The sequence below is a fragment of the Salvelinus sp. IW2-2015 genome, linkage group LG30 (assembly GCF_002910315.2).
Source record: "Salvelinus sp. IW2-2015 linkage group LG30, ASM291031v2, whole genome shotgun sequence".
In the NCBI taxonomy this organism is placed as follows: domain Eukaryota; kingdom Metazoa; phylum Chordata; class Actinopteri; order Salmoniformes; family Salmonidae; genus Salvelinus; species Salvelinus sp. IW2-2015.
In genome coordinates, this window is record NC_036869.1 from 11981635 (window position 1) to 12053723 (window position 72089).

Consider the following 72089-nt stretch of genomic DNA (forward strand, 5'->3'; position numbering starts at 1 on the left):
AATGACTATGTCCATAGGGCAGCGGTCTCTAAGGTGTAGGATAGAGTACCGGGTGGTAGCTGGCTAGTAACAGCAACTTAGGTTCAGTACAGGATACTGGGCTGAGGCCGGCTAGTGGTGACTGTTTAACAGTATGATGGCCTGGAGATAGAAGCTGTTTATCATTCACTCGGTCCCAGCTTTGATGCACCTGTACTTCTAGATGGTAGCAGGGTGAACAGGCCGTGGCTCGAGTGCCTAAGGTCCTTGATGATCTTCTCGGCCTTCCTGTCACCCCGGGTGCTCTAGATGTCCTGGGGGACGGGCATTGTGCCCCCTGTGATGCATTGGGCTGACCACTACGCTCTATGGAGAGCCCTGCGGTTCCGGATGGTGCAATTGCTGTACCCGGTGGTGATACAGCCCGACAGGAGGCTCTCAATGGTGCATCTGTAGAAGTTTGTGAGGGTTTTAGGGGCCAAGACGAATTTCTTCAGCCTCCTGAGGTTGAAGAGACGCTGATGCTCCTTCTTCACCACACTGTCTGTGTGAAAGGACCATTTCAGGTTGTCAGTGATGCGCAGGTCGAGGAACTTGAAGCTTTGACCCTCTCCCCCGCAGCCCTGACAATGTGGATCGGGGCGCGCTCTCTCTGCTGTCTCCTATAGTCCATGATCAGCTCCTTCGTTTTGTCGATGTTGAGGGAGAAGTTTAGGACAGATAGTTGTGCTACCCATCAGTAACTTACAATAGAAAGCACTCTGGGCTAATTACACTGTAAAGGGAACTTCACTTAATAAACTTGGAGGTACTCATTGATCGTTTTCATGCCAGTAAGTCTCAAACGATGGTAGAAATCGACCAGTGGGTGGCCAGTCACTCTCTTCCTGGGGAGCTATGTGTTGGAGTAGGGCTAGATCAAACCCCTGCATACCCAGTATCTCTTCAGGAGGAGGGTTGGCCACCTGGTATAGACTAATAGCCAGTATGACCCTTCTCAGAGAGGACAAAAGGTTTTGTTTTCCGATTAGGCATAGTTAAAATGAGCTAATGTGAGCCTTCCTTAGGGATGCGTTTTCCCTATAAACCTTTGGGTCACCATAGTTACCCTAGCTGTCATAGACGAATGGCCCAAAGGGTTTAAAGGTCAAATGGGGAAATGAGGATGGAGTGTCTTAAATACCAGCTGTGAAGAGGAGGCCTTTGGGGTTATGACATCGTACCTGTGGTGGGGGAAGTAGAAGGCAGAGAACTGACAGTTGAGCGTATTCAAGTATGCTATTGCAAAGTTCAAGGGGATTTTAAGTTCACACTTCCCTCAAGAGTCAAAAGACTAAATTATAGAGTCAGAGTCTATTGAAGGATTGGCACGACATGCCCTTGATTAGAGTGAGCGGGTTGGGTGCGTGCTGAGTTCTGTCCTCCATACAAATAAAACTGACATTAGACCAGAGTATAGCAACAACAACAAGAATCTGCCAAAATATTGACCCTGAGAATATGTAAAAACTGTGATCCTGTCTAGACCCTGTAGATCATTAATATTGAAAAGATTTCCACAGTTTGAAATCATATAAAGGTTTAGTCATCTATTTTGTTGGATAAAGAGGAGTTTGTGAGAGGCATGGGTTGATGGGCATATCTACCCCTTAGAATGATCAGTTTGCCATGTTAAAAGGTCATTAATTTAAGCTGAAATGCAGAATTCTGCAATGTTGTTACAATATTTGTGTCGTTCATTACACAATCATGGCAATATAGACATATATCATATTGAATTACCTTAAAGAACATTAGGAATGGACACCTGAAGAATATTATCCTCAGATTCAGTTTCTTTGAACACCCATCTCAATAGACAGATGCATTCTTGCACTGCGACACAGTACTCCCCAGTCCTTCCAGTGCACATGCATGCGAGCCTGTAAACTAGCACCATGGACAGCAGCTACTGGATACAGTGATTTAGCGTTTCATTGGTGTTGGGCTAGCCTGGCTAGCAGACTAATCATACAGTGCATTCGGAAACTATTCAGACCCCTTGACATTTTCCACATTTGGTTACGTTACAGCCTTATTCTAAAATTGATTAAATTACTTTCCCCCCTCATCAATCTACACCAATACCACATAATGAGAAAGCAAAAACAGTTTTGACATTTTTGCACATTTATTAAAAAGAAAAAAGTGAAATATGTAATTTACATAAGTATTCAGACCCTTTATTCAGTACTTTGTTGAAGCATCTTTGTCAGTGATTACAGTCTTCTTGATTATGACGCTACAAGCTTGGCACACCTGTATTAGGGTAGTTTCTCTCATTCTTCTCTGCAGATCTTCTCAAGCTCTGTCAGGTTGGATGGCTGTGTGCTTAGGGTCGTTGTCCTGTTGGAAGATGAACTTTCGCCCAAGTCTGAGGTCCTGAGCACTCCGGAGCAGGTTTTCATCGAGGATCTCTCTGTACTTTGCTCCGTTAATCTTTCCCTCGATCCTGACTAGTCTCCCAGTCCCTGCCACTGAAATACATCCCCACTGCATGATGCTGCCACCTCCATGCTTCACCATAGGGGTGGTGCCAGGTTTCCTCCAGACGTGACGCTTGGCATTCAGGCCAAAGAGTTCAATCTTGGTTTCATCAGACCAGAGAATCTTGTTTAGGTGCCTTTTGACAAAATCCAAGCGGGCTGTCATGTCCCTTTTACTGAGGAGTGGCTTCCGTCTGTCCACCCGACCCATAAAGACCTGATTGATGGAGTGCTGCAGAGCTGGTTGTCCTTCTGGAAGGTTCTCCCATCTCCACAGAGGAACTCTGGAGCTCTGTCAGAGTGACCATTGGGTTCTTGGTCACCTCACTGACCAAGGCCCTTCTTCTCCGTATGCTCAGTTTGGCCGGGTGGCCAGCTCTAGGAAGAGTCTTGGTGGTTCCAAACTTCTTCCATTTAATAATGATGGAGGCCATTGTGTTCTTGAGGACCTTCAATGCTGCATCAAAGTTTTGGTACCCTTCCCCAGATCTGTGCCTCGACACAATCCTGTCTTGGAGTTCTACGGACAATTGCTTCGACCTCATGGTTTGGTTTTTGCTCTGACATGCACTGTCAACTGTGTGACCTTATATAGACAGGTGTGTGCCTTTCCAAATCATGTCCAAATAATTGAATTTACCACAGGTGGACTCCAATCAAGTTGTAGAAACATCTCAAGGTTGATCAATGGAAACAGGATGCAACCTGAGCTCAATTTCAAGTCTCATAGCAAAGGGTCTGAATACTTATGTAAATAAGGTGTTTTTGTTTTTTATTGAAATAAATTTGCTAACATTTCTAAAAAACTATTTTCGCTTTGTCATTATGTGACATTGTGTGTAGATTGATGAGGAAAAACATATTTAATCAATTTTAGAATAAGGCTGTAACGTAACAAAAGTCCAGGGGTCTCAATACTTTCCGAATCCACTGTATGTGAGTTGGTCATGTGTTTGGAAGTAATCTCGTGTTAATAATGAGTGAGAGTGGACGCTGCAGGAGGGGTGTGAGGAGAAGGGGTGACCTGGGACAGGGGGTGTATTAAGAGATGCCCCTCGGGAGGAAGACGGCTTTAAGTAAACATGTTTAACAATTAGAATGTCTTAAAATAGAATGTCCTAAAATACAATAGATGGAGAATCAGATCTCAACGGTCTCCTAAATGGTCTAGCCTGCCACACTTCTGACAGGAGATTCCACACACTCAGCATCCGTAGCCTGTGAGGACACGCAGTGTTCGGTTTCATCATCAAAGTGCTTCTCTCTCTCTCTAGCGTTAATTGATGGCCTCGAGTAACTTCTACTAACGAGGAAAACCGGAACCTTTTTCTAATTTAACTCCAGTTAATTGGAAGCCCGCGGAGAAATCAGCTCGGGCCTGTAGAGCACTTGGTGGGCGCAGCTGAGCCGGTAGTCACCGCGCGCCTAACATGAGACAGCACCAGGCTATACCGGTATTTCGGGTTTTCCTGCTCCGGGTTGCTAGAGTAGGTTATACAGTGACAATGCACGTTTTGTTCTGAGGCACTATTCTAAGAAGGGAACATTTGAAATGAAACCTGTAGTTAATGTAGATTTATTGATGACGAGTAGCTCTTCCAGTCACCGTTTTGGGATAGTTTTATCTTTACCATAAATCATGGCAATATGATCCGATATGAGGAAAGGAATCGGTAGTGAATAATTCCGCAATGGACAGGAATTACGCTGTGCACAGTGTTAGATCTTTGTTGAGTTTTGCCTGGGTTTAGATCCCCAGAGCGCGAATCAAGTGAGTGAGTAGACTTTTTTTCTGCCGGATCCTGCGCTGTGTTGTTCCTCTCCTCGTGTATCTTATCGAGGACTCAGCACAACACATTGTGAATCAAATGGAAATTACTTCTGGCGATGTCTTATATTTCTGAGCTGTATTTCTAGATTCCACACAGTCAATTGATTATGTACAAATGGGGGGATGGTTCGTTGTTAGAAATAGCCTGACACTTAAGATGAGGTAGCGAGATGAACAGGTTGCTGCTTACTGAAACTTACTGGGAGCAAATGCGAAAATAGCCTATGCTTCACCCGCATCCAACCTCTGTTGGACCGGTTAATTTATCTTTAAATCTTCCAGGAATGCATGCACAACCTGAGAATTCCGCATCAAGCATTTACAGATTCACAAGAAAAATAATTGAACATTATTTTGCCATATGTGTTAAATTGAATTCGTAAAAAAAACGTTGACTTTTCGATAAGAAGACAACAGGAATCTAGCAGCTGCTTGTTGATGGCACTACGCGCTTGGAGGACTTGGTTTGGGCAGGTTTTGCGCAGAGTGTCTAGGCTGCAGGGCTCGTGGTCCCGGCGATCGAGCAGTCTCCTGTYTCTCTCTGCGAACCCGGAGCAGGATTTGGGGACCTGTTACAGGGATCACACACATAGCAGTCTCCACTACTGCTCTTCTGTCCACCGCACCCACCGTCACCAACACGCGCCAGTCTGTCCCTCCTCTTTCAGCCGCTGCCAACGCTTTCCCGATTGCTGCGCAGCCTTCCCGGGGGATCGGAGGGGACATGAGCCCCTCACTCGCCGGTTCCTGGTGGTCATGAAGCGGCAGAACGTGCGGACCTTGTCCCTGATCATCTGCACGTTCACGTACCTGCTGGTCGGGGCCGCGGTGTTCGATGCCCTGGAGTCAGACTTCGAGATGCGGGAGAAAGAACAGCTGGAGGCAGAGGAGAAGCGTCTCCAAGGGAAATACAACATTAGCGAGGACGACTACCGCAAACTGGAGACCATCATTATGGAGGCCGAGCCCCACAGGGCCGGAGTTCAGTGGAAATTTGCGGGATCTTTTTACTTTGCCATCACAGTCATCACCACCATAGGTGAGTCTGCAGTCTACAGTCCATGGAGATTTAATTGCGTAACAGCATTACGCACAACCACTGTGTCAATATAATGTCATTCATGCGGAGATTTAAAGTGTAGACTATAGCCTAATGACAGTCATGGGCCGTGGATGTTAGGTGGTTAGTAGGCTACAATTTAAATAGTTACTATATCACTTACAACACTATATAGCACAACGAATTAAAGTCAACACAGCATTATGCAGACATGCGTTTCACTAAACTTAGTCCAGCAACAGGTAGTCTATGCCCACTACCCGCTATTAACCCTTAAAACCTGTTCATTATGCAACATCAATTGTTTTAGAAAAGCAGGTCAAATGTAGTTTTTGCTAAATAACTCCGGTATGTTAACAGGCGAAACAAAATGATGACGCAATAACAGTAAAATGCCACCTGTGTACAATGTTTCTGCACATCAACTTTATAGATCTGGAAAAAAGGCATCACTACAATCAGTAGCAACAACATAATGTGTCTGTCTATCTGGATAAACTGACAATTTCCATTATAGATTTCAGCAGCTCATCAATTTAATGAGAAAAGATCAATAGCCTACACGACAAGCAGACTTAGGCTACTATGTATGCAACCATTCCCCCGGGTACCACAATGCACCATCAAAGTAGGAGTGGCCTACCACGCCACTGAGATAGGCTTGAACACATTTGGTTACCCCTGTAGACAACATGTTTGAATCCAGGATTTAATGGCAGATCATGCAAGTGGTAGGTTACAAAATGCTCTGATTGATAACACGCCAACACTATATAAAAAACTGTGAAGGCATCAATATGTTTACATTCACACTAAACACTCGACATTAAACTGATTATGGCAGAAGGCCGAGTATTGCATTAGTCATGTAAACACCTTACTCTGCGTATCTTAATCAGTGTAAGGTCATAATCGAAGTAAGCATACACCGATTAAAACACCGGGTTTTCTGAGCAATCTTTCGAATTATTAGGATATGTAAACAAGTTAATCGACGGCCCAGCGGTCAATTTGATCTGCGCATGTGCCAGCACCATTAAGTGAGTTAAGTGAGTTCGGAAAAGTATTCGTCTTATAAGTAGTTTTCACATACAAAAATGATATGTCTGAACTCAGAATCAAATAGTCTTTGCAAAAATAACATGGTCACTGTGGTAGAACGTTTATATTGTTTGGCGATGTTCTGCAATTATCAAATGTCTCATCAGTAGCCTCCTTTCAGATGTGTCCATGTAAACAGGATTATTGGGGAAATCGTTATTTTTGCAAAGCATGTAAACGTTTTAAACAAACTATTATATTAACCTGACAGGCAATAATAATCGCATTATTGTGTGCATTGACGGGGAAGTAGCGGTGCTGAGGGTGCTGCAGCACCCCTTGAAAAAAATAAAATGAATACAAATTATTTTATTTAAAAAATAATAAACAGTTATTTCACAAAAGTAGTGGACCGGGCCTATACTAGTCCCCCCCCCCAAACATCTTCCCGCGCTATGATTGTGTGCATGTAACCTTAACTGAAGTTCGTTCCATCAGCTGTTGCTGCAGCTTGAACATGAGCTGCGCTGCACGTGGTGCTGAAAGGACAGCTCCTCTAGCTCCTGTGAGCTGCGCTGCCAACAACCACATCATGAGGGATGATCTGCAGCTGGCCATACACGAGCAGGCCGAATAAAACGCCCATAACCCGTTCTCGACCAAACGATCAGGTCCTTGTCCTCCAACGAATCGTATCCTGAGGTATATCCACTTTGATAGAAGAAAACATACAAAACAGATGTACAGTATATATGCTATAGGATATACGTGTAAAAAATACCAACGGAGTCAACAGGCGTGCTGTAGGCTATAGGCCTTCAACTTTAGCACATATTCAGAGTAGCCTGGTGCCTTTAATGTCGGCATTTGCATGGCCTTTATTTAGCTTAGGGCCTCAATGAACATGCTAGTTTCTTGATTGAAGTGGTATTGCCAACATTACAGTGAAAGGTCTAGCTGGATTTGATCTCCGCCATAATATGGACATATCTTTAAGCAAACATTCGTTAGGGTGAATCAGCATTTCTATAAAACAAGACAAAATCATAATGGTCTTTGTGAAGGAACAAAAAAATCCAGGCAGTAGATTAGAGAGCATTGTTTCTACATTGAGAGTAGGCACACAGCTTTGCACGCAATGTTTCTTTACTAAAGGCCCACATTTAGTAAACTGGTAGGCCTACATGACTTCATGGACATACAGAGACATTTATTTATGTCAGAATTGACATATTTAACCTGTCGATCAGGCCTGGGTCACATAGGGACCCGTAACAAGTTTAATAACACGAAGACATTAACCCTTTTTAGGCCTACATTACTCGAAAATTAAGAGTGAATGTTTTATTATTTGTTTTTGAAATACGTTGCTGTCTGATGAAAACCTGGCAAATACATTTCTAAAAACATTTATTGAAAGGAGTAACTCCCCTCAATGTACTCTGAACATTTCATGACTCTTGGACCAAGAACATATTTTCAAAATAGCATCTGAAGTTTCATAATTGTATTTTCGTTAATGGGGAAAATATATACATTTTTTTCCAATTCCTGAAACTTTTCTGTTTTGGAGATAACAACCAATATTAATTCCCCCAAGCAACGTCTGATTAAACTGTATCAAAGACCAGAGTGGGTGTGCTTTAGACCTACATTAGGGAAAGGGACATTTAACCCATCCCCTCTGAAGCAGAGAGGTGGTGGGACACCTTCTACATTATGGACACCATCTACATATGATATTATTCAACACGGGCACATAACGGTGCAAAGGAAACTAATGCACTAATAAGCATGTCTTCAGATGTGCCTAGCAACACTTAAATGACTACTGGAGAGTGAAAATGACGGTAGTATGCATCCATTGTATAGTGTTAGTTACAGCAGCTAACAACACTAAAAGCGCTTGCATTTTAACGTGCTTTTAGAGTTGTAGCTACATGTATAATGGACTGTTCAGTTCTATTTGTTTATTTGTCCATTTGAATGTGAAATGATCCCTTTAGAGTTTGGCCATATTTCCGTTGTTTGTTTCAGCTTATATAATTTAGGATACATATTCAAAATCACAATTAATTTATAGCCTACAGTGGATTTAATACCACTGTTTTCAGCAGTGACACATTGAGACTGCGCTTTCCCATGAGCTATTAGTGCCGTAGCCCTGAAAGAACAGCTCCTGGCATTATCACCTGGTTATCATCGTTTATGTTTGGCTGTAGATTGTCTCTGCTTGAGTTATAATGAGTTTACCTGCCCTGGCTCATATGTGCTTTTCTGGTTTCAACAGATGGTGAAGGGGTTAGGTGCCTGTTATGTTTGAATAATGCAGACATGTTTAAACATACKTTCTCCCACGAATCAGATATTATTCCAATCTTGCTATAGCCTACACTGTATAACCATCATATCAAATTGTATTTTTCATATACATTGTAAACAACAGGTGTAGATTAACAGTGAAATGTTTAATTACGGGCCCTTCCCAGCAATGCAGACAGAAATAGAAATAGAAATAATAGAAAAATAGACAAATATTAACACAAGGAATATATACACAATGAGTCAACATTTGGCTATATTCACGGGGTACCAGTACCGAGTCCATGTGCAGGGGTGCGAGGTGATTGAGGTAGATATGTACATATAGGTAGGGACAAAGTGACTAGGCAACAGGATAGATAATAAACAGTAACAGCAGTGTATGTGATGAGTCAAAAGAGTTAGTGCAAAAAGGGTCAGTGCAGATAGTCCGGGTAGCTTTGGTTAACTGTTTAACTAACTATTTAGCAGTCTTTTGGCTTGGGGGTAGAAGCTGTTCAGGCTCCTGTTGGTTCCAGACTTGGTGCATCGGTACCTCTTGCTGTGTGGTAGCAGAGAGTTGGGTGGCTGGAGTTGTAGAACATGTGTAGGGCCTTCGTCTGACACCACCTGGTATAGAGGTCCTGGGTGGCAGGGAGCTCGGCCCAAGTGATGTACTGGGCCGTACGCACTACCCTCTGTAGCACCTTGGTGTCGGATGCCGAGCATTTGCCATACCATGTGTTGATGCAGCCAGTCGTGATGCTCTCAATGGTGCAGCTATATAACTTTTTTTTAATCATGTGTGGACCATGATAATTCCTTAATGATGTGGACACATGAAACATGAAACGTGACACATTTATAACCTAAACGTCAGTGTTTATACTTAAACACTAGGCATTTAGATTTGCCAATAGGTGTTCTCATCTTAACACAGGTATTTACAATGCAAGATTAAATATGAAAGTCAACTTTTTCCAGTCAACTTCCAACCAGGAGAACACCTATAACTCCTAAGTGTTCAGATTTTAAACACTAGTGTGTACTTTCCCATAGTCCTGTTTAGAGTGCATTTGGTCATTATAAATATATGTGACTTTCCATGCCTTTTATTCAGATCAGTGTTAGGAATGTCTGTCACCTTACCTACATTTCAGCACAACTGAACGAGACATTTGATTCAAGACATCTTTCAATCGCATGGTATTGTTGTTACTCGACTGTGCTGACTTCAAAGATGTGGGAGGGGCCCATTATAATATTTCCCAGCATGCTTTGTTGCAGATTGATATTTAGAATAGTTTATTTTAATACTGTATCTGTTTCCTCGTGCACATTGATTGATTCATTGATCGTATACTATACAAAGATAAATCACTTACATTTTTCTGAACAAATGAAATCTTTAAGGGGTTGGACATATTGTACCTGTTACTGAGATGGTTGTTCCAGTTTAGATGGTTTAGGTAGTCTTGTTTGTTAAGTCCTTCACCATAGCAGTCACTCTGAGTGCAAGTTGTGGGTTATAACATATTCAAATTGTTGGATATCCTCTCTCTAATCACTTCACAAACCAGCATATTGTGACTTGCAGGTCTGATGTGGCCCATGAGCCAGGATTTTTAGACCATAATGTCGAGGATGACTAGGCCATAACTAAAGGCCTCATTAAATATATTATATGTGGTCATTAAAGGGTTTATTTTTAATTGAAATACATTCAGTTAGGCAGTCACTTGAAGAAGGCTTCAGAAATATAATAATTGAATGCAACAATCATGTCTGTGTCACTAATAAACACAGTCATGGGTGGGTATCTCGCACGATCCACACAAAAGCACACATGCTGGGAAATATGTAAATACTGCTTTACACCCTGTTAAAACAATACAGTGTTAAGTGTTGTATAAACGTGTGCATGTGTTTAAAAAGTGTTACAACGAATAAACATGTTCTGGTGTTTACAATCTAAACACCGTGACGCGCTTTCGTTGAAATTCCAAATGCCTCGGTGCGTTTAAAAAATGTTACAGAAAAGTGTTTAGTTATGTGTTCAGATTCTTAACACTTGGTTTTACAGTGTATCTAGATAGGTAGGTATGGAAACTCTAATTATATATTTTTTAAATTACATGGTACTTACACTGTAAGAGACCCATAAATAAAGAGTTCATATGGATGTAAGTGACAACGTAGCAGTTTTGTCTAACTATTTGTTTTTCCATCAAAACGTTCTAAGCATCTGTTACGTCACATTAAAGGTCCAGTGAAACCTGTTCAAAGACACGCAACACAGCCTGCTGTACAGAGGCTACAGAAAGCAGCTCCACTTACCGATTCATTATAAAGTATGTCATAACCCATGAGCCTTTCAGAAAGTACAGTATGTTTTCCTACAATCCAGGAGAAGTAGAAAATATTTCTGGGGATGCATTCCACCTTGTGGAGGCGTGGAAAATGAAGGTAACATAGCCTACAAACACTCACATGCGCACAAGCAAGGCATGCAATCACATAGGCCAAGGTAATGATAATGATTGTGCATCGGTAACGGTTTTAGTCATTTTAAAGCATGTTGAGTTTGTTCATTTTCTTTTTACTCTAACCAGCCTCGGGCCTGATTGGAACCCCTCATGGGCTGGATCCGGTCCGCATGCCGTTTGTTTGACACCCCTGACTTAGGTGCAGACTGAGACATCCCATAGGAAAGTAAATGATACGAGGAGGACTTTGCCTCATGAAAACAGAGGTCAACAGTATGAACACAACATCCTTTTCTTTTGTAAAACATGTTTTTTCACAATCTGTAATGTGGTAAAGGACCACGGCCAGTACAGTGAGATACATGTATAGCCTATACGTTTATTATTGTACTAAGTGTTTAATCAGTGGATCAGCCCATGGCTATGCATGGCTGTAGAGTGCATTGATGGCTTGAGTCATAATGAGTTCACCTGACCTGGCTCATACTCAGCCCGTGGCTCATGCTTTTCTGGTTTCAATAGATGGGGAAGGGGTTAGTTGCCTGTTATGTTTGAATAATATGAACATGTTAAAAATATTCTCCAATTAATAAATCTTGCTATAGCCTATCTACATGACAGTTATGGAAATTCAATTATACAGAGGTTATTACATTGTAAGAGACACGTTCCAAATTCAGATAAAGAAACAAACTATTTGTTTTTCCATCAAAACATTCAGCAGTAGGATGAGTCACTTGACTTGACACTAACGGCTTGCCATGTGAGGGGTTAAAAAAACAACTTAAACACAAATGGTGAATGTTATGTACACAAGGCTGATAATGTTGGCAGTAGGTGTTAGTGCCGGCTGGATAGACATCAGAAGGGCAGAATGAACCTTGGGAACCCTCTTCAGTGTGTGTGTGGTGGTGTGTGTGTGTGGTGTGTGGTGTGTGTGTGGTGTGGTGTGTGTGGTGTGTGTTGTGTGTGTGCGTGTGTGTGTGTGTGTGGTGTGGTGTGTGTGTGTTGCACAGCCTTTTCTTTGTTTAGTTGGCCCAAAACCTTACTCCAACATGAGAAAAGGTCTAAGTCAACTTAAATTATGTGTTGCTCAATTTGTCTCCATATGTTTTAATTCAAATTAGAATTATTATTTTGGCATTTTACTCCAGCAACAATAAAGCTATGGACTTAGTTACACACATACGTTCTCTTCTCACCTGTGATTTGAACTCACAATCTTCTTGAGTGCAGTATTCCAGTTCTTCCTCCCACACCCCATGTCCTGTGGCCTAATGGCTGAATTTTCAAAGGTAGCCGCTTTGCCACTTCAAAGTAAAATCTCAATAAAAACTATGTCATGTTTAATAGTGATTAAAAGGGGTAACATTAAAACAGAGTAAATATGACTCCCAGGCAACCATTAGACAACTATACAGAAGCACTAAGTCCAATCAAAATCAATGATGAAGAACTAGTCACAGTATGTTTTAACAATTAACACGTTACCTGATAGAGACATTAGGGGTGTAGCAGGAAGTCACCCTAGTTGGCCATAAAACCCGAGAGTTTTGAAGTTCAAGTCCCAGGCTGAAAACATGGTTGAATACTAAACTGTTCTTTTAATTGTTAATAATATGACACACAGCAATGGTAATATGTGGTCTATAAAATTGTAAGTTGAAAACAACTGTATGTTATAAAGCACTGTGTGTGTAACTAGTTCCACACAGCCCTTTTTTTTCCTGGAACAGACCAAACATGTTTTGGGGGTTTTTAAAATTTAAACATATGAGAAAATTGAGCAACACATCAATTTTAAGTTGAACATAAATTTTTTGCCCACAATTTTCTTAGGTTGGAAGCTAAGTTTTTGGGCCCAAAATGTTTTAAAAATTGATGTACACACTTTGACTGAAACGTTTAGCTAAAAAGGCCAGTCACTTAATAAATAATTAGTTGAAACCAACATGATTTGCTGGTTTTTTTATGTACAGTGTGTGTGTGTGTGTGTGTGTGTGTGTTGTGTGTGGTGTGTGTGTGTTGTGTGTGGTGTGGTGGTGTGGTGTTGTGTGTGTTATGTGTGGTGTGTGTGTGTGTGTGTGTGTGTGTGTGTGTGTGTGTGTGCATGCACAACATAGGTGAACAAAGAAAGTTGATACCCACAACTCTGGATACAGAACTGTCATATTGTCAAATCGATTTTGAGAAGTCATTCGAGAGAGAACTTTACTGTAGCTTTGCTGTAGGAATCTGGCTCTGCTCATTGTGTGTAATAAAATCAAATCAGACACTGTAGAATTATTCCCTGAACTTGATTACTTTAACTACAGTTGATATTCAAACAAAGTCATCATCATCATCATCATCATCATCCTCATCATCATCATCATCATCATCATCATCATCATCATCATCCTCATCATCATCCTCATCCTCATCATCATCCTCATCATCACCATGGCCACCAACACTGCTAACTGCTAGTAATCTATAAATAGCTTGTGATCGTCCTGATTTAGAAGCTGAGGTGAGATGAGCGCATATGAGAACAGCTGTAGCCGCGTTAGAACCCTGGTTGTTGCCGTGGAGACGCTGCGTGCCGTGTCGTCGTGGTGATTTTGCTCTGTTTGCAGGTCTAACTCACGTTTCCACTGTGTCCACATTGGCTTGGGGGTTGATTCCACTAATTTATCTGACTAATTGCTTGGAAAGAGAAGACGTTTCTTGGCTCTGTACATCAGTGTGTGAAGAAAGACTGCATAGGCAAAGGGTGCTTTTGTAATGGACGTGGTTTCGATGGTGAACCACACTCGTATGACTAGTTTACCAGAGACCTAAGGCCTTGCATTAGCTGCACAGAATAAACTTTAGTTTTACAGGCTAACACAGTCCTGTGGTGGGCCGAAAGTAGACCCAGAGGTGAAAAACCCCATGTCTTGCAGAACTGGGGTCTGACTTGCTGAGTCTGTCATGTACAGTCCAGGGAATAGAGTACAGTGATGGAATAAGCACAGGTTACTAAAGAGGCTGTGATGTAACACGTTATTACAGGCTTCGTCCCAAAGGACACCCTATTCTCTAGTTACTGCGCTACGTCCACCAGGGCCCGTATGTATCCTGGGGTGGGAAAACACTTCTAGAGCTTTTCTCTGTAGTGATTTCGGGCCTGCGATTAAATCATGCCTTTGAATTGGTAATGGGGTACACTGGTGGAACGTGACATGGACACAGAGCATTAGTCACAAAGTACTCTCTTCAAAAGGCACAAAATGTATTAGTCTAATAGGCCTTTTACATTTCTTTCCCTCTAATACAGAGCAAGAAACATGGCACTGCTCAATCAAAATTGAAAAAGCTGTTGATGTCTTACTGGATTACAGCTAAGTGTGAAAACGGTGTGTATAGATTGACATCATTCAAGGCAACAATATCTTTAAATCTCTGATGACGCTGTGTGAGATGAAAAGCTCCCATTGCCTTGTGTGTGTGTGTGTGTGTGTGTGTGTATGTATGTGTGTGTGTGTGTGTGTGTGTGTGTGTGTGTGTGTGTGTGTGTGTGCGCGTGTGCGTGTGCGTGTGCGTGTGTGTGTGTGTGTGTACACCTGAGTGTAGGACAGGTGCACTGACATTCTTATTGCTCTCAGAACAATAGCTTTCATGGGAGCCAGGAATAAGCTCTTTGAAGCGCTGTGTTGCTGTTGTGTGTCACGACTAGTTAGATTCTCCAATACAAACACTGCCCACGTCTTTCTACCATAACAGCAACTACTGGAGCTATAAAAGTCTGACCACCATGTTCTGGGTACAGTCGCTGCAATAGACAGGGGTTATTAAGCACTGTCAACACTATCAACACAGTCTGATTCACTGTCAATTAACTACACTCTTATAAGAAAGGGTTCCAAAAGGGTGCTTTTGCTGTTCCCATAGGAGAACCCTTTTTGGTTCCAGGTAGAACGCTTTTTGGTTCCAAGTAGAACATGGAACCCACAGGGTTCTACCTGGAACCGAAAGGAGTTCACCTATGTGGACAGCTAAAGCACCCTTTTGGAACGCTTTTTTCTATTAGTGTAGATGAATGACAGTGACTCAGACTGTGTTGATTTTCTTTAAAGGGTTCTCTTCTGGGGACAGATGAAGAACCCTTTAAGGTTCTAGATAGCACCTTTGTTTCTAAGAGCTATGTGGAGTTGACCTCAGCATAGCTGCGGGAAGTAGGGGTGCTGAGTGTGCTGCAGCACCCCCTTGAAAATATGTTTTTCATCGCAAAAGTAGTGCACTGGGCCTTTACTAGTCCTGTATTAGTGGACCGATATAGCCGTCTGTAGCACAGGGAAAATATAAATCATTACGTGTTTACCTTAGCCGTATCTCTCTAGACCCTATGCTGCTAATTTGTGCAGGAGAGAGGTGATGTGTCATATATATGACTGATGAAGCTACACAGCACCAGCTGATTCTCTGGCTGCGTCTGAAATGGCACCCTATACCCTACATTGTATTGTGTAATACACCCTATTCCCTACATTGTATTGTGTAATACACCCTATTCCCTACATTGTATTGTGTAATACACCCTATTCCCTATCGGCCCTGGTTTAAAGTAGTGCACAATATAGGGAGCGGGGTGCCATTTCGGCCTCTATGTCTCATCTGTCTGCCAGCGTGATGATAGCATCTAGTGTGGAGAATGATGACAGTGGACACTCACTTTTCTGTCTGCTGCCAGCGGGATTGACAGCTCTCGGTAGCCAAAGGCACTTCACAGCTGGACTCTGTCCCTCCTTCCCTACTTAGCTGTCATTTCCTACAGCCACATCAGCCGGACCATAACGTTGACAGTGATTGTTTGGGATGTGTGTGTGTACTTTGTGTGTACGGTGTGTGTGTTTGTGTGTATATGGAAGGGTGTGTTTGCCTCAGGGGCTGTCATCTCCAACCGCTGTTGACAAAGATCGTTTGGTGAAGAGTTCTGTCAATGGGGTAGTGTGGTCCTTAACAGTGGATTGTTGTTTGGTTGCTGTGTGTGTGTGTGGTGTGTGTGTGTGTGGTGTGTTGTGTGTGTGTGTGTGTGTGTGTGTGTGTGTGTGTGTTGTGTGTGTGTGTGTGTGTGTGTGTGTGTGTGTGTGTGTGTGTTTTCAAATGAGTTGTGGCAGACTTTTTGGTGTGTGTGGTTGTGGTTCTGCAAATGAGCGTTGTGGCGCCACATTTTTTGGTGGGGTGAGGTGTGTGTTTGTGTGGTCTTGACAGCAATTGTTTGGAGATTTTGTTTAGACGATATTGGTTACTTTGAGGACTAGAAAGCTCCCAGAGACTCCTGGGCCCGTATCCACAAAGCATCTCAGAAAAGTCTCAGGAATCCTGTTAAAACCTGACTGTACAAAACATTAAGGACACCTGTTCTTTCCATGACATAGATTGACCAGGTGAAAGCTATGATCCCTTATTTATGTCACTTGTTAAATCCACTTCAATCAATGTAGATGAAGGGGAGTCAGGTTAAAGAAGGATTTTTAAGGTTTGACACAATTGAGACATAGATTGTGTATGTGTGCCATTCAGAGGGTGAATGGGCAAGACAAAATATTGAAGTGCCTTTGAACGGGGTATGGTAGTAGGTTCCAGGCACACCGGTTTGTGTCAAGAACTGCAACGCTGCTGGGTTTTACATGCTCAACAGTTTCCTGAGTGTATCAAGAATGGTCCACCACCCAAAGGACATCCAGCCAACTTGACACAACTGTGGGAAGCATTGGAGTCAACATGGGCCAGCATCCCTGTGGAACACTTTCGACACCTTGTAGAGTCGATGCCTCAATGAACTTAGGCTGTTCTGAGGGGAAAAAGGGGTGTAACTCACATGTTTGAGATGGCATTTCTGCCCAAAAACACATTTTGCACATTTTTACGTTCAAACGGCTCTCCTGTGAAGTCGTGACTTGCGACATACGCCTAGTTTCCTGAAACGGGTCACAAGTAGAGTCCATGCCCCGACGAATTGACTCTGTTTTGAGGGTAAAAGGGTGGGTGAAACTCAATATTAGGAAGGTGTTCTTAATGTTGTGTCCATTCAGTATATCAACACATTCACCATTCCCGTTTAACAACTCTAAATCGCTCTGACATAGTTGGCATCAAATCACTCGCTGATAATGTTGCATAAAATGTTTGAAAGGTCTATCATTTTATCGACTACAATCAACGTTATCATAGTCCCTAGATGTCAGGCATTTTTTAGGTGTTATTGCCCTCCAAAGGGATAACTTGAAATAACATGATGTAGGTTAATTAAATAATCAAAAGAAAAAGATGTGATTATTTATTAGCCTATGTGGTTATAAGCATGTATGCATATTATGTGGAATAGGGCTCATGTGAAATCCTTTTCACATGAGGTCTAGATTATATATGGATTGATCATATAGAAATTTCTAAAACATTCTTTCAACAACTCCAAAGCAATTGCATGTAGCGCATGAACCACTGACTGCATTCTCTATTATCAAGATACTTGCTGGTAACTCAGCTCATGAGGTGTCCTAAATATCTGTCGACTAGGTGGGACTCTTATGACTAAAGAGGCTTCATGCATAGCTTTTATTTTTACACGTAAGAGTAGGAGTAAAATGTCTCTATTCTCAGCACTTAACACCAATTTTCTAGTCTGAGATGCTTTGTGGATATGTCCCCTGGTCTTAAGAGCCTTCAGTGTAATGTTCACATGGTGAGGATGCTCTTGAAACCCACAGTGGGCTCCACAGCATGTTGCGTGTTTCATCAAACTCATTTTTCATGTTCTATTCATTTAAGTATCACCCCCATTTTCAAAGAGCAGCTTGCATCGAACATCTATTACCAAAGGAGAGCTCCTCCTGTGTTTCACTTTGTGCTGAGTTTACAGCAGATATAGTTCTCTTCATCACTGTCTGCGAAATAGAGGTTGTGAAGAAAGTGTAGCAAAATGGCTACTGCCTGTGCAGACATTTTCTTCTGAAAACAGGAAGTATCTAGAGTACCTGTGTGGGTAGTTTCTTGTACTTTTTACATGTAATATTCTCTGATGTATTTTCAATCACATACTTTCAGTATACGCTAGTGTTGGGCTAGGTAATGGCATTACTTTTTGGTGAGGGGTTAGCTTTTAGTCTTTGTTCTAAGAAGGTAGAGTATTGCAGGATTCCTCTCCATCCAATCACCCCCTGCTGTCTCTGGTTTCTCTCTGGTTAAAGACAGTGATTAAACACTTGAACTCTGCAAGTGTTGGGGAAAACAAGTGTACCTTTTGGCTTGTGTTATGTGTTATCTCCTGATACGTAAACCAACACTTTAAAGCATCTGGACCAGTACTGAGATGTATGAACAACAAGTAGGAACAACATTGAAAAAATATATTTAATGAATTAGTCTTATTCCCTAACAACCCTAGCCTTGAAACCTTCATATTAAAATAACACATCAAATGCCATTAAATACATAGAGTTTTTCTTATCCAACCATACTTATAAAAAATACATTAAAATAAGCAGGAATCTTTCAAAACTGTTGCGTAACTGGCGTTAAAGGGGTACTGATATTAATAATGCATAAAAAATAAGTAATCATGTTTAATATATTGATTTATGCACTTTAAATATTGCATTATGCCTTAAAACATATGTAACATTTGATATACAGTGCCTTGCAAAAGTATTCACACCCCTTGGATTTCTTCACATTTTATTGTGTTACAAAGTGGGATTAAAATTAATTTAATTGCCATTTTTGTCAACAATCTACACAGAATACTCTGTAATGTCAAAGTGGAAGAAAAATTCAATTTTTTTGTTGGAAGATTAATCACATTTTTTTAAATTACTAAAATAAAGTAATTGTGTAACTATTCAGCTCCCTGACTCAATACATGTTAGAAACACTTATGGCATTGATTACAGCTGTGAGTCTTCTTAGGTAAATCAATAAGAGCTTTGCACACATGGATTGTGCAATATTTTCCCATTATTATTTTCAAGCTCTTGCCATAGATTTTCAAGCAGATTTAAGTCAACTGTAACTTGGCCACTCAGGAACATTCACTGTCTTCTTGGTAAGCAACTCCAGTGTAGATTTGGCCTTGTGTTTTAGGTTATTGTTCTGCTGAAAGGTGAATTCCTCTCCCAGTCTCTGGTGTAAAGCAGACTGAAGCCGGTTTTCCTCTAGGATTCTGCCTGTGCTAAGTTCCATCCCATTTATTTTTATTCTGAAAAACTCAGAAGTCAAGCATACCCATAACATGATGCAGCCACCACCATGCTTGAAAATAAGGAGGCAATTACTCAGTGATGTGTTGTGTTGGATTCTCCCCAAACATTTGCATTTAGGCAACAAAGTGTATTCCTTTGCTGGGTTTTTTGTTGTTGTTGCAGTATTACTTTAGTGTCTTGTTGCATACAAGAATCATGTTTTGGAATATTTGTATTCTGTATATTTGTGGTCTTCTTCTCACTCTGTCGTTTAGGTCATTATTGTGGAGTCAATGCAATGTTGTTGATTCATCCTCTGTTGGATCTGTAGCTGTTTTAAAATCACCAATGGCCTCATGGTAACATCCCTGAGTTTCCTACTGTTCCCCGGGGGCCGAAGACGTGGATGTCGGTTATGGCAGCCCCCCCGCACCTCTCTGATTCAGAGGGGTTGGGTTAAATGCGGAAGACACATTTCAGTTGAATACATTCAGTTGGACAACTGACTAGGTATCACCCTCTACCTTTAATTTTCCTTCATTCCAGTCCCGCAGCTCAGTTCAGAAGGACGACTGTATTTTAGATGTGTAAGGGTGGTTTAATACATAATTCACAGCATAATTATTAACTATACCATACTTAAAGAGATACTCAATGTCTGATGTGTTGTTGTTACCCATCAACCAATCACTGCCCTTCTTTATGAAGCATTTGAAAAGATCCCTGGTCTTTGTAGTTAAATCTGTGCTTGAAATTCAATTCTTGACTGAGGGACCTGACAGATGTTTTATGTATGGGGGACAGAGGAAGAGTTAGTCATAAAGAAATCATGCCAACGCCTATTACACGTGAGTCCATGTAACTTATTATGTAATTTGATAAGCCAAATTTTACTCCTGAACTAATTTAGGCTTGCCTAGTTATGATTTATCCAAAACAGAACAACAGAAATCTTTCACTTTGACATTACAAAGTGTTTTTTGTAGATTATTGACAAAAAATATATAATTAAATCCATTTGAATCCCACTTTGTAACACAATAATGTGAAAAGATCTTAGGGGTTTGAATACTTCTGCAAGGCACTGTATGAATATGGGAACCAGGAAATAAGTTGTTATCAAATTATAGTGTGACTTTGAAAGTTTAAAACTAGCGCTGGAGAACCTAATGAACGTAATGACTCTCATCTGACATTAATGACGCATATAAAGAATTACAGCAGACCAGAAATATGTATTTTTCCTTAGAGTCGAGAGTTTAATAGTCACATGTACAGGGTTGCAGATGTAATTTCAGGGTACAGTGAAATTATTGCGCTCTGAACTCCAACAATGCAGGACAAAGTGAAATAAAACAACACAAACAATAAAAATGTATAATAATAAAAATAATAATATATAATAATAATATATACATATTAACAAATGTGCAATGATAAATGTCCATTTGAATCAGCAAAACTACTTCTAGTGATTTGAAGTGTGTTTTGAAGAACAGCTGTAAAGAAAATCCATACTTTTTTACCATTTCACTATTTTGTAGCCTAAACAATATATTTCTTTTAGAAAATAGAAATCTAATGAATAATAAGCTGTAAAAGAGCCCAAAAACCCCTATCACACCACAGCATGCAGAATGACAAGGTGTTTCGGGGCTTGTTGCAACAAAGTCACTAGTTGGATTGGATATTCATGACCATCATCGTTACTAACCAAACATGTTCCCACAGAACCTTCTCTGAACTGGAATATTACAGATCTGTACATAGCAGTCTGATCTGGGGGTTGAGGTAGCCTGGCCAGTGGGTGTGGCTGCATTAAGAGCTGTGACATTTAGCCCATTAGGTCCAGTCCTGCGCCTCCAGCTCAGCATTGCTCCTCTTCTGGTTCCGAGTAGGCTATTGATCCATGAAGTTAATTCCCCTGGTCCACTCTGACCACCCCACCTCATCGGGTGAGCCAGCAGCAGACCACAACAATGCCTAACAGCTAGGTCTCAGCTCACTACCTTCTGCTTCTCAAGCATTCCTCTCCTAAAATGTGTATGTGGTGTGTCATGTCCATGTTGTTAACTCAACATGTGTTGATGTTGTCACTACTTTTGCTCTGTGTTGCCTCCTATATGGTTTATCTATGTGATGGGAGGACTCATTTAGTTATGCTATCCTATCCATGCTTTATCTCTGGGGTGGCAGGTAGCCTAGTGGTTAGGTGTGTGGGGCTAGTAATCAAATGGTTGACGGTTCAAATCCCTGAGCTGATTAGGTGAAAAATCTGTCAATGTGCCCTTGAGCAAGGCACTTAACCCTAATTGCTCCTGGGTTGCCATCAATAATGGCTGATTCCTAGCTCTGACCCCACTTTCCAAGGGTGTCTCAGGGGAGTGGGATATGTAAAAAAACAAATGTCCAATTCACATGTGTGAAATAGGACGAATGTAAGCACTCACCTAATGACCGTTTCTGTTCATTAAGAGGCCGTAGTTTGCCTTGTAAAAGCAGACTGGCCTACCACAACCACAGTAGATGTTCTCCCCAGAGACATGGTGGTGGGAACAGTGAAATCAGCTCTACCCATTGCCACAGAAAGAACTGCTCTGGCGGTTTAGAGCATGCTGTGCTCTACAAGTGGTGTCTGTGACTCTAAACGGTGTGTCCCTAGAGGCTGGAAAACAATAGAGCCACAGTAGTAGAAGAGAGCACACACACGGAAGGGCTGCAGTACAGTGGATTTTCATGGCTTGCATAGTCTAATAAACCCCAGAGTTGATCGACACTGTGCTCACAGCTCCCCCTGCAGTTCACAGCAGGGAATGGCATCGTGTGTGTGTGTGTGTGCGTGCGTGCGTGCGTGCGTGCGTGCGTGCGTGCGTGCGTGCGTGCGTGCGTGCGTGCGTGCGTGCGTGCGTGCGTGCGTGTATGTCACTGTGCAAAAAGCTGAACTATAAATAGCCCTATGTGAACAGTGATAGTCACAACATCCAGAAGTGTGAGGTAACGGGCAGTAGCGTAGAATGTGAGCAGTAGCTTAGAATTAGACCATGTGTGTGCAGCGTGAGCACAAATATCTACTATAAAAAGCTTCTGTACGTGAAAGATGTTCCCTGTTATACGTTCCAGCTTCTTAGAAAAATAATGACTTATTACTTACAATTAAGCTTCTCTCTCAGGCTGATACAGACAGAATCAGCCATGCTTTTATTGCAAGCAGGCTTGACTACTGTAATGCTCTCCTGTCTGGTCCACCCCAGAAAGCCAACTGCAAAACATACAGTATGCTGCAGCATTAAGGTCTCTGCACTGGCTGCCTGTGAGTTTTAGAATACATTTTAAGATTCTTCTGTTGGTTTTTAAATCAGTCCACAATTATGCACCCCGATACATGTCAGACATGCTTTTAAGTTATGTACCCAGTAGGTTCCTCAGGACCTCTGGCACTGGCCTTTTAACCATCCCAAAGCCTAGGACCAAGAGGCATGGGGAGACAGCCTTTAGTTATTATGCCCCCAGCTTCTGGAATTGCCGGGAAGAGAACCTGAGGGGGACTGAAACTGTGGACATATTTATAAGAGATCTTAAAAGACACATTTTTAGCTCAGCTTTTCATTGGGGTGCTTTTTAATCTTTCAATCTGTATTGTAATTATTTTGTTTTTTTATCCTCTGATGTTAAGTGTGTAGTAAATATTCCGTTTTTTTCCTGTGAAGCGAATTACGTTTCATCCATGTCTGAAAGGTGTTATATAAATAAAGCTTGATTTGATATTCTGGCTTATGTTCAGCATGTGACTGTTTATGTACTGTGATTATCATGCAGTTAGGAGAAATAGAGAGAAAGAGTATGACCCTTTCCACTGCAGTTCCCTCCCTTCTGTGCAGTATCTGTTCTGGGGCTGTCTGGTTTGTGGAGCTCCCTCCCGGCTGAACAGTATCTGTTCTGGGGCTGTCTGGTTTGTGGAGCTCCCTCCGCTGAACAGTATCTGTTCTGGGGCTGTCTGGTTTGTGGAGCTCCCTCCCGGCTGAACAGTATCTGTTCTGGGGCTGTCTGGTTTGTGGAGCTCCCTCCCGGCTGAACAGTATCTGTTCTGGGGCTGTCTGGTTTGTGTGCTCCCTCCCGGCTGAACAGTATCTGTTCTGGGCTGTCTGGTTTGTGGAGCTCCCTCCCGGCTGAACAGTATCTGTTCTGGGCTGTCTGGTTTGTGGAGCTCCTCTCGGCTGAACAGTATCTGTTCTGGGCTGTCTGGTTTGGTGGTGCTCCTCCCGGCTGAACAGTATCTGTTCTGGGGCTGTCTGGTTTGTGGAGCTCCCTCCCGGCTGAACAGTATCTGTTCTGGGCTGTCTGGTTTGTGGAGCTCCCTCCGGCTGAACAGTATCTGTTCTGGGGCTGTCTGGTTTGTGGAGCTCCCTCCCGGCTGAACAGTATCTGTTCTGGGCTGTCTGGTTTGGTGAGCTCCCTCCCGGCTGAACAGTATCTGTTCTGGGGCTGTCTGGTTTTGTGGAGCTCCCTCCGGCTGAACAGTATCTGTTCTGGGGCTGTCTGGTTTGTGGTGCTCCCTCCCGGCTGAACAGTATCTGTTCTGGGCTGTCTGGTTTGTGGGAGCTCCTTCCCGGCTGAACAGCCCTCCAACTGGAGAAGACAGGGGGAAGTCAGGGCCAGGCAGAGACTAATGATCCGGTCCCCAAGAGTCAAGAGGGGGTCACAGAGCACTAGCAAAAAACTGGTTTTCCACGACAGTTGGGTAAGGAGGGCATGTTGGGTAAAGTGTAGAGATTTATCATACCAATACCTTTATAACACTACAACCTGGCAAGCATCAGACTCTTACCAAGAGAAGATTTATCATACCAATACCTTTATAACACTACAACCTGTCAGCATCAGACTACTTACCAAGAGAAGATTTATCATACCAATACCTTTCTAACACTACAACCTGGCAGCATCAGACTACTGACCAAGAGAAGATTTATCATACCAATACCTTTATAACACTACAACCTGTCAGCATCGGACTAGTTACCAAGAGAAGAAAAGAAGGTACACAACCTGTATGTTATGTCAGGTCATTGTATGATGAAAGGTTAACTACTGACTAAGGCCCCATGCAGTAGCTCCTCATTACGAGTGGAAAGGGAGGCGAGGGGCATGGCGGGGGTCAGAGAGTACTGTGTGGAGGCTGCTGAGGTGAGGACGGCTCATAATAATGGCTGGAACGGAGCTAATGGAATGTCATCAAACACATCAAAACCATGAGTTTGATGTATTTGATACCATTCCACTGATTCCGCTCCAGCCATTACCACAAGCCCGTCCTCCTCAATTAAGGTGCCACCAACCTCATGTTGCTTAGCAGCACTTAACAACCTTAGTGTGGTGCTGGGCACTGAGCATCAATAAACCTGTAGACCTTCCACAGCGACAACTGGTACTGGGAGGCAGGCTAGGTACAGAGATAGAGAGGGGGGAGAGAAGAGAGAACACACACACACACACACACACACACACACACAGGGAGAGCTCTGATAAGTTGGTAATATTCCACAGAGCAGAGCTCTACTCATTTCCCTTGTCTCTGGCTCCATGTCTGTTAATCAGAGCTGAAGATGGCACAGTAGGAGACATGGTGGCTCTATGTGCAACCAATCAGCTGAGCAGCAGAGTAGAGGCACTAGGGAGTCAGAGGAGGGCACTATGTCACAGACTGGGCCACTACGTCATCTACAGTACTAACTCAGTGGAGGCTGGAAGGGATGAGGAAGTACACAATAATTCACAGTGTTCCAGTCTGGCCTGACATGTTTCTAGGAAAGGTGGTTTACAACCCTGGAGGAGGTACCACCCTGGCTTCTGAGATCACTGTGTTAAATGACAGCACCAGTGAGTGTGTGTTTATGAGTGAGTGAGTGAGTGACTGAGTGAGTGAGTCAGTGAGTGACTGAGTGAAGGAGAGAGTGAGTGAGTGAGTGATTGAGGGAAGGAGAGAGAGAGTGAATGAGTGAGTGAAGGAGAGAGAGAGTGAGTGATTGAGTGTGTATTTATGAGTGAGATAGTGAATGAGTGAGTGAGTGAGTGAGTGAGTGAGTGAGTGAGGGAGTGAAGGAGAGAGAGAGAGTGAGTGAGTGAGTATGTGTTTATGAGTGAGATAGTGAGTGAGTGAATGAGTGAGTGAGTTAGTGAGAGAGAGAGAGAGAGAGAGAGAGAGAGATAGAAAGAGTGAGTGAGTGAGTGCTCAACTCTGTTATTGCTGAACATTCTAATTGTCTGTGTAGCTGTTTCTGTAAATAGCTTCGGTATCGGTTTATTTGATAGTTTCTTATAATTTAGACTCATTTTCACAGTTTTGTCCACTCACTCACCTTGAGAAGGATAAGGGGGCGTTACCCTTGGCAGGTGTAAGCAGTAATGGCAGTAGCTCCACCTTGGTCTTTGATCGGTAAACATTGAAACAAGCACTACTGTTTGTAGAAGTGAATTACTGGTCCCCTTGCACACATATTTCAACGATAACTTTGAAGGTGTTGGGGTATATTTGCATGAAAAGACAACAATGATAAACCTAATGAACAGAGCTCCAGTATATGCTGAATATACGTAAAACAGAGATATGCACTACATCATTGCCCTGCTCCTTCCCCTCTCCCTCCTCTATCCTAATACCTCTTCTCTTCAATATCCTGCTGTGAACTTTGTATTAGTGCTGAGTTGGCTTGCAAACCTCCGAAGACGTTCAATAAATTCCATGGTTATCCCGGTTGGAAGATTCCCGGAATCAGGAGGGAATAAGCAGGAAATCCGGAATCCTCCAACCAGAATTTCTGGAAAACCAGGGAATTTATTGAAAGTTCCCGGAATGTGTCTCTCCTAGTACCAAGTGCTGTGCTGAACCATCTGCCACACCTCACACCCCAACATGTTCGTTTGTGTGTTTCTTTAGTAACTCAGGGTGGCCCTTCTGGCATCAGTCTAGGAGCACCAGACACCCAGCAAGAGAAAGACAAACAAATCATGCCTCAGACCAAACACTTCAAAGCCTGCTGCTCCCAGCATGTGTTCAGACGGTGGAAATGAGTAAAACATCATTATAAGTCTTTCTTTCCTTTGTTGTTGTTAGGGGACGAATGAGTCACCTGTGCTTTAATGCTGTAATATAATAACCTACCCAACCCCTGTGTTTTCAATGAGACAAGTGTGTGTGCGTGTGTGTGTGCTGTTCTGTTTGTGGTGTGTGTTGTGTGTGTGTGGTGTGTGTGTGTGTGGTTTTGTGTGTGTGTGGTTGTGTGTGTGTGTGTTGTGTGTTGTGTTGTGGTGTGTGTGTTGTTGTGTGGTGTGTGTGTGTGTGTGTGTGTTGGTGTGTGTGTGTGTGTGCCTCACAGGAGATGTAGGGCAGAAAGGTAGAGTGGGTGAGTGGTGTAGACAAGAAGTGTATCTAATAAGATTGATCAAATTTGATGTTTGAACGGCAGGTAATACTGTATATATCTTAACAGCCTGGTGTGTGTGTGTGTGTGGTGGTGTGTGTGTGTGTGTGTGTGTGTGTTGTTGTGTGTGTGTGTGTGTGTGTGTGTGTGTGTGTGTGTGTGTGTGTGTGTTGTGTGTGGTGTGTTGTGTGTGTGCCTCACAGGAGATGTAGGCAGGAAAGGTAGAGTGGGTGAGTGGGTGTAGACAAGAAGGTTATCTAATAAGATTTGATCAAATTTGATGTTTGAACGGCAGGTAATACTGTATATATCTTAACAGCCTGGTGTGTGTATMAGTGTGTTTGTGTGCGCACTCGACTGTGGGTGTACGTCCCTACATATTGGTTTGTGTTTGAGAGTGTGTGTAGGAAGTTTTCTGTAAACTGAGATGACAGATATTGTTTTTGTACTTTCATCATAGAGAAACTATATCTATTAAACAAATACTTCCAAGCGTTGGCTTCATCCTTCACAAAGCATTAGTCTACTATAGACTACACATACTGAACTTTCCATATCAAGCAACAGCAATTGCAATGAGGGGCTATTGATACTATTTTGCCATTGAGATATTTCATGTCATTCAGTTCATCTCCATTGGCTTTCCTCTCTACCTCTCTCTCAGGTTCTCCAGAACTACAAACAAACAGAAATGAAAGTTTCCTATGGTGATTTAAGGATACTTCATTCTGGGCCATTGTGTCAACATAGAGCCGTCCAGAGGCGTGGAGGGAGTGTTTGAGTGTCTTCTCTGCACATGCTGTTCTGGAGTGCAGTTAGCTCATAGTTAGTTAGCTCTTGTCAGTGTGGCGACTGGTGACAGGTCCTCAGAAAGAGATCCACAAGGTGTTGTGCAGTCTAACTGCTGCTCCACCTCCTATGCTGCAGTCCAACTCTCCTGTCCTGACCTTCATTATAATTCCATGGCTCACAGGCAATTAATGTCTCCGGGCCACTGGAATAATGTGAGGTGGATTAACCTCCCAGAACAGACAAGCTAAAATACATCAGTTTTATCAACTACTCAAGTAATTAACCCTTCTCTGCACACCAACGAGGGGCCTCGATAGTAGGCACTTTTATTCAAAGTGACTTACAGTCATGCGTGCATACATTACAAGACATTTTATATGGCTAGGAACGACATGGAGAGCAGGTTCACCAACACCTCAGTATGAGAGGTGTTATGAGTAGCACTGTGCTGGGTTTTGTATTCTCTAGACCCACTTCAATTTGCATACCGCCCAAATAGGTCCACAGACAAGAGGACAAGAGGAATACTTATGTTCATTGCCTAACTCTCAGCCTTCAACCCCATAGTACCCTCCAAGCTCATCATTAAACTCTGGGCCCTGGGTCTGAACCCCGCCCTGTGCAACCCCTCCTGTACTCCATGTTCACCCATGACTGCGTGGCCACGCACGCCTCCAACGCAATCATCATGTTTACAAACGACACATGAGTAGTAGGTCTGATTACCAACAATGACGAGACAGCCTACAGGGAGGAGGCGAGGGCCCTGGCAGAGTGTTGCCAGGACAATAATCTCTCCCTCAACGTCATCAAAATGAAGGAGCTAATTGTGGACAGGAGACAGCAGAGGGAACACGCCCCCATCCATATTGACAGGGCCGCAGTGGAGAAGGTGAAAAGCTTAAAGTTCCTCGCCGTACACATCACTGACAATCTGAAATGGCCACCCACACAGACAGTGTGGTGAAGAAGGCACAAGAGTGCCTCTTCAACCTCAGGAGGCTGAAGAAATTTGGCTCGGCCCATAAGACCCAAACAAACTTTTACAGATGCACCATTGAGAGCATCCTGTCAGGCTGTATCACCGCCTGGTACAGCAACTGCACTGCCAGCAACCGCAGGGCTCTCCAGAGGGTCGTGCGGTCTGCCCAACGCATCACCGTGCCTGAACTCCAGGACACCTACAGCTCCCGATGTCACAGGAAGGCCAAAAAGATAATCAAGGACGACAACCATCTGTGCCACGGCCTGTTCACCCCGCTACCATCCAGAAGGTGAGGTCAGTACAGTACAGTACAGAGACTGAAAAACAGCGTATATCTCAAGGCCATCAGACTGTTAAATAGCCATCACTAGCCGGCTACCACCCGGTTACTCAACCCTGCACCTTAGAGGCTGCTGCCCCATGTACATAGACATGGAATCACTGGTCACTGTAATAATGTTTACATACTGCTTTACTCATTTAATATGTATATACTGTATTCTAGTCGATGTCATCCTATTCAACTGTTGTTGTATACTATTCTATACTACGTATTCTACAGATATACAAAATATTCTATCCACATACTATCCATACTGTCTATACTTCCCATCACATACAGTATATATATACAGTACCAGTCAAAKGTTTGGGCACACCTACTCATTCCAGGGTTTTTCTTTATTTTTTACTATTTTCTATTGTAGAATAATAGTGAAGACATCAAAACTATGAAATAACACATATGGATTCATGTAGTAACCAAAACAGTGTTAAACAAATCAAAATATGTTTTATATTTGAGATTCTTCAAAGTAGCCACCCTTTCTTTGATGACAGCTTTGCACACTCTTGGCATTCTCTCAACCAGCTTCACCTGGAATGCTTTTCCAACAGCCTTGAAGGAGTTCCCACATATGCTGAGCACTTGTTGGCTACTTTTCCTTCACCCTGCAGTCCAACTCATCAGCACTTCATCACTCTCCTTCTTGGTCAAATAGCCCTTGTTGAAAAACAAATTATAGTCCCACTAAGCGCAAACCAGATGGGATGGAGTATCGCTGCAGAATGCTGTGTTAGCCATGCTGGTTAAGGGTGCCTCAAAATCTAAATAAATCACAGACGGTGTCACCAGCAAAGCACCGCCACAAGTCTCTTCTTATTATTGGTGTCCTTTAGTAGTGGTTTCTTTGCAGCAATTCGACCATGATGGTCTGATTCATGCAGTTTCCTCTGAACAGTTGATGTTGAGAATTGTCTGGTACTTGAACTCTGTGAAGCATTTATTTGGGCTGCAATCTGAGGTGCAGTTAACTCTAATGAACTTATCCTCTGTAGCAGAGGTAACTTTGGGTCTTCCTTTCCTGTGGTGGTCCTCATGAGAGCCAGTTTCATCATAGCACTTGATGGTTTTTGCGACTGCTCTTGAAGAAACTTTCAAAGTTCTTGACATTTTCCGGATTGACTGACCCTCATGTCTTAAAGTAATGCACCTGAAATGCATTCCAGATGACTGCCTCATGAAGCTGGTTGAGAGAATGCCAAGAGTGTGCAAAGCTGTCATCAAGGCAAGGGGTGGCTACTTTGAAGAATCTCAATTATACCATTTTTGGTTACTACATGATTCCATATGTGTTATTTCATAGTTCTGATGTCTTCACTATTATTCTACAATGTAGAAAATAGTAAAAAAAAAAAAATGGAATGAATCCAATCTTTTGACTGGTACTGTATATACTCCGGACTCGACATTGTTCATCTTAATATTTATAGATTTCTTAATTCTGTTCTTTTATTTTTAGATCTGTGTGTATTGTTGTGAATTGTTTGACTGTTAGAGGTAGGAACACAAGCATTACGATACACCTGCAATAACATCTGCTAAATATATGTGTGCGACCAATACCATTTGATTTGATTTGATTATCTTGCCTTGAAATATTTGAGCAAAGATGAGGAGATACAGGATTAGCACCATGATGTTTAAATTGGATAATCCTGCTGATATCAAAGAGGTATCACACGCTTTGACTTGACCAACATAGTGTGTATGGATTTGTATAGAAGTCTTGTAAGTGCCATGTTAAATTGCTAAATATAAAGGCCCAGGGGAGTTTTCAGCAATTGTATAGTCAAGTGCATCACTGTTACACATCTATAAACACATACAAACACCCACGTACTCAGGCACCCACCCACACCCACCCACACAGACACACATAGACACACAGGTCTCTGCTCAGCAGATTAAATGTGTTGGTTCCCTTGACAACAACTGGTAATGGAGTCGTTATAGCAGGACAAACAAATTAGTCCAGCAAGTCTCCAATCAGAGTCTAGCACTAATACAAAACACAAAGCATCCAATCACAGAGTCCAACACAGCAACACAAAACCAAGTATCCAATCACAGAGTCCAACACAGCAACACAAAACCAAGTATCCAACATCAAACAGGCACTTTAGCAGGCCAGCTTATAGAAGACAGTGTATTCTCTATGAACCAAGTCATTACTACAACAATTAGACAACCATCCCTCCGGTCTGACAATCTTGCAAAATGAGACAATATTTTACTGTACGCTATATTTACAGATGCACTCGTTTATTAGGAAAGCACAACAGCATGGTTGTACATAACTGTTATTATAGAAACAAATGCCTTCAAACGATGTGCAGGGACAGAGGGAAGGAGCATAAATGTGTCTTATTTGTTCCTCTAGTCAGTAGCAGGACACACACACACACACACACACACACACACACACACACACACACACACACACACACACACACACACACACACACACACACACACACACACACACACACACACACACACACACACACACAGTGTCTGAAGCGGTAAAGATGATTGTATCAATATCTAATACATGCCTTTGTATTAAATAGGACAGCTTTGATGGTTCGGTTATGTAAGAGTACAGTATCAGACGCACGTATCAGACGCACTTGTTACTCAATAACCTAGTGGACGGTGTTGAGACAATTTCAGCACAGTCATAAAGTAGTGCCATAAATCAAATATGATTTATCCATTCATCGTCATGTCTGTCTGCCAATGTAACTCATTACCACCTGATTACTCCCCAGGAATAATTTGAGCCATTAAAATCAATATTAATTAGGCTGTTGAATGTGCAAGAGGGAACAAAGACAGCTGTTTGCTGCTGTTAGAAGGTGTACACGATGTAATAGCTGGAAAGACCCATCCAGAGATGTTTCACTTTTAAAAAACACTATGAATAGGCTATGAATAACGTTATTTGGCTAGCTCCTGTCTTTATAGTTGCAATGAAATGTTATGAAGCAATTATGTTAAGAACATCCTCACAATCCTCCTGGTAATGCCCAAACAACTTGTGTTGGTTTTGGCTCTCAGTTTGGTCTCAGAAAATCCATTTAATCACTTAGAAGGTGTTTTCTCTCCCAACTTGATTGAAAGACAGAACACAGAGCTGATGAAGATGAGGGTGATGAAATCAATAACATCCATCTAAAGGTGATGAATAAACACTGGCAAGGGGAGCAGCACAGCAAGGGGATGGAGTGTACACAGACCATCTCTAGTAACATCTAACAGCTAGCTGCTGTAACAAAGGTGGTTCTCATGGACTTTTGAAGCTAGAGATGTCGACGTAAATGCTGCTGGAACTGAGTAATATGTCCGTATCAGTGTTGTGATTGGGGCCCTCGTTGTATTTGAATGAATATCACACTTCTACTATCAGCATCAACACACCGGCATACACTGTAACTGATCTACATCCTAGTTGGCAGGTGTTCAACAACACTTTCAGTCATCTCTCTGTCTGTGTTGAGAGATAGACCGAGCTGCGGAGGTTCACTGATGTGGTGCAAAACGGAGCAAGACAGATTCCTACTGACAATGTGAGATTTGCACCTTTCTGTTATCAGATGCAAGTGAGCCATCCAACTCTTTTGGTGGCTGCTTGGAGAACTTTGACATACACTTTTAAGAAACTTCGAGGAGGAATATGAGAATCAGTCTGATACAATAACTGTGTTTCATTTGTTCAGACAGAACAGTGTACCAGGCTCTGGGTTAATAATGCAGTTCATTCATTTTATGAATACCGCATGTCTACTGTATCACTGAGAGGACTGGGGTAGGAACATGAATAAATAAACATATGAATGAAGGCACAGTCATAGCTGCCGTTACACCATTTTTCAGCGTAACATTTTTGGATATCTTCATAGTGCTAAACTTTTCACCTCGTGGAACAACATACTTAATCATTTGTATATATCACACAAGGCATTTCGTTGCAGAAGGGCTGGGTTCATGGAGCTTTAGTGCAGGAGTAGGCTTAATCTGGAAGCCGGACCTTCGTTTTTTATATGTGTACATTCATTGTAAATTATCATGTTTGGTTTCTCATGTTGGGGGCAGACAGTTCAAAGTTTTGTATCTGGTGAGAGACAGTGCCTTCAGAAAGTATTCATACCCCTTGACTTATTCCACATTTTATTGTGTTACAGKCTGAATTCWAAATGGATTAGGACTTTTTTTCTCACCCATCTACACACAATGCCCCATAATGACAAAGTGAAAACATGTTTTTAGAAATGTTTGAAAAAGTATTGAAAATGAAATACAGAAATGTCTTATTTACATACATATTCACACCCCTGAGTCAGGGTTAGAATCACCATTTGCAGCGATTAGAACTGTGAGCCTTTCTGGGTAAGTCTCTAAGAACTTTGTACAATATTTGCACGTTATTCTCTTTAAAATTACTTTTTAAATGGTTGTTGATCATTGCTAGACAGCCATTTTCAAGTCTTGCCATGGATTTTCAAGACGATTTAAGTTAAAACTGTAACTTGGCKACTCCGGAACATTCAATGTCGTCTTGGTAAGCAACTCCAGTGTGTATTTGGACTTGTGTTTTAGGTTATTTTCCTGCTATAAGGTGAATTTGTCTCCCAGTGTCTGTTGGAAATCAGACTGAGGCAGGTTTTCCTTTTTGTCCTAAAAACCTCCCTAGTCCCTGATGATGACAAGCATACCCATAACATGATGCAGCCACTACCAGGCTTAAAAATATGAAGAGTGGTACTCAGTGATGTGTTGTGTTGGATTTGCCCCAACCATAAAACTTTGTATTCAGAACATAAAGTGAATTTCTTTGCCACATTTGTTGCAGTTTTACTATAGTGCCTAATTGCAAACCGGAGGCATGTTTTGGAATACCTTTATCTTTGTAGTGAATGGGTGTATTGATACACCATCCAAAGTGTAATTAATAATAGCTTCACCATGCTCAAAGGGATATTCAATCTCCACATTTTTTTAAACGATCTACCAATAGGTGCCCTTCTTTGCGAGACATCAAACAACCTCCCTGGTCTTTGTGGTTGAATATTTATTGATGCAAGACATTTCAGCTTTTCATTTTTTAAATTAATTTGTAAACATTTCTAAAAACCTAATTCCACGTTGACATTATGGGGTTTTGTGTGTAGATCAGTGACACAAAATCTCAATTGAATCCATTTTAAATTCAGGCTGTAACACAACAAAATGTGGAAAAGTCAAGGGGTGTGAATACTTTCTGAAGGCTCTGTGTATTAGGTAGCGTAGATCTTCAAATCAGTTTTCCCTTCCATTTGCTTGCTAAATAAGTCTAAATACAATGCACACTGTGAACTGTGTGCCCTAATCTGCTACCTACTTAATCTAATCCAGAGAAGCTGCAGGAGTAAAGCATATTGGGTCACGGGGGCACACTTTATATGCACATAAAATCCCATTCCCTGCTTGCTACAAATCAGATAGATCTAGTCCTGAGCCTATAAATAAAATCATTCCTCACGTGCTTGAGTGGGTGGATGCCCATCAGGGAATGTATGAAATCAATAGTAAAGAAACACAAAGGCCAATGGACTAGTTCAGGTTACAACGGGTCTGTGAAAAATAGTAGGAGAGTAATGTATCTTTGTCAAAACAGTTGTTTCCATGGAAAGAATGGTGGGTGTTATTTGGCTACAGCTTCGGTTGTTGTGAGTTAGACCTACATACTATGTCTGTTAGGGATACAGCAGAAATGGATTACGGAAATGGAACATGTATTCTCAGCATTGCCTTTCATATTCAAAACCACTCATATACTGTACTGTACTGTATAGTAAAGCATGTATAGCCTACCCTACATCTGTGTTAGATCTAATCATATTCCATATCTGGACGATCAACAACACAATTATTATCTTTTTAGTTATGAGCACAGGTTGGGTTTACAGTATGTGTCTATGTGTGTGTGTGTGTGTGTGTGTGTGTGTGTGTGTGTGTGTGTGTGTGTGTGTGTGTGTGTGTGTGTGTGTGTGTGTGTGCGCGCACGTGAGTGTGTGTCTTTGAGTCAGCAACTGCAAGCCTAAAGATAAAGTTGAATTATCCTAAAAGCCTTATTGGCTCCTGTACGACTCCTTCCTCATCCAATAACTCCTACATTTCCCACACTTCCCTGCAGCTCACTGGACTGGGAGAGGAAAGTTCCCACTAATTGGACAACCTTATAATCATTGGGCCGTACTCAGATGAATGACTGGACCCATTTCTGTGCTTCCCTCTTATTCAATACCGGCCCTGTCTGTGGAGCTCAGCTCTTATTCAATAGCCATCTTGGCAGAGGGACATCAGGATGCTTTGGGGATTTTTCGCTGGGTACTATCTGTAAACAAATCTAAAAGCCAACTGGGACAGTTGAGTTGATGATAAGTGGCTTGGTGGGGCTGGGTTCTATTTTTAATTCAATCAATTGAGGAAATGAATGAGCTATTTGACTTGCTGAATGTACTGAATTGAAAAGTGAATTGAGCCCAACCCTGGCAGTTATCCAGCCATCGCTGTAACATACTGGTCCCGGTTTCTGGTTTGTTGTCTCTCTTTCAGGTTATTGCCATACTACTGTACCATAGATGTTAGGTCCTGATCACTGTCTGTGTCTTCTCTCCCCTGCAGGGTATGACCATGCTGTTCTACCATGCTGCTGTACTATTACATCCTGGTGACTGTGGTCTGTTGTCTCCCTGCAGGTTATGGCCATGCAGCTCCCGGCACAGACGCGGGGAAGGCCTTCTGCATGTTCTATGCCGTCCTGGGGATACCCCTGACCCTGGTCATGTTCCAGAGCCTGGGCGAGAGGATGAACACCTTTGTCAAGTCCCTCCTGAAGCGCATCAAGAAGTGCTGTGGCATGCACATCACCGATGTTTCCATGGAGAACATGGTGACGGTGGGGTTCTTTTCCTGCATCGGGACGCTGTGCATCGGGGCGGCCGCCTTCTCCCACTACGAGGACTGGAGCTTCTTCCAGAGCTACTACTACTGCTTCATCACACTGACTACCATCGGCTTCGGGGACTTTGTGGCCCTGCAGAAGAACCGGGCCCTGCAGCGGAGGCCCCTGTACGTGGCCTTCAGCTTCATGTACATCCTGGTGGGCCTGACTGTCATAGGAGCCTTCCTCAACCTGGTGGTGCTGAGGTTCCTGACCATGAACAGTGAGGACGAGAGGCGAGACGCAGAGGAGAGGGCCTCGCTGGCGGGGAACAGAAACAGCATGATCATCCACATTCAGGAGGACACGCTGGGGAGAGGAGGAGGTGCAGGGAGGAGGCGCAGGGAAACGCAGGGCCAGTTCTGCTCCGAGGTCACCGATGTGCCATCTGTCTGCTCCTGCATGAACTACCACTCACATGAGTTTGGTAGCTGTGGGGGAGAGATGGGAGTAGGGAGAGGGATGGGGGGAGGAGGAGGAGGGATAGAATGTGCCTTCTCCCACCAGAACTCCTTTAGTTCCCAGTTGAACCCCCACCAGTACTTTCACTCGGTGTCGTACCGCATCGAGGAGATCTCTCCCAGCACCCTAAAGAACAGCTTCTTCCCCTCGCCCATCAGCTCAGTCTCCCCAGGCCTCCACAGCTTCACAGACAATCGCCGACTCATGAAGAGAAGGAAATCTATCTGAGCCTAGTGCATCATAGTGTTTTGAACTATATGTTGCATTTCAACGTTTTTGCCTAAATGGTAAAACGTTGAAATGGAACAGATCATCAGACTGGGTTGGCCTATCTACACAGGCAACTCCTAGCTTTCCTTTTTTATATACAAGTACAATGCATCTCCAATGTTGCTCCTAACCAAATCTTATTTTAGAACTTTTGTTTTGTTTCTTTTGGTTGGTCTAAGGATATAATATATTGAAGCGATTCATAGGGATTGACAGAAGAGGAAGGAGCTTCGGAAAGAAATGGAAAACCTTTTGGACATGAATTGTGTTTTTTTTTCTTGTGAGGGATTCAACGCATGTAGCATGGACACTTAGTGTCCCAGGGAATTGGCCCATCTGAGAAATACAAATCAGAACCATCAGATGTTATTACAACTTTCCTTATTGCCGGCTCATTAAAATACTATAGGATCTTGGTAACAATGTACCAAATGATGCACACTTAGCATTGTAATGGAGAAATGCTATTTTTTTAAAGTGAGTATGCCTGTTTCACCTTAACTTAAAATGATTGCAGTTAAGTGCTTTTGAAATGACTTAAAAAGCATCAGGTATTATTTTCTATAAGCAATTCTATCTAGGAAAAAAAGCAAAATGATTTATTTACAGAACATCATGCCAAAATATTGTTGCCAATCTTAGCATGTGCATTAGAAGTCATCAAATGAGTGTTTCATTTTTGTTTCTTTTTTTTAAATAGCAGATTTGGTATTATTATGGTTTGTGTCTGTAGATGTTTTCTTTCTGGATTTCAGATTGTGTAAAATATGAGGATGAGAAAAGGAGTAACAAGGGTTTTATGGCTTTCCAGTTTGAAAAAGTTGCTATGTGCATGTACTTGTGAAACTGGTATGCATATAGATGTATGAGAAAAAATAATAATAACCTTGCAATTTATTTGAATTTTGATAGCAAATAATCATAATAATGATTTAAAAATATACTTAATTTATTTAGCCACTTAAAAGTAATGATGTATAGTGTAGGCTAAACAGCTTATTTGTTTTTCCATTTTTTTCCATTCTGAAAAATTGTACAATAACCTTTGCTCTCAGGTTTTGAATGGATAGCCTATTTAGGTTCTGGTCCCCGAATCAAATCACGAAAAGATATCCCGGAAATCCGAATGCACCTGCCAAACAAAACAATACATATCAATTTATTTTTTAAATAGTACACATTTTCCAGGAAAAGGATATTGAGATGCATCATCTTACTAAGCGAAGCTTCCTGTACTATAGACCAGCGTGGGTTCAGAGCGCGCGCACACACATACAGATCTTCACTGTATCGAGCCATAGAGGAGCAGGCCAGGATACTGTACCACTGCTATTCTATAAGAATGTTAATGTTGATGACAGGTGTAATCCAAGAGTCCACACTTCAATTGTGTCACTAAGAATATATACACGCCTTCAGRTTACGAACACAATGACAGGCATTTGAGATGTATACAATGATGTTATCCTTGGGTTTAATACAAAACATTGAAATTCAATGACAGTCAAATGGCAATCAATGGGTGAAAATTGACGAGATGAAGGAGCAATGCAATACTCGGCATTGATTCGTTAAGCACAAAATGTGCCAATTAAGTCGGCAACAGGGCAAAGGGATAAATGCCATGGATACCATTAGGCAGATTTCCTGTCATTGACACAGGTTAATTAAACAAAAGAAATGTCGCCAATTTATCGTTGCAATGTGTAATGAAAACGGCAGATATTGGAGACATTTTTCTAAAGATCAACAACATTTTTATCAGTTTGACAGGATGTTTCTTTTGTCTAACTTTATTTGTTGCGGCAAATGATGATGGAAAACACGTTTTTTAAGAAACGATGATTGCCGAATAATTTTGAAGGTACGTGGGGAAAGTGATGTCATCACGTAGGTTGACTATAAAGGTCCACTTCACAATTCTAAATGCATACTGCTTGCAACATCTATTTTATAAAAATCTATATAAATAATTTTTCTTTGCAAGACAAGGATTATTCTGACTTTCAAGAATGCCCGAATTGCTTCGCCTTGCTTTTATGGTTGGCTGGCAAGTTTCGCATCCAATTATTTCAGATCTACAGGAGTGCATAGACCTTGGCGACATGTTGGCACATGAGGATTATTATGGAACATATTCGTCTATTATTGCATTCTAGTATCCATGCTGACTTTCGCGGGCTACCTGAGACATGAAAGAGATAGATGAGAGGGCATACAGGCTGTTGCCAATTTATTAATGCGGAAATTGCCTAAATGGGTAATGGAAACAATTCTACCAATACATTTTTATTCAAGACTAGGTTTTTGCAAAAAGGTTTTGGGGTTTAGCTGTGACGTCATTACGTCCAGCTGTTTTTAGCGACACAAGATAGTTACATGGAAACGCACCCTAGCAGACAATTATTGCATCTACTTTCTATGTCGACAAAAAAATCCCTGGACAAGTTAATGGAAACATACCTAGTGTCTGTCTTAAATGAAAATAACAAAACATGAACATCCAAGGTTCTAGAATGTTCAGATGACCCTAGAAATGCATATGTAAATATACAGACTACTTTATATCTACTGTACAGTACATATATTGTAAGTATTCATCCTTTGGAATAAAACGGCCTTTCCACAGCTCAGATGCGTTAGCATTTTTACAAATTTTAGCATATGTGCCTTTAAAAAACTATATTTCAATGTTTCTATTCCTGTAGGCACATTTTATGTCTGAGAAATAAATCAAACATTGTCCTTATAAAATATGTATCCATCTCTAAGGATTCATGTACACTTCATACAAATGCAAAACCAAAGCAGAAATTGACTTATTTTCGGCAAACCACACAGACACAAGCCGGCTGATTTACAACTTAAAAAGTACTTATTTAGGCAGAACTGCCACAGGTTCTACGCTTGTCGAATTATTGAGGTGAATGATGGGTATAGGTGGAGAAATCACTCTTACATTTAGCTAAACTACTATATGTGTAATTTATTGGCATAGATGGTGGACATGCACATAGATATTAAGGGTTGAGAGTCAATGTTAAAGTCATTTTGATTGATTATGAGTCAATATTGGCTTTTAATGACTGATCATACCATAGTGAGGTGATGCCAACATGATAATGCTTTACAATGATTTACAAGAGAGTAAAACAATAATTGTTACTGGGGTTTGCTTGCCAGGAAATGTGCCATATTACCATGCATGGATTAAATGCTGAGTGAGTCAACAGATAACAGATGTTTGTTAACACATATATAAAACACATTGTACGAAATACATTGATATTGACTTGTGGTATTTATATTAGTTGTTGAATTATCCCTACTCTTTCGAAGTAATACATTTGGCTTTTTACCTCCAAGCTGTGCACACAGAAACAGAAAGTATTCTGGATTCAGGTGGTTATTGGCCGATCTTTCTGCATTCTGCATGTCCTCCTAATGCCTGAGGCTTAATGTGGCAGATATCACCATGTGCCGGCCAGCTCTCTATCTGCCCAGAAGTCCAAAGTGCCAAGTTCTCCTATTACAGGGACAAAGAGACACATATTGCACAACTATATGTGTCATGATGAACTCTAGAAGGCTGTTGGGTTACTTGTATGATTCCATGTTACTGTTTATTAATTTCTCTAATTTCTTGAGATAAAAAAATAATCCTTTGCAATAGAATATTTATTTTTTAGGTCTGATGAACAAATGCCATGTACCATGTTTATTTTACACATTACAAAAATGCTAAATGCATACCATCTCCACATGACACGTTTTATCAATTTGGTTAAACAAATGACCAAATTGACTCAATGGACATTTTTGTTTCACAGTTTTGGAAAACTCCTGATGTCAATACATGCAGCGGTATGGGCTTTCTCTTTTCAATAAATGGGAAAGAGCAACTTGTTGAGTAAACAACCATTTATGTTTATGTTTTCATTTTTGGGTGTGCATGATTTGGTGTGGTGACTTCCTGGTCAGGTGACCTGGGTGAAGCCATGACACCACTTGAATAAAAACTATGAGCCTCCTTCTCACACGGCCCAAACCCTCTGACTTCTGACTCTGGTCTCTGGTCTTACACTACTGTAAATCTACTACAACACTACAACTGTAACCCTACTGTAAATGTCAGCTACACAGACTATACCAAACATTATGAACACCTTTCTAACACCTTTCTTTTTGCCCCAGAACAGCCTCAATTCATCAGGTCACAATTCTTTGGGTCACAAGGTGTTGAAAGCGTTCCATAGGGATTCTGGCCCATGTTGACTCCAATGCTTCCCACAGTTGTGTGAAGTTGGCTGGATGTCCTTTGGGTGGTGGACCATTATTGATACACACAGGAAACTGTTGAGCGTGTAAAACCCAGCAGCGTTCCAGTTCTTGACACAAACCGGTGCGCCTGGCACCTACTACCATACCCCATTCAACGGTGCTGAAATGTTTTGTCTTGCCTGCTCACCCTCTGAATGGCACACGTACACAATCCATGTCTCAATTGTTTCAAGGCTTAACATTTTTTCTTTAAACCTGTCTCCTCCCCTTCATCTACGCTGATTGAAGTGACATCATTAAGGGATCATAGCTTTCACCTGAATTCACCTGGTCAGTCTATGTCATGGAAAGAGCAGGTGTTGATAATGTTTGTACACTCAATAATAATAATAATACATTTTATTTGGCAGGTGCCTGTTCTTAATGTTTTATATACTCAGTGTATATGCCTCTGCTATATGAGAGAGCACAGTGCAATATTCACTATTCACCCATAGCAACAGCAGCCAAGGTAGTACACACCTCAAACTTTTCCTTCTGACTGTGGTCTGTGTTTTGTCTCACACTAATGTAACCTCACTATAACACGACTGTAACACTGCTGTATTGGTCACACTAATGTAACCTCACTATAACACGACTGTAACACTGCTGTATTGGTCACACTAATGTAACCCCACTATAACACGACTGTAACCTGCTGATTGGTCACACTAATGTAACCTCACTATAACACGACTGTAACACTGCTGTGTTGGTTACACTAATGTAACCTCACTATAACACGACTGTAACACTGCTGTATTGGTCACACTAATGTAACCCCACTATAACACGACTGTAACACTGCTGTATTGGTCAGCTCCCAACACAGTCGCCACATCCCACTGACATACAGTAGCCAAGTACAGTATTCACTATTCACCCCATGACAGACTACATTGTATGAAGACTACGCTGCCAAGAAAAAAAAAGAACCATTATATAAACTCATACATTTCCAAATTCATTCCTTACCAAGATATACAGTATTGCAGTTAAAAGATTGAGTTCAAAACCTTACCTGTTGGGGCAATTAGGTTTTCCTCCAAGAAGAAGTTATGAATTCATGAATATAGTGCATTTATTAATAATCCCCCTCCAGAAGGGATATGACTGGCATCTAATTTGACGCTCAAACCCAAACTGAAGCTCATATTTGCTCAAGGTTTCCAGATACACGATGGGGCTTAAAAAGTCATTTTAGTGTTGGCTTAAGGACATGTGAAGAGAGAGAACATATCTAGCCCGGAGAGAGTGACCACCGACGTCTAAACTGATCAAAATACAAGACACTTCAAGACAAATAAGATCTAATTCTACATTACGATTCAGAATGATCTAGAGGCAACCGTCCRAGAGAGGAATCTGATTTAGACTGGATATAAATGTGAGCGAGTGTCACGGATTCCCCCAGTACTGCTGCTCATTCCGTTCACCAGCTCTGGTGGTCTACGTCACCGGCCTTCTAGGCGTCACTGAACTGGATCATTACCACCAACCCCGGACTGTCTTGTCTCATTACGCACACCTGGTTCCCATTCCCCCTGATTAGTATGTGTGTATATGTGCCCTCTGTTCCCCACTGTCCTTGTAGATTATTGTTACCATGTCCGTTGGTCTRGTGAGTCCCAGTGCTGTTGTATTGGCTTCCATGCTACGTATTATTGTGCGCTTGTTATACGGGTCTCGTCCTGTGTATTATTTAGAGGTTTACACTTCGCACTTTTGTTTGGTTGGAGAAAATAAAACCCCCTATTACGTATTCCTGCGCCTGTCTCCAATCATTATACAATAACTGACCCCTAAATGGAGACAGCAGGAAAGACAGAGCTGTCGACCATCGTAGAGACAGTCCAGCATCACGAGGACTGTGTCTCCCGACTCGGCAGCGCCATTGACAGCGTGCTGGCAACCATCCTGCATTTGGAGGGAAATGTGTAGTCCCTCCAGTCTCCAGCACCGGTTCCGGTACCAGCCCCCACACCACTACCTGCCTCTGTCCCATCTGAGCCGGTCCGCGGAATACTCCTGTCCCTCCCCGAGGGCTTTGACGGCGCGCCAGCGAGATGCAAGGGATTCCTTCTGTAATGTGACCTGTACCCCGCTCGCTACGCTGAGGCTGTCTCCGGGGTCGCCACAGTCATCTCGGCACTGACCGGATGGGCCCTGGACTGGGGTGCCGCGGTCTGGGAAACGGGCGGACCGGAGGTCGAGTCCTACGAGCGCTTCACCCTCCTCTTCCGCTCTGTGTTTGATCACCCTGTGGAGTGCCGAGAGGGGGTGAGCTCGTACTCTGAGGCTACACCTGCTCTGTGGCTAGAGCCGATGGAGGTGGGCTCTGCACGTTTGCCCAAGGCAGAGCGTAGGAGAAGGAGGAATCTGGGCCTCTGCTCCTATTGTGGAGAAAGGGGTCATTTCTCCCCGACCTGCCCTCTATCCACAAATAGGCGAAGGTGAAAAGCCAGGGAACTATCCTGCTCCAACCCAGGTAAGATGCAAGATCTCCCCTCCTTTTCTGTCAACTCAACCAATGTGTTTTCCCATTAAATTCCCTGAATACCCTAGCCCCTCACTCTCGTTAGCTCTGATTGATTCCGGAGCTGCCAGGAATCTTTTAGATAGCGCACTGGTCACCCATCCTGGACGCTTCGCTGACCAGGGATGTTCACCATCAGTGCCCTGACCGACCCGCACCACGTTCCTGTGTTGTCCCCGAGGCCGGTGTCGTCCCGCTGCTAGTGCAGCGCATCAGAGGGGGGGTACTGTCACGGATCCTCCTGGTACTGCTGCTCACTCTGTTCACCAGCTCCGGAGGTAAACGTCACCGGCCTTCTAGGTGTCACTGAACTGGATTCATTACCACCAACCCCGGACTGTCTTGTCTCATTACGCACACCTGGTTCCCATTCCCCCTGATTTGTATGTGTATATCTGTGCCTTCTGTTCTCTATTGTCCTTGTCGGTTATTGTTACCATGTCCACTGGTCTTGTGAGTACCAATGCTGTTGTATCGGCTTCCATGCTACGTGCTATTGTGCACTTGTTTAATGGTTTTATACATCGCTCTTTTGTTTGGTTGGAGAAAATAAAACCCCCTATTACGTATTCCTGCACCTGTCTCCAATCATTACACAAGGTGACAGCGAGGATCTTACTCACTGACTTAGTTAAGTCTCTATCCCTCTTTCTGTGATCATAAAGACTAACTGGAGTAAACCTGTGTGTGCTTGCAATTAAAGCACCAGACAAGACACATATCGAATGTACTTTAATTCACTCCAAACCCAAAAGAGATGGACTGTTGTGCTGAAATTCCACAGGAGGCCGATACATGTCTCATACAATGTACAAGTGTAGAGGAGATTGAGAAAAGTATTGAGAAAGTCACCTTATTACAAAGAAAGAACTCAGCGCCAAAGTTCCACAAGCTTGGTGTGAGATGTAAAAGAACCACAGTGATGCACTGTCACGCCCTGATCTTAGAGATCCTTTTTATGTCTCTATTTTGGTTTGGTCAGGGCGTGAGTTTGGGTGGGCATTCTATGTTTTGTGTTCTATGTTTTATATTTCTGTGTGTTTGGCCGGGTGTGGTTCTCAATCAGAGGCAGCTGTCTATTGTTGTCRCTGARTGAGAACCATACTTAGGTAGCCTTTTCCCACCTCTGTTTTGTGTTGCTGCACCTGACAGGACTGTTTAGTTTTCGTTCATTCTCTTTTGCTATTTTGTTTAGTGTTCTGTTTAAATAAAAATAACATGAACACTTACCACGCTGCGCTTTGGTCCACACCTAATTCAACAGACGATCGCTACATCCACTGAGAAGCCATATTGACTAAATGAAGGTACGGTATGTGTGTAATAATAGTGACAGGCTGTACATTTCACTAAACATTTATATCTGGAAATAGCTGTCAATGCCTGGGGAAGATGCGTATGAATGTATACTGTACTGTGTGTGTGGTTTTACAGAAGGTGTTCAAACCCAGGTCTCCTGCACACTAGAAGAGCACATTAGGCCGCTAAGCCAAAGTCTGGGTATAGACATGCAGGAGGGGGACGCCGGAAAGAGGACGCTGACAGTCAGAAAAATGAGCGGTGCTCGTGAAGAGGCTTGTGTGTTCTGCCGCTGGATGCTCCCCTGCCCTTTTTCAGTAGGTGGGATCTCTGCAGAGCAGAGCGTGGTGATCACTGCAGTCCTATTTATTCAACCCCTGTTCTTATTGTGTCTTCCTCCTCATCCCACACCATGCTAATTACACTGCCAGAGCCACAGACGTCAGGGATGGAGGAGGACAATAAGAACAGCCTGGGTGGAAGGGCGTTGGACTGTCATTGCGTCGTGGCCCTCAGTTCAAAGCCTAGAGGGGTGGTGGCGTTCGTGTTGCTGCTCTCCGTTCAACATTAAGCCTGTAATTTCACCACAGCTCAAATAATCATCTAAGCAGAGCCACGTTTCCTCTGGGTGGACGGAGGAGGGGTTTTATATATCAGCAAGCAGGTGCTGATGGTGCAACAGAAACAAATGTTATTTTATGTAGGATTGTTTGGGAAGTTAGTGAATACATGAATGACTAACTGGGAAGCTGGAAGATGTGTATGGCACATGAATGAGAAGGTTTGGGAACAAAACTGCCTGAAAGAGAACCAGCTGGCTGAAAACCACCATGATGTGAGAATTSATGAAAACCAAAATCCAGTAGAACAGGCAGAAATCAGTTGATGGAAGGGCCAACAAATCATCATTAAATGATCATAAAAGCCTACCCTATGCCCTACTGTAATCGATCGCACACAACTAACATGTGATTTCACATTACAGACTAAATGGTCTCGTTGGCCTACATAAATCCATGACTCATGCATTTAACATGTGACTCACAAAGACCTACACAAAATAAACCGTAGGCCTATTATTCATAGATTATGAGAGTAGAACATAATGCCCTGATATAACAGTAATAATCCCAATAGGCACCCATAGCCTACACAGACTTAAACAGTGGTCACCCACCTTTTCTTAATCGAGATCAATTTATGAGTCAAAATGCAAACTGAGTYAATTCTCTGCTGGGTGCAGGAGATCAAGTGCGCCTACAATGTATTGTGTGATATCAATTAAATGATCAGAAGCCTATATAGGGCCTAACTATAGTGAATGGGTGGAGAAGCACAGGGCAAAGTTATATATAAAACTCAAGGCTCAAGATAGGCTATATGATAACACTGGTAATAGGCCAGTTGTTGATTCCTATTACCTGTAAGGCACGTCGAAGCATCAATTGAAATAACTTTCACTGGACTGATGGTCGAAGTGGAGAAGCGTGTTTCATGATTTCTAAGTGTTGAATGAAAACATTGTTGTAGTGCAGATCATTGTCTTTGACTGTATTGAAAGTCTCTTTAAGGTCCTGGATTAGATCAATGCAATCAGTAATTAATATAGAGGGGGACTGGAGGCCCTTCGTTGCCAAGTCACTGATATCAAATATCTTGGCAAATACTCCAACACCCTCTTCCATTCACGGTCTCTGGAAAAAAATGTAACAGTGAGCTTTGGTTGGCCAGTTGACTTGTTTTTGCTTGCCAAGTTGACTAGTGAGCCTTAGCTAGCTACAGTAGATAACGGTGAGTAGCCTACACAGTGTAACCTAGCCTACACAGCGATAGCTACGGTTTACTACACATGGTATCAGTGCGAAGTGACACGTGCCAGAACCCCCCTATTCTTTTGAAATTGATAAGCAATTTGTTTACAGTATATTGTTTTTTTCCTGGTAAATAATCAAGCGTAAATCAAATTCATTACGTAGGCTTAAATGAAATAGATTTAATGTACAGCACTAGATGTTAWGTACGATGTCCTTGAGTGTCCTGAAAGGCATCTGCCAAATAAAATGTATTATTATTATTACTACTATTGATTGTACAACACCTGCTCTTTCCAGGACATAGAGACTATGCACAGTGTACTTTTCCKTCTGTGCAGTTTATTACATGTTWAACAAGGAAAATACCTACCAAAAGGAGAACATGGATGTGGTTTATTTCTGTGCATAAAATAAGTAGCATATCTGGCTGTGATTTACAATAGATATATCTGTCAACACAGTCATACACATGATGTATAATCCTGTAATATGATTCTGGCCCGCGATGGCAAAAATWRATTCTAATGTGGCCCTCCATGGAAAATAATTGCCCAGGCATGACATAGACTGACCGGGTGAATCCAGGTGAAAGCTATGATCCCTTATTGATGTSACTTGTTAAATCCACTTCAATCATTGTCGATGAAGGGGAGGAGTCAGGTTAAAGAAGTATTTTTAAGCCTTGAGACATTTGAGACATGGTTTGTGTCTGCCATTCAGAGAGTGAATGGGAAAGACAAAAAATGTAAGTGCCTTTGAGCAGGGTATGGTAGTAGGTGCCAGGCACACCTGTTTGTGTCAAGAACTGCAACGCTGCTGGGTTTTTCATGCTCAACAGTTTCCTGTGTGTATCAAGAATGGTCCACCAACCAAAGGACATCCAGCCAACTTGACACAACTGTGGGATGGTGTCCTTCACGTTTGGTACATTTCCCCTTTGTTGTCCCACCCACTATGCATTCAATCTGATGGTGTATGCATGTTCAGGCCAGTGCTTGACTTGGACTCAAATAGATGTCAGTACTCATTGTGGGTGCCGGTACTGTTGATATTCAGGTGCAGGAACTCCTCAATACTTTTGAGCTGATATTCTAAAGGAAGTGCAGGGATACTCCTTCGAATACTTTTGAGCTGATATTCTAAAGGAAGTGCAGGAACTTCAATACTTTTGAGCTGATATTCTAAAGGAAGTGGCAGGAACTCCTCATACTTTTGAGCTGATATTCTAAAGGAAGTGCAGAACTCCTCAATACTTTTGAGCTGATATTCTAAAGGAAGTGCAGGAACTCCTCGATCTTTTGAGCTGATATTCTAAAGGAAGTGCAGGAACTCCTCGATACTTTTGAGCTGATATTCTAAAGGAAGTGCAGGAACTCCTCGATACTTTTGAGCTGATATTCTAAAGGAAGTGCAGGAATCCTCAATACTTTTGAGCTAGATTTCTAAAGGAAGTGCAGGAACTCCTCATACTTTTGAGCTGATATTCTAAAGGAAGTGCAGGAACTCCTCGATACTTTTGTGAGCTGATATTCTAAGGAAGTGCAGGAACTCCTCACACTTTTGAGCTGATATTCTAAAGGAAGTGCAGGAACTCCTCGATACTCTTTTGAGCTGATATTCTAAAGGAAGTGCAGGAACTCTCAATACTTTGAGCTGATATTCTAAAGGAAGTGCAGGAACTCCTCAATACTTTTTGACCTGATATTCTAAAGGAAGTGCAGGAACTCCTCAATACTTTTGAGCTGAATATTCTAAACGGAAGTGCAAGGAATCTCTCAATACTTTTGAGCTGATATTCTAAAGGAAGTGCAGGAACTCCTCGATAACTTTTGAGCTGATATTCTAAAGGAAGGCAGGAACTCCTCGATACTTTTTGAGCTGATATTCTAAAGGAAGTGCAGGAACTCCTCGATACTTTTGAGCTGATCATTCTAACAGGAAGTGCGAACTCCTCATACTTTTGAGCTGATATTCTAAAAGGAAGTGCAGGAACTCCTCAATACTTTTGACTGATATTCTAAAGGAAGTGCAGGAACTCCTCAATACTTTTGAGTCTGATATTCTAAAGGAAGTGCAGGAACTCCTCGATACTTTTGAGCTGATATTCTAAAGGAAGTGCAACTCCTCAATACTTTTGAGCTGATATTCTTAAAGGAAGTGCAGGAACTCCTCGATACTTTTGAGCTGATATTCTACAGAGAAGTGCAGGAACTCAAGCAGAAGAAAATGTTTAGAGTGCTGGTTCTAGTTCCGGTGAGCTACTCCCCAAGTCAAGTACTGTGCTCAGCTAAAAAAGGACAAATAATGCTCAATCTGATTGGGTGGGCCTGGCTCCCCAGTGGGAGGGCCTGCGCCCACCAGTGCCTAAGCCCCAGCAAAAATCTACACCACCTTGTTGACAATGAATAAAAGTGGCAGTTGGGTAAACTGGAGGTAAATAGTGTACAAACTAGCTGCTGTTTGAGACTGATGTAGAGATACAGGCACTCCTGCAGGCAGCACACTAGAGTCTCACGTCTAATCTAACCTGTTCAAAGAGATTTACACAGGAGTGGAATGTGAGTAGGTAACTGCATGGCATATGCAATAGGCTACCGATCACACCAAGATCACAGTCACTTTTGTTTTTCTAGCCTATATCACTCCCATGCATAGTGGCACATACAATATACCATACTCTGCTGCCAGCTAGCAAACAAATAATTCTCTATCAGTCTATGTAGAAATGAAGTAAGGGCTCGATTCAATCGGTGGCACTGAAGTTCCGTGTTACAACGTGATTAAAATGTAAAGGCAATGTTCCCGCATTCGCAGACACTGCATTCTTGGTAAACTCTGCATATGTCGGCTCAATCGGAAATTACCATTACATTTCAAGCGCACTATAACGCTGAACTTCAGCGATATAGATTGAATCAAGCCCTGAGCTATTTTGATATTTTGACAGACAAGATCAGGTACACATCCCTAGCTTCCTCAGAAGTTCTCCAAATTCCATATCTCTGGAATTACTACTTGACTTCTATCCAGTGATGCTGTGAGATGACCACACACTAAAACATCCACAGTTGATACAGAGTTCAGTGTCCTGTGGCGGCATCTAGTGGTAACAATACAAAACTACCAGTCCCCATTCATTATGATTTACTCCTAAATTAGATTTGAACAAAATACCATTGATCTCATGACGTTTTCTAGTCAATAGGCTACAGTCATTAATAAAGAKTGAAAACAGTACTTGATAACTATCCTGCACGTGGCACTGTTGCACACTACCCTAGTCTGCTATATGTGGAGTCATGGTTTTCGAGGATGAAACCAGTACCAGTCTCCAGGCTGTCTGGCAAACTGCTGTCCAGTACCATCACCCTGACCCTGTATGAAAACACTACCATTTGGAGTCATGGTTCTCTCCAGGTGTCCCTGAGCTGGATTTGGGATTATTACAGATGGCCCTGCTGCCTGCTGACCCTAATCCTATTAATGACCTCACAGCCAGTCAGCAGGCAACTAAAACCTACCTTCCCTGCCTTTTCCTGTAGTGTCCTCCCATCCCCTGCCTTCAACCCAGTGCTATACACAGCACAACAATAGCCTTTCCTCATGGGCTCTCTCAGGGAAGAAATTATTCGGCAAAGATTCAAGCAAGAGGAATTTGCCAAACCTGTAAGTATTATAGCTGTATATTATCATCACCTACCCATCCCCTTCTTAGTTGTGTTGTATTATTGGGTGTATATATGCACTGAACAAAAATAGAATCGCAACATGTAAAGTGATGGTCCCATGTTTCATGAGCTGAAAAATATCCCAGAAATGTTCGAAAAGCACAAAAAGTGTATTTCTCTCAAATTGGGTGCACTAATTTGTTTACATCCCTGTAAGTGAGCATTTCTCATTTGCCAAGATAATCCATCCACCTGACAGGTGTGGCGTATAAAGAAGCTGATTAAACAGCATGATCTTTACACAGTTGCACCTTGTGCTGGGGATAATAKAAGACCACTCTAAAATGTGCAGTTTTGTCATACAACACAATGCCACAGATGCCTCAAGTTTTGAGGGAGAATGCAATTGGCATGATGACTGCAGGAATGTTACGAGCTGTTGTCGTAGAATTTAATGTTAATTCCTCTACCATAAGCCGCCTCCAATGTCGTTTTAGAGAATTTGGCKGTAAGTCCTACCGGCCTCACAACCGCAGACCACGTATATGGCGTCATGTTGGCAAGCGGTTTTCTGACGTTGTGAACAGAGTGCCCCATGGTGGTGGTGAGGTTATGGTATGGACAGCCATAAGCTGCGAACAACYAACACAATTGCATTTTATCAATGGCAATTTGAATCCAAAGAGATACCGTGACGAGATCCTGAGGCTCATTGTCATGTTACAGCATGATAATGCACGGCCCCATGTCGCAAGGATCTGTACCTAGAATCTGAAAATGTCCCAGTTCTTCCATGCCCTGCATTCTCACCAGACATGTCACCTATCGAGCATGTTTGGGATGCTCTGGATCGACATGTACGACAGCGTTTTCCAGTTCCCACCAATATCCAGCAACTTAGCACAATTCGTCGGGGCATGGACTCTACAAGGTGTTGAAGGCATTAAACAGGGATTCTGGCACCTGTTGACGCCAATACRTCCCACAGTTGTGTCACGTTGGTTGGATGTCCTTTGGGTGGTGGACCATTGTTGATACACACAGGAAACTGTTGAGTGTGAAAAACCCAGCTGCGCACAAACCTACTACCATACCCCATTCAAAGGCTTTTGTCTTGCCCATTCACCCTCTGAATGGCACACATACACAATCTATGTCTCAATTGTCTCAAGGCTTAAAAATGATTCTTTAACGTATCTCCTCTCCTTCATCTACACTGATTGAGGTGGATTTAACAAGTGCTGTCAATAAGGGATCATAGCTTTCACCTGGATTCACCTGGTCAGTCTATGTCATGGAAAGAGCAGTGCATTGGCAGTAGGACACACTGCATGATGCCTATTAGTGTGRGCACGCAGTGAAAGTATCTGACATTGCTTGTTATATGCAGTCTATAACATTTTCACAAGAATATGTAGAAGAGGAAGAAATGATTGGTGCTCGCGTCAGTTCCTGTAACATACAGCTACACAGGAGAGCTGTGATCTAGGTTTAGTGAACTACTGTCATCTTCAGGAAATTGCTATTCTGATTAGTTTTCTGATGAATTTGTTTATTGTTCGACGTAATAGACCACTGAGTACAGACTGTTAAAGTATTTATATATACTTCAACAGTCTTTATGAACTGAGAAATCACAAAGAATAGAAAATGCTCCTCATAAAACTGACGAGAATATTGAGATCTGTGGAAAACAATCTCAAGGAAGATGTTTCATTATTGATATCAAGGTTTTTTATAGAAAAATCATTGAAATATAAATGATCCATTCCTATGCCAATGTTTTTGAGTGGGTTGAAGCTTTAAATTGTCTCTCTTTGTGGAAATCTGCAGTGGAATGTCAGACTCAACAAGACGTATACAACGAGTTTACAAAGCAAACCGTTCGTCAATACCTCGAGAGCATACAGTATTTGGTATTGATAGGTCTACTTTATAATTATTCAATACTTTGCTATAATTTCATCTGAAGGCTTTTCAGTGTTGTTTGGCTGTGTTAGATAGTCCTGTAATGTAATTGAGTAAGTGATTCTAATTTGTGAGTGATGTGTGTTTTGTCGCAGGGCTTGCCCCGACCAGAAGACCTGCTGACCTCTCAGGCTAAAAATAGCATTATGCATCTCATTGGCCAGAAGCCCCTGCTGGCGCCTAAAAACGTCTGTGATTCCAAAACACCTGCCCTCCATCTGTCAGCCACACAGGGAGGGGAAGAGGAGGAAGTGGGGGTGATGGTGGGTCGGCTTATGCCGGAGTCTGCCATGCTGCCCACGCCAGGCCAGGAGGGCCCTGCCACCCAAACGGACTCCTTGCTCCTGGTCAGGTATGTATTATGTAAACATTTGTTAATTCATTCATGCAATCGTTCATTTGTTTATTTGTTTGTTTGTTTGTTCCTTCCTTCGTTCGTTCGTTCGTTCGTTCGTTCGTTCCTTCCTTCCTTCCTTCCTTCCTTCCTTCCTTCCTTCCTTCCTTCCTTCCTTCCTTCCTTCCTTCAGGTCCAGGTTCTCCCCTGCCTGGCTCGAAGGAGGGGAGAACCTGCCCCGCGGCGGCCTCTGAAGCTGGCACCTCTGGAGCTGCCCAGGGAGGTACAGAAGGCACAGAGACAGAAGATTAAGGGGATTGGGCTGGAGGCCAAGGCTGCTTCCCGCAAACTGGACACGACGGTGGGCGGCCCAACCCTGCTCCAGGAAGGTGAAGGCTGTGGGGTGAGAGGAGAGGGACCAGGACTGGTTAAAGGTACGGCAGAGTGTGTCTCCACCCCAGCCCCACATCCCTTACCGCTGAATGAAACAGCACCCAGGGCCCAGCGACATCAGAAGGTTAGGAGAGCGCAGCTAGCTCGTGCCAACCAAATCCAGAGACAGACAGGAGACAGGCTCTCGGAAGATGCTGGTATTAATGTTAAAGGCCCTCCTCCTCCCACTATCAGCAAACCAGCCTCTCCCTCTTCTCTCTCCCCACCAGCGCAAAGCTCAGGCCCAGCAGGTGTTAGCACCACATGGCGAGGAGAGCGCATGCCAAGTGACCGGCACATTCCAGCAGGATACCGGTGGGAGGAGGCTGCGTCTGAGGAGGGCAGAGCACCTCGAAGAGGATCAGAGCAAATCTAACATGTCAACAGGAGGATTACCTGGGGAAGAGGCCAAGCTGGCCCAAGGTGTCCAGCAAGGAAAAGCCCTGAGGGCAGAGAATACAGAGAAGGCTCTGAGAAAGCCCTGAAGGAGGCCAGACATACTGGAGAAGGCTTCAGGAAGAATGCCAGGCCGGAATCACCGGAGAACCGCTGAAAGTGTCCGGAAAGTCATCCGGAGAATGGCAGAGAGAAACCGCCAGGACGCTGTCCTTTGACCTCTGACCTCTGATCTTGGACCTCTTAACCCCTGACTCCCTTTGAGCAGACCAGGAGGTAGCGAAAACAGACTTGACAGTGTTAGTCGTGTGTTTACATGGGCTTATCACCTGGAGATTACTATAGAAAAGCCCCTGCATCTTATTTCACACAGGCATCTGCTATTCAAAGCAACAAGCCAGTTACAATGCCAATTACCCTGGCAGGCAATATGTACAGTTATACTGTACAGAGGATAAATATAGAAGTATATTATGGACCAAAAACATATTTATTTATTTATTTTTTATAAAAAAGATGATGCTCGTAATACATTACATTTAACCATTGTAGACATCCTGACAGGCTATTCAATGTCATATTTTGGATGAAATATGTCTGCATATGCAGGTGACTAATCCTATTTGAGCGTCCCAATAGCTATGTAAAGCTATGCGAAACTGACCTGCATTCAGGGACTATTATCAAGGTCTCATCAGATGGATACATTGGCTTCATCTACGACCACTGAAACAGCTCATCTAGTCCAAAAATGGATGGATTAGTAACAGAGTTCGCCAACAGGCCGCAGCAGTAACCGGATGTTAAGATTGACAACAGCAAATAAAGAGATTTGAAATATGCCTTCTTTTCTGAAACAGCCACCCCTCACTTTGGGTACTGTGTATTTAGGCCTTCAGTTCATTCTATCATCTTTCTGCACCTTAGCTACTTCGTCAGGCAGTTAGATTCCTGTAGTACATGCAATCTTAGAAGAATGTCTTTAATCAATGTTTTTCCTCCAATCAGCATGCATTACCGCTCTATGTGTGTTTGGTAACAGAACAACCGCAATCCCTCACTGCAACAAGTGAAACACTCACAGAGACGATGCTGCTCTAGTCTAGACATCCAAGTTTTGAGGTGACCCATTTCTTTTCAAAGCATTCCCTAAATCTGGATGTAGACATTCCAGACAGTAGTTATGGGAATGTGATTTAGGTAATGTATGTTTATCATAGAGAAAAGAAGAAGTCTCCTGAAACACATGTGACATTTCAAGTACAATTGTTTTCGCAGGTATGTCAAAACGAACTGACAATGAGAAAACACATGCAAAACCACATCACAACCATTCCACAACCATTCTACATCCGATCAAGTGAGGCGTATTAGGCTCTCATTGACAGACTTGCGACACAAGAGGAGGCAGTAGATTCCTGTAGTACATGCAATCTTAGAAGAATGTCTTTAATCAATGTTTTTCCTCCAATCAGCATGCATTACCGCTCTATGTGTGTTTGATAACAGAACAACCGCAATCCCTCACTGCAACAAGTGAAACACTCACAGAGACGATGCTGCTCTAGTCTAGACATCCAAGTTTTGAGGTGACCCATTTCTTTTCAAATCATTCCCTAAATCTGGATGTAGACATTCCAGACAGTAGTTATGGGAATGTGATTTAGGTAATGTATGTTTATCATAGAGAAAAGAAGAAGTCTCCTGAAACACATGTGACATTTCAAGTACAATTGTTTTCGCAGGTATGTCAAAACGAACTGACAATGAGAAAACACATGCAAAACCACATCACAACCATTCCACAACCATTCTACATCCGATCAAGTGAGGCGTATTAGGCTCTCATTGACAGACTTGCGACACAAGAGGCTTCTAACACACTACTTTCTGCCTTGAGTCCCGCTGKATTCTGACAGTGAATTCATAAATTGTTTGAATATATATGTGAACCCTGCGGGAATTGAACCTACGACCAAAACCCTCAATGAGTCAGTCTGACACCAGTAGCACAGCAATATCCATCTGCCCCAGACCATCAGCCGACCACCAGACTTCCTTACCGTTTCACACCACGTAGTTAGACTGGCCTGTACTCACTTGCCCTGATCTGCCCTGATTTGTTGACTGCAAAGTTAATCACAGATAGGATCTCAGAATGTATAGCCATTATGTCCAATGTATGTATTTGTCAATGATGTACAATAATAATCATTTTGGTTGGATGCTTATATTTGTCATTTATTATACGCATTTGTGAATCGTAAATGTTTTTTTTTTTTTTTACATATCTCAACTCCCCCTGAGCAAACACACAACCAGGACACAACGTTGTTTTAACATTGACTCTGTTGTGTACTTTAATACACTTACCAGTATCAATCACTTTCCAGTTCAAACAAGGCACCTCAACCTGAGAGACGTTTAAAGCACAGAGGGGACCGACAGGGAGAGGGAGAGGAGTTCTGAGACAGCTATTGGGGAAAGGGAGACATGCCATTCTGACAGGATATCTGGCAACTTCACTAAGAGAGAGGGAAAGAGAGAAACCAAAACACTGGAGAACAAGACCACTGCTTCCTCTTTCTTTCCCCTCCTGCAGGGAACATGACTGACAAGTAAACATTACTTCTCAATGTGGTTAACAGACATTTCCCCATGTTGTTTTAAATAATTTAGCACTTTTCAGAATGTACAATTGCTGTCCAATTCTACTACATAAGAGACAGATAGCACAAGCACAAGGAGGAGCACAAGACACATACATCTTCAAGCACACGCTAATCCTTTTCCTGACTCAAGTACACCCTCACCACCATACAGCAAGTCCCCTGCTAGAGTAGAACCATCCCACCACGGCCACCACTCGCCCATCACCACGGTCCTCCGCAGGCACCTAGGGCAGCTCTTTTGTGGCTATATCTGAGGCAGGGTTATGGCTGAAGGGTTGGAGTGGATGGACAGAGGAGGCGGGGTGGCTGAGAGAGAAGCTGTGTGCATTCTGTTTCAGAGGGCAGCAACACTTCAGATGGGCGRAGCCCCGGCAGCCATAAAGAAAAAAAGAGACAAAAATATATCCAGAAAGTTGGTCTATAATTGGCCAGGCCTGTCAGGGTTGTTTTTATGTCTGTGAGCTGAACAGCTAGCTAGAGCACCACCTCGTCCACTAGCGAAACCCTACACTTTCAACTTCAGTCAGGTCCTCCCTCCTCCCTCTCCGTCTCTCTCCCTCTCTATCCACCCATCCAAGAGGTTGTAGCAGATGCTCACCTCACTTTGGACTTTTTATCAACACTTGGATTGACATCGCGGTGGATTTTAGGATTACATTTCTTCGCACCTGTAAAGGAAGACATTTGGGGGATTTACCGTTGGATAGGGGATGGTGCGTTAATGCTGAGCTAAGGAACAAGTGAGAACTGGAGGATAGGAGCCACACAGAGCGAGAGAGAGACCTCCAGTGAAACTAAGTGATCTGCAATCCAGGTAGGAGTAGGCCTTTCCTGCAGTCAAATTACCTATTGGCCTCATAGGTGGAATGTTATTAAGATTTTTTTCATAAACATGTTTTTTTTAAACACCGAAAATCCGGTGTTTCTATGTCAAACAGTTTGTTATATTTCCGTCTTCTGTGATATAAAGTATAATAATGGGATGCAAACTCAAAATGTAATACATTTAAACTCTGTATCTGACATGTCTTCTTTTATTAAGTCCATAACCATGTGTGTAAGGTGTATACTTTTACTTCAAAATAGATTTGTTTAAGACTCCCAAGAAACACTCTGTGTGACCCTGATTTAGCCCACTGCAGTAAAACGTTTCATCAATCTGTCCCATTAAAATGGTTTTATTTCTGGCTATTTATATTGTTTCTTTGGAGGGTAGTTTTATATTTTTGTGCATTTATATTTTTAAGTTTGTGATACATTGTTTGTGAGAGGAGCTCGGAGGAGCCATGTGTTGGATGCTCCGTCAGGAGAAGCTACAAGATCCATGTCCATCTTAATTTCCTTTTTCCCTTTCGACTGGAAAACTCCTGCTGTTTTTTACATCATTTTCTGGATGATGGAGGTCAGGTTTCTGGAATAGACATCTAGATCGTAGTCCCTGGTCTGCCATTGAGAGAGGAGGTGGAAACGCACAGGCCCCATGCAGGATACAGACCATAGTTTGTACAGGGGAGATCTGGGCTCAGGATTGGGGCTTGGGCTGCTGAATAAGTCACATCCCAATGTTTTTTATCTGTTTATTTCAAAGTATTTCAAAGTATTTCAAAGTCAACATGTTGAATCTTTTTTGAAAGCTTACGTGATATAGGGAGTATATGTGGTGACAGCAGGGATTGCGGTATTGTCAAAATATTTATCTGATGGAACAAAATTATGCTAAATGCAAAGTAGCAGTACAGTATTCCTTAGTTTCATAATTTGATCTCTCAGATGAGCCATCTGTTGAATAGTTATTCAAGATGTAGGCCTATCATATGTATTTGTGGGTGGATGGGTGGATAGTTTTTACAAGTCTGAAAACTTTTCCAGTAGGCTATATGCATTGAGTGGGAGCTTGAGACATATTTTCATTTTTGTCAGCTTTAAATACACACTAATTACAGCAATTGCAGCCATTTCACTAAGTAGGCATTGAGCTCATTAATAGTGTCAGTAAAACCTAAGAAAGCTCCAGGGCATAAATAGCTCTGTGGTATATCAGATAAAGTAAGCTGCTGCCAAACTAACCAGACTACAGGTTTAACCCAGCATCATGGTGATTGCACAGGGTGTTCACATGTTGACCATGCTGCTGGAGGATAATGGACAATCAAGCAAAGTGTAGGACATCACACAATTGTTAAGTGGCTGTGGGCACTCCCCTGTGATGTAACTGTAGAACACAAGACAGGAGAGGATACATCGTATGAGAACAGAACTTAACTTGGTCATGTTCCTAGTTCTTAGTAGGAATCCCATTCACGTTCACAAACACATTTTTTAAAATGGGTTCCACTGTTTCCCTCCATTTCACTAAAACATTCACATAGCTCTATTCCTGGATTTGATTATCCTGTCATTGCTATGCAAGATCTGTATAACACTTAGTGTTAAAGGATAAAGCAGCAATAAAGCATTATGAAGGTTCAAGGAGAACYGTAAGCCATTGCCACATCACCAGACTTCCATACACCAAAGCCACACAGAGCTTTCCCCACACACCACTAGTCTAGCCCTCTGATGACAGTGTAGCATTGGGCCCACGGACTTATTATACTGTATTTGGCTCTGATCTTAGTTCACTGCTGCTAAATCAGACAGACACTCTTCCCGTAAGGATGACTTAAAGATATAGAGGAGGTTGATGACAGATGAGAGACACCGCCTTGTAACCTCTCCATGGTGACACAGGAAGTTCTAGAGGAGTTGGTGTTTGTGTTGCAACAGCATCATGATAATACTAGAGCACTGCCACTGATTTCTGTCCAATTCAAAACTCAGGGGCCTTTCACTCCCAGTCACTCTAGTCACTCTAGGATTCGATTGGCCTCCTCTAAAAGCGTCAACTGACACGTTCCTCAATCTACTTCCAGAAGAGATGCGTACATTTAGATCCGTGGACTACTACCTCGATGAGTAAATGAGAGTTGCATACGGATTCGTAGCTTTTTGTGAAATCAATATTCCCCAAAGAAAAGCTGTTTATCGGAATCAGAAGACATTTAACATGATATTGCATTCCAATACTCAAGGATAATATTGAGGCTAAGGCCCTAGAAACGCCCAGTAGTCTCTCACACCTGTCTGCTTCTTGGTAGTTTGTAATGGTGACCTGTTGATGTCTACAGGTTGGAGACTTTGATGGTGATCACAACCTAAGCTCAAAAGACCAGAGGCTGATATGGAGTTGCGACTGGGATGCAGGGCTTCCCTGGTCCTGGTCATACTGGTCCTGACACTCTCAGGACTGAGGGTTGATGCTCAGAGCAGGGCAGGTAAGGACATCAGCTATTAATAGCTGGTTCAAAAGTAGTTTTTTTTCATATACTTTGAGCCACACTGAGCTTGTCTGGAAGCAGTGGAGTAGTCCTGAAAGTAGAAACCCTGCCCACCTGGCACTAGTGTGGCTTGCTCCATCTTCAGTAGTTAGAAAGAAATGAAATACTATTTGAACCAAAGCCTGGTTCTTACTATCTTTATGTACAGTACTGGGAATTCCTCAGGTCTYACTTCTAACATACTACCATTCACTTCCTCTCAGGCTGTAAGAACGTGCACTATGACCTGGTGTTCATCCTGGACACGTCATCCAGTGTGGGGAAGGAGAACTTTGAGAAGATCCGCCAGTGGGTCTCCAACCTGGTGGAGTCGTTCGACGTGGGCCCGGACAAGACGCGTGTGGCAGTGGTACGCTACAGCGACCGGCCCACCACAGAGTTCAACCTGGGACGGTACAGCACCATGGACGAGGTGAAGAGGGCCGCCAGGAACATCCGCTACCTGGGAGGGAACACCATGACCGGGGACGCCATCAGCTACACCACCACCAACATCTTCACAGAGCGGGCCGGGGCCAGGCCTGCCGCCAGGGGCATCCAGAAGGTGGCTATCCTCCTGACGGACGGGAGGAGCCAGGATTATGTGTTGGAGCCTTCCAAGGCGGCGGCGAAGGCCGGGGTGAGGATGTTCGCAGTGGGCATCGGGGAGGCTCTGAAGGTGGAGCTCGAAGAGATCGCTGCGGAACCTAAGAACGCTCACGTGTTCCATGTGACAGACTTTAACGCCATCGACAAGATCAGAGGGCGGCTGAGGAGACGGCTCTGTGAAAGTAAGTAACCAATCCCATAGGCTCTGTGAGAGTAAGTAACCAATCACAGGCTGAGAAGGAGGCTCTGTGAGAGTAGATTATCAGGTGCAGGATTTTTCTGTGACTGCCTTTACTCTTTAGTTTGTCAGTTTTGAGAAAACAGATTCCAACAAGATGTCTACATTACATACACAATCAGGATATCAGAATTGGGTCTTAAATTCAGTTGAAAATGCAGTTATTTCTATCAATCAAAAGCCTCCACCTTCTTACTATACAATCTGTGACTTTGAACTTTAAAGATATCTAAATCTATATCACTCTGAACTTACACTCCAAAACTAACCCTTTTACACCTCTAACCAAGCCTCTAACCCAAAACTCCACCACACACCTTAATTKAATTACAGTACATGAGCCATTTCAATTGGCTTCCCTCTCGACTAGGCCTTTTCCCTCAACTAAGACGGTCCTTCCTGTACTTCCTTGTCTTTGCCTGGGTGTGACATGATATATGTGAGGCGTGAGCGTTAAGCAGAGATCGACTCATATTTTACAGTTTTTGAGACCGATACATTTTTGTGGCCACTTGCCCCAGTGACTTGGTTAAGAGGTGTGGAACGCTGGATAGCCTGAATTACTCTAACCTCAATGTCTTCTCCAGGACCCAGCTACACTACTACACATCCTCCGACAGGGAAACGTTCAGTACAAATGTTACAAATGCAATTAAAAATAACAACACGTATATACTGTGCTGTATTAAAATGCTAAAACAGTGAGGTGTGTGGTCTGGGATGGCTCTGGGCTGGTGAGGAAAGTGGAGTAGTGACTATGTATTGTATGTTCAGGACAGGAGGTGGAATATGATTGGTTGGATGCTTCACACTCCAGAGTTTGCGTTCCCCACTAAAATGATCTGAACACGAAAGCAGCGTGTGCCTGGAACTGTAGCYTCTCAACGGAATCCTTGGGACCTCTCAACTCTGACGTCACCCTATTAAAGTTGACATTGAAAAAGGGTTAGGGAAGGGTTATGGTTAGGGTAAGGATATAGGTTAAGGTTAAGGTTAGGGCAAAGACAGCACAGTATGGTTTAGAAACTCTGGTTAGGGTTTAGGGTAGGGGCGTCCCATGGATGCCGGATAGCACTAACCTGCCTGAAACCCTGACAGTAAATAAGGAAGATGAAATGACACGGTCACACGGCTGTACCTGGCGATTTGGGCCTCGTCGCGAGATAAGTGTTGGACCATCATTTCAACATAGCCTGTCTCTGAAATGCCACCCCATTGGTCAAAAGTAGTGCACTATGTAGGGAATTGGGTGCCATTTTGGATGCACACATAATCTCATTTACTGCTAAAAAGCACAACAGGATAGTACAATACTCAGAGCTGTGTTTAGTGTTAACTCAGAATCACACTGTAATCAGAGCCTCTATTCTTTATTTAAGTCAGACAGGCGTCCTTGTGTAGTGATACTTTACCCAGTTGAGTTTGGCAGGATGCTAGGAGATTCCTCTGGAAGCTCTTAACCCTGACCCTTCCCTCTGAGACCGCAGATTCCAATGTTAATATACCCACCTTGGAGTCAGTCTATACATTCCTCTCTAGTCGTAATGGCACATGCTTTCGGACATAGGATCTATTACGATATGGGGATAAGGGTCCTCAGGGGGTCACTACACAGAACCTCTTTACCTTGGACAACTAGTTAATTCGCCACCCAAAATTGTTCCTTCTGTAATCTCTAGGATCACCATGTTAGTGTATCTAAGAATATAAGTGGGCACCGCACAGAGCGGCCCAAGTTATTTTTGCCCTGAAAATTACAGTTCTAAAGTTTCAAGTAGGTCCTAAAGAGCAGTTTATGAATTCCACGTTGTATGTTTTCACCTTTTCATCTAACATTACCACCACCGTTAAACACAGTGCTGGGAGAATATATATATAAACACAGAAACCTTTTAACTTTAACTCAACTAAACCTCAGTGAACGAGAAAGGCGTGTTTGCCAAATCAAAGACTATTCAACAGCCATAATTGTACTTATGAGGTAATACAGTTGACTGAATTAGGTACACTCCTTAGTTAGAGCCTGTTTTCAGTTGAATGTTTTGGATTCTATTTTTGGGAACCATAGAAGTCCACTCGACAAATTAGGGCTATTATGCTTTTAGATTTGAGCAAAGTGCAATAACACTTTAGACTACCTAGTCTGGAAACCAAAGGCCTGAAGGAGTTAGCATTTTATTTATTTAATTAAACCAAATGTTTCTATATCATATACAGATGTTTTTAGTTCAACTTAATAATAAACAACAGGCTAAATAAGTCCCATCACCTGATCCACTATGTTTCCTGTTAATACAAGAGCATGGACACACTTGACCTTGCATGACCTCGCAATCCACCCATGACATGGCAATTTCCATTCTTCCGCAGATATCTCTTTCCCAGAGTTAATTAGTGATGGCGCAAAAGAAAATCGATACAGTTACATATTGGGATATTATTTTTGACAATATATCTCAACATTATGGTGGACAATAGCTAGGTTTCCATCCAATTGCCGATAGAGTTTCATACGAACGTTCTAAAATCTGCATGAAAACTATATGCGTATTTCCCCCTCAGAAATGTGTTTCCATGCAATTGACATGTTGCAGATAAAAGGCTGTGCGTGATGACGTAGCGCACATAAAAATAACTTTTGCAGTTAAATTCCCATCTACCAAATATAAAAACTAGTTAAATGGGTTTCAATCGCATTTCCAACTCTACTGATGTTTTTGTCTCAATGAATGTTGCGTTACGTAGGGAATGTGCTCTCTCTGGCCTTGGCACGTGCACTGTAGCCAACAGCTCACAGATACAGTGTGGGTATAGCCTACATGATGAGATTATTATGGACAAAAATAGCGAAATCTTTTTCAATTGTTCTAAGTGGCAGCCAAGCCTCGATCATCATGTCAACAGAATAAGACCCTGGATATTTATTGAAAAGGAGCATGAAGCTCATCACCTTGCACTTTCACCACCCTGTGAAGTTCATCATAACATATTTCATCTGTTGCCTAATAAACTGCATGCTTTCCTGAGTCGTAGTGGGAGGACCACAAACAACATCATCGTGTGACTCTAAGTTTACTTCGATATGATAGTTATTATATCAATATTTGCGCATAAAGATGCTTCCACAGCCATTTTTGTAATAATTAATTTATCAACATAAAAATATCTAGCCTACCTTGTCTAGCCTATTTTGTTTTGTCAACATTTGGAAAGTTTACCGACCAATTTTCTGTTTCCATCAGGCCTGTCTTAAAAAAAATGATCCAACATGTACTGTACTTCACTCTCATAAAAAGGTTGGTTGGAAACCTGGTTAGTATCGTAATAATATTTACGTGCTATTCGGCTGTACCTGCACCAAAACTTCAGTATTTTCCCTTCACAGCTTGTTCTCCATCTTCTTTTTAAATGGTGAGACAATTTGTTTTCAGCACTTGTTTTCTCATGGCTCTCTCTTGTKCCTCAGCAACAGACATACAGTATGGTGAACCCCACAATGCAGATTCAGCTSTACTTGATTAGGACATGCTGCTTTTGCATGGTATATTACTGCTGGTGTATGAGACCTATGAGATACCACTGGGCCCAAAAAAGTTAAGGGCTCTGCCCTTAATTATAGCTGTTGGGCCACAAGGAGAGGGAGTGGCTAGCTCTGCAGTGAGCAGAGTCTCAGACCTTCAGTTATGGCTGAATCTTAAAACACAGTGACGCACGGCTGTCCTTTCAAAGCTAGCGTTGTAATTGTTGGCCACAATAGGTATGTAGTATTACTCCAACCATCTCTTTAAAAACTGAATTAAAGACATCCTATAACCACCAGCAAAGCCTATTTGGTTTACATGTTTGGAAATGCTTAAATAAAGGACATCTCCACACCAAAACTATATTTTTGTATTTGTTTCGTTAGTCAGTTGTTAATATAGTCCCAAAATGTTTTGCATGTCAGCAATCAAGTTTTCAAGACATGCAACTTTCACAATATAGCATCTTATGATGCAAAATGCATCATAATGTCTATATTTCTGTATTTAATATATATATATATTATTATATATATATATATGATATATAATATATAGTACATATATATATATATATATATATATATTATATATATTAACCAGATAAAGCCCATTGCACACGAATCGGGGGAAGAGGCCGATAATACTATATATATAATATAAATATTATATATAGTAACCCGTGAGAAAATAGTAAAAATAAAGAAAAACCCTTGAATGAGTAGGTGTGTATATACAGTACCAGTCAAAAGTTTGGACACACCTACTCATTCCAGGGTTTCTTTATTATTCTCTCTCTATATATATATATCTTGAAAACTTGATTGCTGACATCTAAAACATTTTGGGACTATATCAGCAATGGACTAATGAAACAAATACCAAAAGACAGTTTTTGGGTGGAATTGTCCTTTAAAATAAAAGTTTAAAAGTAAAAAGTAAAAAAAAAAAAAAAACACAAGTAAACTGAACAAGTAAGGATACACAAACAAACAATCAAACAACATAAAACACATCACAGAGATAGACACCACAACAAATGTAGAAGTGATTGGTTGCTTATTTCCTTTCCTGCCACAGTAAACAACTTATTATGGCAGCCAGGCACGAACACTGTGGCACACTGTAACAGTCTACCAGGGATAAGCTGTCTACCTGACTTTTCGCAGGACATTATACACTTGACTCTGCAGTTAGAAAGAACAGGGCATGTCAAGAGACGGAGCCATCCCGTCCATAGTAAAGTTAAATCCTCCTTAACTCAACAAAGTCCTTTTTATATCCGCAATTAAAGAAAATTACAGGGTCTGATAGTGCATGATCATCAGAGACACAATCTGCTCCGCGGTTTGGGTTTCTGCCTGCTTTACACACACACAAGTTCACATGCACCACACACACGCATGCACACATACACACACATACACACACACACACACTTGAGATTAACAATACATTTGGTTAAGTACCGTTAATTCCTCTCATGCCAACTTATCATAGCATCACAGTTCAAAGGCAATAATGTGAGTTAAAACTAAATTCCTCTGGTCTTAACACAACTATGTTGAGGAATTTTGAATAATTTCACATTCAGCACCTTTTAGCGTCAGTGTGTCTGCTCTCCTTTCAGTCGTCATAGCTGACAACTATTTCAGAGATTTTACTAATAGAGATCAATGGAATGAGAATTGGTGTCTCTAACATGCCTGTTTTTGCACATGAACATCCTACAACAAACCATGCAGCATTCCAGGAAAGTAGAGTGAGATGGGCAAAGAAATGTACAGTACATTTACAGTATACCCCCTCTCCAACCAGAGGAGGCTGGTGGGAAGGGCTATAGGAGGCTGGGCTCATTGTAATGGCTGGAATGGAATATATGGAATGGAGTCAAACATATGGGTTCATATGTTTGATATGTTTGATATGTATTCCGTTCAAGACATTACAATGAGCCCGTCCTCCTATAGTCCCTCCCACCAGCCTCCACTGTCTCCAACTGAGCCACTAGCTTCCATCCCAGTTTGACCATCATACAAAGGACCCCATCCCATTGTGTCAGCAGCATTGATACCTGTTACCTCAGCAACAACACAGAGACAAGTCAGGATGGGATCTTCCCTCCTACAAATAAAAAAGACTTCTCTGCCAATGTAAACTAACCCTGAGTGGGGCTGTTGCCTTTCCTATCTGTCACCACTGGCATCACTTGGCCATCCCAGGCCTGTGAGGTATGTATGTGTGTGTGAGTCTAAAACTGTCACCGCTGGGAATGGTGCATGCATCGCTCCAGTGGCTTGCGAAAGTATTCACCCCCTTGGCATTTTTCCTATTTTGTTGCCTTACAACCTGGAATTAAAATAGATTTTTTTATCATTTGATTTACACAACATGCCTACCACTTTGAAGATACAAAATATGTTTTATTGTGAAACAAACAAGAAGTAAGACAAAAAAACTGAAAACTTGAACGTGCATAACTATTCAACCCCCCTCCTCCCAAAGTGAATACTTTGTAGAGCCACCTTTTGCAGCAATTACAGCTGCAAGTCTCTTGGGMTATGTCTCTACAAGCTTGGCACATTTTTCAAGACAAAACTGCTCCAGCTCCTTCAAGTTGGATGGGTTCTGCTGGTGTACAGCAATATTTAAGTCATACCACAGATTCTCAATTGGATTGAGGTCTGGGCTTTGACTAGGCCATTCCAAGACATTTAAATGTTTCCCCTTAAGCCACTCGAGTGTTGCTTTAGCAGTATGCTTAGGGTCATTGTCCTGCTCGAAGGCGAACCTCCGTCCCAGTCTCAAATCTCTGGAAGACTGAAATAGGTTTCCCTCAAGAATTTCCCTGTATTTAGCGCCATCCATCATTCCTTCAATTCTGACCAGTTTCCCAGTCCCTGCCAATGAAAAACATCCCCACAGCATGATGCAGCCACCATCATGCTTCACTATGGGGATGGTATTCTTGGGGTGATGAGAGGTGTTGGTTTTGCGCCAGACATAGCGTTTTCCTTGATGGCCAAAAAGCTCAATTTTAGTCTCATCTGACCAGAGTACCTTCTTCCATATGTTTGGGGAGTCTCCCACATACCTTTATGCTTATTTTTTTCTTCAACAATGGCTTTTTTCTGGCCACTCTTCTGTAAAGCCCAGCTCTGTGGAGTGTACATCTTAAAGTGGTCCTATGGACAGATACTCCAATCTCCGCTGTGGAGCTTTGAAGCTCCTTCAAGGTTATCTTTGGTCTCTTTGTTGCCTCTCTGATTAATGCCCTCCTTGCCTGGTCTGTGAGTTTTGGTGGGCGGCCCTCTCTTGGGAGGTTTGTTGTGGTGCCATATTCTTTAAAAAAAATTATAATGGATTTAATGGTGCTCCATGGGATGTTCAAAGTTTCTGATATTTTTTTATAACCCAACCCTCATCTGTACTTCTCCACAACTTTGTCCCTGACCTGTTTGGAGAGCTCCTTGGTCTTCATGGTGCCGCTTGCTTGGTGCTGCCCCTTGCTTAGTGGTGTTGCAGACTCTGGGGCCTTTCAGAACAGGTGTATATATACTGAGATCATGTCACACTTAGATTGCACACAGGTGGACTTTATTTTACTAATTATGTGACTTCTGAAGGTAATTGGTTGCACCAGATCTTATTTAGGGGCTTCATAGCAGAGGGGGTGAATAGATATACATGTACCACTTTTTCGTTATTTATTTATTAGATTTTCTTTTAAACAAATACTTTTAAAAATTTCACTTCACCAATTTAGACTATTTTGTGTATGTCCATTACATGAAATCCAAATAAAAATCAGTTTAAATTACAGGTTGTAATGCAACAAAATAGGAAAAGCGCCAAGGGGGGTGAATACTTTTGCAAGGCACTACTCCTACTGGAGTACAGTGCCTACTATCTACCGYTAGTTTCAATGAAAGATCCCGTTTCAATGGGACACGCCCTTCATAACTCCAATCATCTAGTTAAAACTAATGATTCTATTGAATGAAAATGATGTAGCTAGGTTTCTAGGATAGGTTTGCATTCTGTATAAGATTTTTTTTTTCTTCTCCACACTGTGAACTTTGATTTGTTGACTACGTGAATCCAAGTGTGCATTCTTGCAGCTTTAGACAAATGACAAAGTGTTACTGTATATGGAAGGCATAAACTGATCAAAATAAGATTCTCTGTTACTCCAATCTAATTCTACTCTTCTGCTCTCTCCTCAGACGTGCTGTGCCCCAATATGAAGGTCCAACCAGACCGCTTCAAGCCCAACAGTACCAGCTATGGATTGGAGGAAGTTCCAGGTAAAAACTGCTTTTTTTCTCCCCTTTTCACTGATCAACTTTTCTGAATGTTTCACATTCATCTAACAGAATGGTTAATAGCTAAAGTGCCATGTATCTTTCATCTGACTGCAAGTATCATTGGATCTATGCAATCATGGTGAATAACGACGTCTGAAAATAGGCCCACTACACAAATACCTGTTTTTCATTAACATTTGTACTAAGAKCAGATGGTAAATGAATTGCTAAATTACTTTCTCTACCCTCTCCTCCATCACTTCAGATCTTCCTTAGAGAACACGAAAGAAAAAGTATTTGAACCTAGCCAAAACATACCTATTCATTTATCCATTTGCTGGGACTAGTTTCCTGTTATTATAATGTTACAAAAAGTATCAGAGCTTGTACATGAAGCAGCCTACTTCCCTTGTGTTGAACCACAGACTTTTCATCCAACTACAAGAGAAGGTGGGACGTTTTGCTAAATGAACACAGACTATATTACTATCTATGACAACTTAAAATGAATTATTATGGTCTAGTTCTGTATTTACTGGTTATATTAAGGCACCTTAGCAGGTTCTTAACAAGTTGTTCATGTGGTCTCTATTTTCAGTGGGTATTTACCAGTATTTATATAAAAAATTGTTTCTGAGAAATGTGGAGTAGTATTGCTTAACCAGATAGGTAGGATGTTGTCTTACAGTCTTAAGGGATCAGAGTTCCTGTCTACTGTATGCCTCCCACTCACATTCATCATGCTAAGCGGAAAAACAGACACGGACCAGGAGGGATGTCTGACTCCTGCTACAGCCTCTTTACCTGGGGAGAGGAAACTGTCAAATCTAGTGTGAAACGCGTAAAATTTCATGAAAGCAGATCAGAATACAAGTATTGGAGTAATGGCACTGAGATATCTGATCTTAGAGAACATCAAGCAGTGAGAAATGTTAGATTTACAGGCTGTTCAAAATGATAATTTGCTTCGTAACCTAGCGTGACAAATCAGTGTGAATAATTGCAATAACATACTTCAGAGTTTTACTGCTTAATTATTTTTCCTTTACTTCTCCTGAGTGATTTACTGCCACAACCTAAATCTTTTCACTCAAAAGTCAAGGGTTTGATACCACCATGTAGTGCAAAAGGCAGAGGAGGCCAATTTCATCTAGCCAAAAATAATAGTTTTCAAATAAGACTGATTAGCTAAATGAGGTGTTACTGCATGGCTGGGACAAAAGCCTGCACACCCACAAGCCCTTAGCGGATAAAGCCCCTGGGGGAGCACTCTAGGGCATTCGGGGACCGAGTCCTAACTCAGTCATGTGGAGCTACACACTGAAACAGCTTTTCAGCCAAGTTCAGGAAAACCCTATCCGGGGAAGAACAGAGGTTTAAACGTGGGTTGTAAACCTGTCTGAGAAGCTGAGGCCTTCTGGCAGAGCTGCAGTTTGTTTCTGGTGTTTGAAACGACAGTTCCTCCGGGGGTTCCCACTGACTAGACTGGATACATCACATCCTCTAGTAGACACACCAGTTCTAATTATGTGGCTGGGCCTTTACTATAAACTGCAATATAAAGAGGAAGAAATCTGGATAAATCACTAGAACTATGCAGCCAAAGTTGTTTGAAGATGCTTCACATTCACAACTACAATAAATGTGTTTTTATAAAGTCCCTTTGGATAAAAGTGTCTCTTAAATGGCAAGTATGTTTTATTTTATATACAGTATATTACATTTAGCTGAATTGTTCAGGCAGATCTCAGTGTGGGTTTGATTGATTGACAGATATGGGTTAATCCCACACACACACACACACACCCACAACACACACACACACACACACACACACACACACACACACACACACACACACACACACACACACACACACACACACACACACACACACCACTGTATTTGTGGCTTTTCTGTTGGAGCTTAAACTAAGTGGAGCCACACCCTTATTCTGGCCTCGCTAGATATCAGGCCCACTAAGTTTTTCTGTTTAATAGATTTACTGCCAGAGGACATTAAACTCCACTTGTTAAAAGGCAGAGGTCTAAAATACACTCCTATTTGCAATTATGTCATTGGTGCTCCAATGGAACAGCTGCGTGTGTGTGTGTGAGTGTGTTTGTGTTTGTGGTTTGAAGAGGACACACCCTTTTAAACAACAATCAAGTCACTATGGCAATGCTAGCAGGGCCCAAGAACCATGGGCAGGGAGTTTACTAATGCTGCCTGTTATCCATCTGATCTCAGTACTGCAGCCCATGGTCCTGTTGTCCTGTAAATACAGTCTGGCATAATTCACAATAAAAGTGGGTCAAATTGCATTTGCACTGTTTGTTTGACTTAGGACCAGCTTGAATAACCTGCTGTTTCATCCTATGAATGCAGATATCATTCATAAGTTATAGTCTAGACTGCAGTTTGCTATGAATGCTACAGAGAATCACTCTGGAGACAGTTTTAATCAGGCTACAGTACACGTTTTCTCAGCTAGATTTGAATCACATTTCCCATATGGACATGATTCAGAAGAAATATGCCTTGTGAATGTCAATATGTGATACTTAACATTGTTCAGGGGACAGTTAAGTTCCATTATGAAGGCGGTCATGTGACAGTGCTGCTGAAGCGTACAGGCAGGTGGCAAAGCACACAGGCTGCAGATACACCATTAGCAACGAACAAAACAATGACCTTAAAACATACAGGTGCCCAATAGCCCTGTCATAGCATGCTGTTGGATAACTGTCGAAGGGACCCCATAACCCATCAACTGTCTGAGACAATAAACATTCCTCTGACCAGGTGCATCTATCTACTTCATCCCACAGCAAGAAAGTGCGAATGACTCAGACAGTCAGACAGACAGGTCTACTGGTCTGTGGGGTTAGCTGCCCCGCCCCACCCCGCCTAGACAATTATGGTAGGGGAAACACTTTGAGATCAGATGTAATCTGGGTGGGTCGTGGTCAAGGAGGTACCCAACTACCCATAATCTAGCTGTGATGTTTTTAATAGCTCTGTTTTCTCTTCTGTCATCGTGCTGCACTGTGCAAATACTCTCCGTGCTCTGTGCACTCGTTGAGTCCCGTGGCTTTAAGGACGAGCCGGGCTGTAGCACAGACCTGTAATTTGGATTGGCAGAGGATGCTGTATAATCATCATCCTCCAAAAAGTTATTCTGAACAGCCAGAGACGGCCAATGGGTCGACCTGGCTCTGTGGGGAACGCCAAATGAGTGCAGTGACTGGGAAAGAGAAAGACACAATGCATTCTTTTGATCCGGACAGATGGTAACATCTGAGCACTGGGCTAGGCTGCCGTGATCGTCGGTTCATGATTATCATGGTCGCCAGTCTATGGTTCTATGGTTCTCTGCTGACTCTTCTCATTATTTATTCACCATGTCAGACCAGACAACCAATGTCTATCTCTCAACACTCAGATGTAAATGAGTTAGGCATACTGAGTGACTAAAAGGGTTCCTCTCACTCTGATTGGTGATAGCCCCAGTCAATCTTGCCACTTGTTCAATAGGATTGCTGAATGGTAGGAGACCCTACGTCTAAACCAGTCTGGGAAGTCAAATGGCTACTCTAGCAGTCAATTAGTAGGTAACCACAAACTACAGAGAGGATTTCCTTCTGTCTGTAACTTTTCTTTTCTCAGGGGCCTCCCGAGTGGCGCAGCGGTCTAAGGCACTGCATTTCAGTGCTAGAGTTGTTCCTACAGATCCGGGTTTGATCTCGGGCTGTGTCGCAGCCAGCCGTGACCTGGAGACCCATGAGGCGGCCCACAATTGGCCCAGCGTCGTCCGGGTTAGGGGAGGGTTGGGATGTCCTTGTCCCATTGTGTTCTAGCGACTCCTTGTGGCTCTCTCTCTCTCAACCCCCCCCCCATATTTAACTGTATCAATCTATCTCGCTAGTGAGGA

At 42.4% G+C, this 72089-nt stretch overlaps 2 protein-coding genes across 2 annotated transcripts in view; both read left to right on the plus strand.

Moving 5' to 3' along the window:
- The first annotated feature begins 4649 nt into the window (after positions 1 to 4649).
- Positions 4650 to 40738, plus strand: LOC111954826 (potassium channel subfamily K member 9-like). Its single transcript, XM_023974736.1, has 2 exons — positions 4650 to 5374; positions 35706 to 40738. The coding sequence occupies exons 1-2, from the start codon at positions 4774 to 4776 to the stop codon at positions 36638 to 36640; spliced, it is 1536 nt and encodes a 511-aa protein (XP_023830504.1). The 5' UTR covers positions 4650 to 4773; the 3' UTR covers positions 36641 to 40738.
- Positions 40739 to 56259: 15521 nt separating this feature from the next.
- LOC111954978 (collagen alpha-1(XXII) chain-like) overlaps positions 56260 to 72089 on the plus strand; it is a 57256-nt gene continuing 41426 nt past the window's right edge. Inside the window, 4 exon segments of the mRNA XM_023974967.3 lie at positions 56260 to 56938; positions 59292 to 59438; positions 59705 to 60271; positions 68075 to 68155. Of these exon segments, the coding sequence (XP_023830735.1) occupies positions 59345 to 59438; positions 59705 to 60271; positions 68075 to 68155 (742 nt within the window). The 5' untranslated portion in view covers positions 56260 to 56938; positions 59292 to 59344.